The sequence below is a fragment of the Saccostrea echinata genome, unplaced genomic scaffold (genome assembly GCF_033153115.1).
Source record: "Saccostrea echinata isolate AGI-Se365-2 ecotype Australia unplaced genomic scaffold, CSIRO_AGI_Sech_v1 ptg000033l, whole genome shotgun sequence".
Taxonomy (NCBI): Eukaryota; Metazoa; Mollusca; class Bivalvia; order Ostreida; family Ostreidae; genus Saccostrea; species Saccostrea echinata.
Window position 1 is genome coordinate 7041880 of NW_026889782.1, and position 72089 is coordinate 7113968.

The 72089-nt window shown below is 34.4% G+C and overlaps 2 protein-coding genes and 6 long non-coding RNA genes across 8 annotated transcripts; 2 read left to right on the forward strand and 6 right to left on the reverse strand.

Annotated features, from left to right (window-relative positions):
* Positions 1-3749: 3749 nt before the first annotated feature.
* On the forward strand, positions 3750-8859 carry LOC133198609 (uncharacterized). The gene is made up of 3 exons (XR_009722514.1): positions 3750-4589; positions 8550-8601; positions 8772-8859. It is a non-coding gene; the product is annotated as an uncharacterized LOC133198609 (long non-coding RNA).
* Positions 8860-10063: 1204 nt separating this feature from the next.
* On the forward strand, positions 10064-11464 carry LOC133198846 (uncharacterized). Its single transcript, XR_009722613.1, has 3 exons — positions 10064-10085; positions 11083-11137; positions 11366-11464. It is a non-coding gene; the product is annotated as an uncharacterized LOC133198846 (long non-coding RNA).
* Positions 11465-18232: 6768 nt separating this feature from the next.
* LOC133198966 (uncharacterized) lies at positions 18233-21747 on the reverse strand. The gene is made up of 3 exons (XR_009722690.1): positions 21608-21747; positions 18733-18915; positions 18233-18479 (listed from the first exon to the last, which is right to left on the reverse strand). It is a non-coding gene; the product is annotated as an uncharacterized LOC133198966 (long non-coding RNA).
* Positions 21748-25729: 3982 nt separating this feature from the next.
* On the reverse strand, positions 25730-27184 carry LOC133199298 (uncharacterized). The gene is made up of 3 exons (XR_009722786.1): positions 27136-27184; positions 25918-25959; positions 25730-25759 (listed from the first exon to the last, which is right to left on the reverse strand). It is a non-coding gene; the product is annotated as an uncharacterized LOC133199298 (long non-coding RNA).
* Positions 27185-32409: 5225 nt separating this feature from the next.
* LOC133199095 (uncharacterized) lies at positions 32410-39018 on the reverse strand. Its single transcript, XM_061334972.1, has 13 exons — positions 38931-39018; positions 38752-38793; positions 38467-38505; positions 38240-38269; positions 37752-37855; positions 37095-37299; positions 37023-37057; positions 35269-35298; positions 35107-35136; positions 34943-34972; positions 33503-33562; positions 32685-32744; positions 32410-32532 (listed from the first exon to the last, which is right to left on the reverse strand). The coding sequence occupies exons 1-13, from the start codon at positions 39016-39018 to the stop codon at positions 32410-32412; spliced, it is 876 nt and encodes a 291-aa protein (XP_061190956.1).
* Positions 39019-42313: 3295 nt separating this feature from the next.
* On the reverse strand, positions 42314-42997 carry LOC133198610 (uncharacterized). Its single transcript, XR_009722515.1, has 3 exons — positions 42917-42997; positions 42649-42825; positions 42314-42551 (listed from the first exon to the last, which is right to left on the reverse strand). It is a non-coding gene; the product is annotated as an uncharacterized LOC133198610 (long non-coding RNA).
* Positions 42998-43002: 5 nt separating this feature from the next.
* LOC133198611 (uncharacterized) lies at positions 43003-44039 on the reverse strand. The gene is made up of 3 exons (XR_009722517.1): positions 43840-44039; positions 43153-43285; positions 43003-43048 (listed from the first exon to the last, which is right to left on the reverse strand). It is a non-coding gene; the product is annotated as an uncharacterized LOC133198611 (long non-coding RNA).
* Positions 44040-53497: 9458 nt separating this feature from the next.
* On the reverse strand, positions 53498-55600 carry LOC133198612 (uncharacterized). The gene is made up of 2 exons (XM_061334663.1): positions 54412-55600; positions 53498-54301 (listed from the first exon to the last, which is right to left on the reverse strand). The coding sequence occupies exons 1-2, from the start codon at positions 55154-55156 to the stop codon at positions 53985-53987; spliced, it is 1062 nt and encodes a 353-aa protein (XP_061190647.1). The 5' UTR covers positions 55157-55600; the 3' UTR covers positions 53498-53984.
* Positions 55601-72089: the final 16489 nt, after the last annotated feature.

Here is a 72089-nt window from a genome sequence, read left to right on the forward strand (position 1 = left end):
ACTTGTCGACATGACGTCATCATGGTAAAGTTTGACGCATTTTATGTGCAGTGAGAGGCGGATCAATTAATTTTTCACAGTGAAAAATGCATTTTATTATTAAACAGAATATTATTTGAAATTCTTAGTTGGACCATTATCACAAATCTGAAACGTTTGTTTAGTGCCAATTTTTAAAAAATATCGAGAGAATGTATTGAATTAATTCTACCGTGTTTTTGTCTACAAGGTGTGCATGTTTCACGCCGAGGTGCCTCATTAAATCCCTTTTCGCAAGGGCATACACTTAATAGATCTTGACCATGTTTTGAATACACATAATTGACATATTCCTTAACTTGAAAAGTGCTGCTGCTTTCCTGAAATCGATAGCATAATTTTATAAATACATAAAATACTTGGTAAAGGTCACACATATTTCGACATTAGCAAGATAACCTGAAATTTAAACTAATAAAATGCGAATTCTATTTAAAGCAGCAGCACTTTCCATAAACTACAAGTTATGTAGAAACAATCTATTACTTTAATTTTTAATTTTAACTAGAGTATGCCCTTGCGATATTGAAATTTGTTTGTGACCTACATACTGTACGCATTACATGCATTTATCACGTGACTATCAAATAACGTGACCAAACCAAATTCAGTGCAGAGCGGGGTATACAATGTTATTTCAAAGAATGTTAAAGTCATAAGATAATATAGTACCTTTAAAAATTAAAATTCATTTTAAAAAGGTATGTATTTATGCACGTTTATATTCTGTTGATTTCTTCAAAGTACGCCTTAACAGTGCTGCGCAGTTATTTTTAATTTCCTTGTCTAGATTAGTATGATCTAATGTCTCTTCATCATCATCCTCAATGCTGAATATCTTATAGAGATTTTTCCTAATCTGTAAATATATTTTATTTGTCTTATTATCTTAGTGTGTAGATACATATATATGTTTTATAAACTGAGTTGCATAGGAAATGAATATATAATTTTACTATATTGTATGTTGTAAACATAGAAGAGGAAACAACTTTATTAAATCTTGAAGTTTAGGCAAGGGAGTTATATGCAACCACAAAATGTGACGTAGTTATAATCATGTGATAAAAGCACCATCTGGGAAAATGACTCACTGATGCACACCCTTCTTTGAGGAGGTAAAATTTTCTGCATGCCACAGTATGATTACTTATAGACTTCATCCTTCGTAACAGGATTGACTAAACTATGCAATGTATTTCTTTCGGAGGAGAAAAGGGGTATTGGCTCGGCTGCGACCACAAGTCCCGCCGATGCCAATACTGGGTCCACGATAGATGTGAGGGCTTTCTATTCCCGAACAAATCTCATCTTAAAAAAAGTTATATTCTTGTGACCTGCTCATATGTAGTTTAATACTTGTTAATTATTTGAAATGGTGCAATAAAAATTCAAAAGTGCAAGTTATATAATGTATTTAAACCTTTTCTAGTTTGTCAAGATTTCGACAACCTTGATTCCAGCGCTCCTCTTTGGGCGCGCCTGGAGGTAACGATTTCTTAGACATTTTATGTCTTGTTTCAAGGATAAAATCACATCCTTCACCTTTACTAGGATGTCCTGATTCTAAAAAAAAATTGTTAAATATTTGTTTTATATATTTCTTTCGTTTTCTTATGACATTTCATTGTAACATGTCTTGTAGATAAGACAAACTTTGGTACACTTGCGGTGAGAGACTCATTGTTATTAATAAATTTGGACACTTCAGATAGTGCACACACTCTCATTAATGAGTCCAAAATTTCTATTTGTTGATAGTTGTATTTATTAGAGGTGCAAATTTTACCTTGCAGCCATGATGACATCTGAATTGTTCCTCCGAACAGCAGCACGAAACAAGTATACAGAGAGTGTGTAAGTGAAAATGACCTCCTGAAGGAATCTGTCAATATAATACAGTATACCACTGAAAATATCCTTGTGCTGACGGTGTTTCGTCAGTGCTCACACCATGTCTGACATAGGGAAGTAGTAGTTCATCTCCTTTATTTGAGAGAAAAGGAAAGTAAGGAATGGAAAAAATAATTTATAATAAATTGTACGGTTGAAAGTTTTTCATAATTTATAAACACCTTACTTAAATGCGTATAAGTACCTGTGCCAAAAAGCATATCTCTCAAAATTGGAATGCTTTTTGATGGTCATTGCCATCCATACAAGCTTGCAAAGCTTTTGGCGTTCTGTAGCCCAGCATCTTTGCTAGGTCCTCCTCAAAAACGTTCCAGGTCAGCTAATTATGGCTATAATTATAATGGTTGAAATTGTTTAAAGACCAAAACATATGTGTAAAATTTATATTTAGTGGATGACAAGATTGTAGCAATAAATAATGCTGAATGAATTATGACTTCACCTTAGATTTTCCAAGTAATATGGTATGTATATATAATAAATAAAATGTTGCATTGTAATACAAAATGTTTTTCATTTATAAATGTATCCTTTTATTGTAATATACCTTTCGTCATGTTCATTTCAAGGTGACCTAGACCTGGCTGCAGAAGTATAACTTGGAGTTCTGGGTGTTCCCTGTTGACTCTACTGGCAATGAGATAAGGGAGTCCATCACACCCAACCGCCGTCCAGGTTATTCCTTCGCCTGTAGTAGACTCCTTTATGGTAGTCAGCACCTTGAGGTGTTATGACGGGGAGAGTGTCATGAACTTTACACTTTATTTCAAACTGTATGTAAAGTGCTAGATAGCTATTGCAAACTTCACGGGTCGTTAAAGGTTTTTTTAAGTCTTATATGTCCGAATATTTTAAAAATACACGGCTTACCTACCCTTGATTGAAATTCAGCATGTTCAAAATGCTTATGTAAAATATACTTTTGAAACGTACTCTGTTTTATACCCGTGGTTGGAGGTAGAATTTATTTTGTGTGTATAAAAGAGGAGCAGGTGATTAATGAAGATTAATCTGAGAATTTTTGTGGAAATCTGTAAGAAGAGGTTGTTCTCTAACTGAATCTTGCTTGGAAAAAATGTGTGTTGGCTTTGTTTTAATACAGATTACGATATTGTGTGGAAAATACCCTCAAATTTGTAGGTAAGTTGAATTTCTCAGGAAATATTTTGTATCTAAGTAATACTATGACTTTTCCCAAGCACATTTCGGATACACAAGGATACGATGAGTTGATTTATACAACAAAATGTTAATAATTATGGTGTTAATCAGCTGCGCCGAAGCGATTTATATGGAACACTTCAAAAAATTATAAATGACCGTCACGTGATCAACAAAGTCATATGATATCATAACAAATATGTTTATATATAGCCGAGGAAACCCTCTATATAAATTGGGAGTACTTAAGTTCAATACTTATAAATTAAAACCAAAACCGACCTCGCAATGACATATGTTTTGAGCGCATTTTAAAGCTTCGGGAAGCCTTTAACATAACTGCGGATCTGAAAATTTATCTAAATAAGAGAGATGAGAGTAAAGTGATTTTAGGTTCTGTGAATACAGCCATTTTCTTGGAGATAGGATGAGGAATGAGAAAAAAAAATGAACAATAGTTATAATTGCTGATAGGATAGCTTTATTATCGTAATGCACTCGCCAGCTTCGTGCAACAATCTAGTTGTTGTCAATATAGGTAATTTATGGAAAGCCACAGGGGACCCCCAAGTCATGTTCTATATATTCATAGTAATTCAATCTTGGGCGTCATGTTTACAATCCCGACCAAGTCATGATCGGCCACACGGGACTCCCAAGTCATGTTCTATATATTCATAGTAATTCAATCTTGGGCGGTCATGTTCTATATATTCATAGTAATTCAATCTTGGGCGGTCATGTTCTATATATTCATAGTAATTCAATCTTGGGCGGTCATGTTCTATATATTCATAGTAATTCAATCTTGGGCGGTCATGTTTACAATCCCGGCCAAGTCATGATCGGCCACACGGGACTCCCAAGTCATGTTCTATATATTCATAGTAAATCAATCTTGGGCGGTCATGTTCTATATATTCATAGTAATTCAATCTTGGGCGGTCATGTTCTATATATTCATAGTAATTCAATCTTGGGCGGTCATGTTCTATATATTCATAGTAATTCAATCTTGGGCGGTCATGTTCTATATATTCATAGTAATTCAATCGGTCATGTTATGATTGCAACTCTGACCAAGTCAGGTTTGGTTTGATAGCATAACATGGCCTTCTTATCTTTGCCGGTCATGATTTGACAACCCTGGCTTAGTCAAGATATATCCCATGTTTTACATCTTGACTAGGCCATGATTTTCTATCCCAAGATTGCATTGGCCAAGATACATTACTTCCAAACGCAGTCAAGATTTACTTCCCAAGATTTTATAGGACCGAGATTCGGCCAAGATAGCATTGCGCCAAGATACATTACTTCCAAACGCAGTCAAGATTCACTTCCCAAGATTTCAAAAGACAAAGACTAATTTCCCAAGATTTCAAAAGATCAAGAATCGGCCAAGAATTTTTAGGATGCAGAAGCGCGGCAATAATCATATGCTTGCTTGGCCACGGGTCGAGACCCACATACAGGTAGGGATTTATTTATTTTTTGTTGTATGTCACGAATATATAGCTATTATTTGAAAAATATGCATAAAAATATATCTGTTTAATCAAAGAAAGACCGTATGCATTTCATGTTTTCCTCTTTTTGCCGCTTTCTTTGACATTAGAACGGAAAAAAATTAATTCTCACAAGATTAATATTTACAGTTTAGATAATGCAGAAACATGCATTTATTATACATTTCACTTCATATTTTATGACATATTAGTATTGTGTGTTTAAGTTTAGTATTTAACATGAAAGTATAATAATGATTATTTGTGTAATTCTTCGATATAGAGTTACTCATTTGAAACATGCACAGTTAGATCCACCCATCTATTTCTTTGGTTTGTTAAAAGTGGCATACTTAATAAACCTGGTGACGTTTAAATAGTTGTCAAAATAGGGAGAATTTCTCCATCATGGACCATTTGGTAAGGACTTTGCCCTCTACCTGTAATAAATTCATTGCTAGTCCTGACTTTAACCCCATTTCATTTTTAACCATTAATTAACAAGACTGTTTTCTGATAAATAAGATAACATGAAGTAAGACTAAATTTTTGTTTTATTTGGCCCAACATTACTTAATGGCTTTATTTAATCATGTTACAAAACTTAAATCTATACAACTCATTTTCATGTTGACAATAATACTAGTAACAGAGATGACAAACAAGTGTTAGATCAGTAATATTGTTTTATTTAGTTACCATGGCTATAGCTTTATGTTACAGCTTTATTTATTTCTTGTGACAAAATGTAGCATTGGGTTCACAGGTACTTGGGTCGTGGTTTATAATATAAATATGTATGAACCCTCATACATATTTATATTATAAACCACGACCCAAGTACCTGTGATTGGGTTAGTTGTATCTGATTTAATGGCGACACATATAGTATATTTTCTATTATAACTATTTTGTAATATACATAATGGCTGTAATTTAACTGATTTGCAGAGTGTCATTCGGTTACATTGGTTACAATCCTTACCCTAGCCCCAATGAACCAATTAATCTTAATTAACCACATTCCCAACCTAACCCCTTTCCCTAATCTAAAACACTAACTAACCCACATCCTAACTAACAGTAATCCCTAACGTTTATTTCCACCCTAATTAACCTTTATCCCAATCCAAACTTAACCTTTATCCCAAAATCAACTAACCTTTATCCCAATCCCAACTAACCTTAATCTAAATCCCAACCCTTACCCTGACCCCAAATCCTAACTAATTATAAACCCAACCTAACCCTTCTCCCAAATCCCAAACACTAAGCAAAACCATAACTAACCTTAAACTCTAATTAATCCAAACCCAATTTACTCAATTCCCAGCACTGACCTAATTTTAACCCTTAGTACCTATATTTACATGTATTTCTTAACCTAAGTTTCCAGCAACCACTGTAACCTGACTTAAATACATAAGAGTTGATTAACCAATGTAACCAATGTGGTTGCAATTGGAAAGGGGTAAAAGTCGGAACTAAATGATATGTTAACTTGACTAATTTTATCAGAATGGCAAAACTTGGGCAGAAAATTGTGAGGGCGTTTGAAAATGAAGAACATTGTGACGTACGTATCACACTAGCTGATGGAACTTTCATGTGTGCACATTCATTAGTGTTGGTCATTGGTTGTCAATACTTTCATACCCGATTAAATGGAAATTGGAACAGTGGAAAAGGGAACCATGAAGTAAATTGCAGTGATTTTTCTGCAGGCCTTACACGGTCGATGATTAAGTTTCTTTACCAAACAGATATTGATCTGTCAGTGGAAAATGTACAGAACATTCTACAAATTGCAGATTTCTACATCGTTCCTGATTTAAGAAAGAAGTGTGAAGAGTTTTTGCTCTGTTCAATATCATCTGAAAATGTTTTTTCCATCCTGAATATGGCTTTTACATTTAGCATAGAAAATGTTTTGTCATCTGCATTGTCATTTATTGACAATTATTTAGAAAACATTATGTCTATCAGAGAAAATGCAGACTTGTTTTGTACATTTCATAAAGATCTTTTAATCAAAAGAGACTCAATGTGCATTCATGAAGAAAAACTCTTCAAATTTGTTGTTATGTGGATGAAATCTGAAAATAGAGCTGAACCTGTTTGTTGGAATACACTTGTTCCTCATATTAGATTTGGAAGAATGTCTATTGATTTTTTCATAAAAAATATTGTTTACAAAAATGTTATAGAAAGTGATTATGCTTTGAAAATCATGTTATATATGACCTCTTTATCTACACAGAAAGATGAGATTGATCACAATACATATCGTCCAAGAAAGTGTATTTCTTTAAATGACCGTGTAGTGAATAGGTTTTTTTTTCCATAGTCCGGATAGTACATGGGAATATGATGCCATTTATGGTGACCGACTAGCTTTTTCTGTAAACTCAGATGTTAGATTATCAGGAGTTATTCTCTTTGGTGTCAAAAACTGTTCATTGTGTGTCGAAATTACCCTTTTTTCAGAAGACTGTATTGTTAAATTAAAAATACGAGAGGAACTTGGAGATGTTTTTGATTTTCCTGTAATTTTTCCAAATGTTGTAGAGATAAAAAAAGAAAAAATTTATACCATTGTTGCAAATGTTAGTGGAAGTAATGTCTTTTTTGGGGTGGATGGTGTAGAGTGTGTAAAAACAATGATTGACAGGAATACAAAGGCTGAAGTTAAGTTTTTTGACAGTGTAGGTAGCAAAACAAATACAAGAAGAGGTCAAATTAAAGGTTTAATTTTGTGCTAAATTTAAATTTTTGCTGACAGACATTTTACACGTTTAAAGTTATTAAACTTTATAAATTGTTTGGAAAATAGCTTTCAATTTGAATTCCTTGGATTATCTTAAATCTTCTATTAATAACAAAGTTAATTTGTTAAACTTTATTTATGCATATATTTTCAAATTGACTATGGTAATTTTTTATTTGCTGAACCAATTGCAATGCATTTATTAATTTAAATGCATCAAATATATCATTTGTCATTGCTATGGTGACATTGTATTAATATATTGGTCTAATGGACAAGCATTTTACTGCATATGTGATTAGATTTATAGTGATAACAGAATACAGATATTGTGTGTGACTCATAAAAAACAAATATATCATGTATATGAAATACTAATAGAGCTTGAAATGTATTCAGTTTGTCAGAGGTTATGTACTTGTACTGCATAAAAGATAATAAATGTAAAACTCTTATTTTATTTCATAAGTCCCTTTTTTGGTGAAACTGGACGGGATTTTTTTTATATACAAATCGGATTTGTTCTTTCGCAGAATTTTCTCAAAATCTATTCATAGCTCAATGTTAATGGTAAAAGTTATTTGAATATGGAACTGAGCCAAATTAAATGTAAGCAAAAAAGAATGATACTATGAAACGATGATGTGTTTAAAAAGTGTATGAATTACATTATTATGACAAACGTTGATTAAGAAAATAGATTAGATTTAACTACAAGAGTTTTTTTAGAAAGCTGCTTAGGTATTGAGAGGTAATATTCACAATTGGCACACAGTATTGTAATATTGAATTGGGCTAATATCCAAGCAATGTTTTACAAAAGAACTAACAACTTCTGATCAAATTTATAATGATTATATTTGAGGTATGTCATCAAACGCACCCTTGGTGTTCTGCCATTTTGCCTTATTTGATGTATGTAGTATTACATGAGTTTTAAGAATTCTTTGATCAATAAAGTTTTGATTGAAAAGCATGTGTAAAACTACTCCTCACAAAAAGTCAAGCAACTATCTCATAGGTATGTTTTTAAGGGAGAAATAACTTGTAATAGATGGTTTTGTTGCTATACCTTCAATTAGAAGTAATTTTTCCTTTAAAAAGAATAAAAATGAGTTTGTTGCTTGACTTTTTGTGAGAGGTATAGGTTATATTTTCAGGGTTTAATTTGGTATGTGCACCATAAATGAGGACACAGAAATATGGATGAAAGTAAGTAATATTCATTTTGTAACTTGGGCACTGCAAGTATTTGCTGATGCCAATTAAGCAATCACCTTATTAGTACCCTACCGGTTTCACTGGTATAAAAATATTGTATTTTTATGATCATTATCATTATGACAGACTAGTAAATAAATGCTTGTTGTATATTTTTGTAGATTTAAAAGACATCATTAGAAGTTACCACAGAAGAGGTTTATCTCACAAGGAAATTCACTTTTTACTGAAAATAAGACATGGTCAAAACTATAAGTATGTGTGTGTACATGTATATATAGCTACATGTAATTTGATTAAAAAGAAGGAAAAATAACAATTTCTTAAATAACTACAAAAACAACATCAACCCCACCCATTCTTCAAGCATACATATAAAAAGAACAGAGTTATCAACCAACCCTTTCTTAAAATTTATTCAATAGAAATTAGATTTTATAGCTAGAAGCTACCCACCCCCTCCTTCCTCCAACATTGTTTGAACAGCTTAAAAGAAAGTGAAGGAATTGTATATTGAAATCAAATTCAAAATATAAGGAGACTACCGCCACCCCCTTTTTTCTTCTCCACTTCGAAAAATGATGCTACATGTTTGAATATTAAATACCAGAGTAGTTGCATCTCTTTCCTCGTGCTTTTGTATTGAATATGCACTGTGCAATGCTGCTGCTACCACTAACCTTCTAAAATAAAGGTGTGTTGGTATGTCAATGACATGCTAATTAAGGCTAAGTAATTTTAATAAAAATACATTTTTTATTCACTGAAAGGAATAAAATACTTTAAAATTCTATTTTCTTCCAGTTTCCAATATCTGAAGAGAAAAGTAATGCCAAGATTAAATTTAAATTACAGAAGAGGAAATAGAAACCTGACAGATTTTGCTGAAGTATTGGATCTTATAAAGGTAAATTCAATGTACACACACATACGTGCCTGTGTGTGGAGGGAGAGAGAATATATAAATAAAAATGCATGCATAATGTGTTTGTGTGTTATTTTTACTTTCAGAATGAAGTGAAAATAAAACCAGATCGAAGTATATCTGACATGTTTTCCAGATTGAAAACAATCCATGGGTGCAATGTTCGAAGGTAAAGTAGACTTTTTAAACTATCATTATATAGTTAACACTAAGAATATTTCTCCTTGGTTACACACAGTTGCAGGTACACAGAGAATGTGGAAAAAATGTATTAATTTTTACTTTTTTGATAGAGAAGTGGTGAGGCAAATAATGAGAACACTAGACCCTGTCGGCGTGTCCCTCAGAAAGGGAAACAAACTGAAACGAAGACAGTACCTTAGTAAAGGTTTTTCATAATTATTTACCTTGAATGTAGAGTTACATGTGCAAAAAGTTATGGTTTATAATTTTTGTTCAATACATGTACTACATTTGGATTAATAAGATAATATTTTGTTGAATCCTTGTCATTGCAATTTAACAGGTTCCAATTGGCTTTGGCATATAGGTAAGTTAGCATTTTTATGACAAATTGCAAATGGATTTTTTTAAAAACTTTTTAGCCAGTGATTCATTTTGACGTGGTGCGTCCTGCATAAAATATACACAAAATTTGCTCAGTACACATAATTTCACTGTTTGTGCATCCCATTTTAAAAATACACATGCCCATTTTTTCGCTAAGAAGTTCCTTTCTTAACCTACAAACTAGATGCCCGAAATATTCCGAATTAAAACACACTACAAAAGCAGAAATCTCATAGGTCAACACTTAGTAATTAACCAATGAGATCCAATGATACATGACATTACCGTGTTGATGTTGATCATGATGCTACCGAATAAAACGGATAAAATTACTCTGGATCCAGGATATATTAACCAGGGTTTATGAAAAAGTAGACAAGTGGCAGTTAATAACAACAAAGAGGTTCATGCTAAAAGGAACGCTGATCCAGAACGTTCAATAAATGGCTATTGATACAGGCGATAAAGAAACAGGCGAAACTCTGAAGGGTCCCAGTGACAGCACTTTGCCTGTCTCTTAGTATGGTCATTTAAAATTTTAGTTTAGATAAGCATAGCTTGTTTGATATTCATGTTCTATGTAAAATAAATATGGACTTGTTGTTTTCGGCTTGGGACTCATAATTATGGTTAAAAGGGGGCCTTTGGACTCGTGAAGACAATTTTCAAAATGAATCACTGTTATTAAAGTTGTTAAATCAAATTTAATTCATTTTAGTATTTTATTTTCATGCATTATGATACATGTATAGTACTGTGGCACATGAGCAACATATACACGTGTAATGTAAATATATAAATATATTTAGTTTCTATGCTTTGAAACAAGTCATTGCAATGTACGTATATTTCAAATACATTGGTGAAGTCTGCTGATCAATGAATGCCAGTAAACAGCAGAATGAATCATTTATGGTGTATATAGATTTTTAAATTAAAAACTGTATGATATTTAGTATCTTTTTTAATAATTGTAGATCAGTATGATAAATTGAGCCCTTTTGGGATATATATCAGTGGATGCATTGATGGGTAGGTAAACATAAAATGTTGGGAATTTATTAATTATACTTTTTACTATGTCCCTAGAGATGTAGGCGCATTTGATAGCGTTGACAGATTTAGCCCCGGGTTCGAGTCTAGTCTGTCGCTATTGCGGTTAAGTTGGGCAAGTTACTTTACTAGTGCACTCTCTCCACCCAGAGGTGAATATGGTAATGCAAAAGCTTACAAATCTTACATGTTCCATTGTAATATTAGGTTTTCCCGCTATGTGCTTTGGGTGGAAGCTGGTGTCAGCAATAAAAACCCCAAAAAGATTGCAGGGTACTTTTTGAAGACTTTGGAGAATGTTAAAGGTACATGTAATTCAGTGCAAAGATTTGGAAGAGTTGGTTTGTTAAATGAATATATTGAAGACAATATCTCATTTGATTTCTGGAGTTAAAGCAAGATGGCTTGTTTTCTGTAATATTTTTTTACCTTTTGCATCTATTAATGTTGATGTATATACATCTTGAATACTGATTTGTAGGATTCCCACATATTATTCGAGGAGATGCAGGTCAGTTTTTTTATAAAACCATAGAGTGTGATTTTTTAAAAAAAAAAAAGAGAGAGAGGAATAAATCATGTTATTGATTTGTCAGGCTAGTAATAACATAGATACCCCTGCAAATAAATCTAAAGGAGGTATGCTGGAATCATCCAGTCCGTCTCTAAGGACAAATTTGTCCCCCATCCTATAGATTTTTTTCCTACTGCATAGAATAGTATGACAATTTGTGCATTTTTTGAAAACCATTTGAATATGTGAACCTGCAATTTTTAAATGAGTTTTCCAAAAGAAAAGTCCTGTTATTAAAATGGTGAAAATTATGGGTGGGCTGCTGTCAAACAGGTACAATCCTCCACTCCCACCCCATCAACATTTTCATTAAAAAAAAGTGTTTTTTAAACAACGAATAATAAAAGTGGGGTAACATAAGAGTCTCAGATTAGCATTTAGACTTCAACATGAAGCTTTAAATGAAAACATAAGACTGACATATCAATCTAAGAGCTATGGTACTTGGGTGACCATCAAGACCTGTGGGCATCTTGTTAAGTTAAAGGGTGTGCATTAACCTTGAACCTTTCAAGGTCAGATGTGAATGTCCTTTTAGAATTACTGTAAACCAACTTTTATTCGCGACGACTTTATTTCGCGATTTACCAGGGGTAAACTAGTTCGCGACGATTAATTTTCGCGATCACGCCTATTTAGGTTCTCTTGTTAATAAACACATAGACCATAATAACCGGTTCGCGGCGAGAAATATTCGCGATGACGAGGGTCTCGCAAACTTCGCGAAAATTTCTCGCACGCGAATAAAAGTTGGTTTACAGTATGTCAAAAAAAAAAAAAAACTCTGGTCAGGAGCATACCTTCTTAAATCTTAATCTAAGTTATACTGCAACCACTGGTTGCCTGTGGTCAAGGTTGTGTGATTAATGAGATTGAATTAAAAGTTCTATGCCAACTGAAAATATTTCTAAGGTGAAAGCAAATTCTCTGAAAAACTTTTCATCCTTATGTCCATTTTTTTATCCAGTCCTTTTGAGACGACTATCTCAATTATGTCTAGTTTATAAAGTAATGATTTGTTATTCTCTGGTCTTGATACTTCAACTTTAAAAAAATTAAATAATAGTTGAGCTTGGGTGAAATTGATTACCCATTATAGAAGATAACATGCTTTTGAAACTAATTTTATTGTGAGATTTCGGCCTTCATCTTTTGAGGGTAATTTTTTTGTACCCTAGAATTCTTTTTATTGATTTTATGTGTAAACTACCTTTTTGTTTCTTTATATCCCTGTTTGAAATACCCACATATTTTTTAAGGAACAGAGAATGGGACAGTAGCTGCCATTCAAAACTTCTTGAGAGAAGATGATGATGACTGCTTCAGCAAGAAATCCTTCCTCTATGGAAAATCCACTCATAATCAAGTAATGTTTATTATTAACTATTAGCTAATTTACAACAGGTCGTGTCATTGTGTCATATGTGAAGTTGTTCAAACCCATCCCAATATTAGTGGTTATTGACTGATTTAAAAGCACTGCCCTTTCACTTTGAATTTTGACTGAATGACTGTATATTGAATCTGCAACATAGCTTCTAAATTTTAATGTTTTTTATTGAAGAGGATAGAGAGATGGTGGGGAATTTTGAGAAGAAAATGCACAGATCAATGGATTCATCATTTTAAGGTTAGAAAAATACAAGTATTTTTTCCATCCTTTAAGTAAAGTACATAAGCCGAACACTGTTCATTCTGTGAGAGAAAACTGATCAAGGCCTGTAGGGCCGAGATTACTTCTTTCTCTCACAGAATGGACAGCTTGAGGCTAATATCCAACTTAAAACATTACCTTCATTGTTTTAAGAATGGACACAATCAAGTTAACCTGTTGACAATGCTGATAAATATATTTCTTAACTTTGAACAATAAAACCAGTGTTGCATAGAACTTTCTGTTGTTCACTTAATGGATATGCAGGAGGTTTATATAGCTGTGCTGTAAAAATTTCATATTCATTCACTCTTCTACTAAGCAACACCATCTCATTCTTTATTGGGGAGAGCATTTCTTATTTAACAATATTTAAGGATTTAAAAGATGGACTGCATATATTAACACTGTGATAATCTGGATATGGAGGGTGGGAATGTTGTGCCAACTTTTGATACGACTTAATTACAATATCATTTGATGAAATGATTAAGCCAACCAAAACAAAGAATGCATTGACCGACTCAGATGCAGAAATTTTTCCAGGGGTGTGGAGGAGGTTGACGGTCAAGGTTTAGTTTTATGAACCTTTTTCCTATGTAGTTCGGATGATCAAGAATTAACTTTTAGATTGTGAAGAATATGATTTTTAATGTAGTGCAGTGAAATTTGTTATAGTGTATGTTCTGATCATATCTGATGTGATTTGTGGTTACCAGTTATTAATATGATAAAATGCATTAATTATACCCCCGCTCTGAAGGAGAAGGGGGTATACTGTTTTACCCTTGTGTGTCTGTCTGTCTGTCTGTCCGTAACAAAAATTTTTGTCGTATTTTTCTCAGCAACTATTCATTGCAGGTGCTTAAAATTTTAACACACTATTTGTTTAGGAATTCTATACACTTGGATATATTTTTGTACACATTTTTTGGAGGTCAACTTCCTGTTTAAGTCCACTTTGCTTATTTTGTATATTCACATTAGAGCGGTGGTATTACTAGTGAGCATTGGCTCACAGATATCTTGTTTTGATTCCTGATTCTGAAAAATGGAGTAGATGTATATCATACTGGATAATATATACTAAATATAAAAGCTAAAAATAAACAAAGGATTGGGTAAAAAAAAAAATGGTTTAAGATGGGTATTCAAGTTTAGGCAATATTGTTCTGCTTTTCTATTTATTTTTCTTATGGTTTTCAGGAATTAGAAAAAGATGGTCATTTTACAATTGGTGATGATCTTCATATGTAAGTTTGCTTTTTACTTAGAAATAACCAACAGATTAAATAGGCTAACTATTCAATCATTAATAGAATAAAAAAAAATTGGCCTCTGTAGCTATAAAGGTATAGACAATTCAAAATTCCTCGGACTCTTGAACTACTCCCCCATGTGAATGAATCTAAAATAATAAAGGCAAGGTAACAGTCATAGGACTCTAAGATAAGGGTTTAGAACTCAAAATGAAGCTGAAAATGCAAACATGAGACTCTGACATGTCAATCTAAGGGTTATGGGACTCAAGTGACTGTCAAGGCCTCTTGTTGTTTATATTTTCTGTAGCTTTGCTTTGTCAGTTGCTACCGGTTTGTCAGTATATCACACAAATATGTGTGGTTTAAATTCAATATCAAAAGTATCAAAAGCTAATGAACCAATCAGATCCATGTTTGAAGCCAAGAAACTAATATCAAGTTTCATTTCAGAACTTTAGTTCAGTACTGCTACATGCAGATTATCAGAGAAGAATTGGAAGAAGTGAAATTTGCCTGGAATAACCACAGAATCAGGAAACAACAATCAGGTGATATTGTTCCTGGGATACCTGAGCTCCTTTATCATGTTCCTGAAATGTTAGGTCAGTTTACTTGTTTTGATTCTGGAATCATTTACAAAGTGATCAAATTTCGGTTCACATATTTTTTTTTGCTGAAAGTAAAAATAGGTTTGTATTTGAAAGTTCTTTAGATTCAATTTTTTATATGTAACTCTTGTGGACACTGTTAAAGACTACAATGCTGGATCAACAGACTTTTGTACATTTGTTAACTGATTTTTTTTCTCATAGAAAATTGTGTATAAATGAACTTAAAATCAAGAAATTTCATCATAAGTTGCTTACAAGGAACTGTGTTACAAAAAAAGCTTTATACCAGACATTTCCCCATTCCTCTTGTGTTAAAGTAGCATGTACATGTATATATCTATAGTAACAATTAAAGAAAGTTAAAATTTTGGCCCCTGTCAGAGTATCTTTTAGTTAAAAATTTGTTGGAATTAAAAATGCATGAAATTTAAAGTCTCTTTTTAAAAGATCATTTAATATGTTGACATACATGTATATATAACCTCTTAACCTCATCTTTCCAAGTCAAGAGTTTCTGATCTGCTCCTCTCTACATAAACCCATGATCGAATAGGCAGTTCGTCTCAAATTTATTTGACAATGATTCAACATTGATCAATGCACAATTAACATCATTATTGAAACCACGTTTCTTATTGGATCATGCAAACTTGTATGACACCAACCAGCGTGCGAGGTTTCTAACCCAGCCAAACACTGCCTATTCGGTCAAGGGTTTATGTAGAGCGGAGCGGATCAGAAAGTCTTGACTTTGAAAGATGCTTAACCCACAAAATAATGACTTGTTTCGCTGTGTAATACTTTTATAAGAGAAAAAAATTGCAATTGTTTACCTATGTCCTATGAAACACATCGTTTAAGAACAACAAGGTCACAAATGATTTAATATATACAAAGTATTTTCCTATGACAATGTAAGAATTTTTCCAAAGGAATTTTATATTGAAAACTGAAAAACATGTTTAGTTAATTGTGTATGATGTTTTATTTCATTTTTTATTTCAGGCAATCCACAGTGCCAAAATTATCTTCATTATATCGATGTTAATGATGAGCGGTTTCATTTTCTGAAATCTCAATGCTGCTTTCAAAATGACTTGGATGATGACATTAAGGAAGCTTTTGACATCATCTCAGACTATTACCGTACTTCAACAATATTAGAAGCCAGAACTATGTATATTGCACTCAAAGATGTATTGGAGCACCAAATATATCATTAATTTTTTTGCTTTTTTTTCCGGGTATTTTATATCCTATTCTTATAATTAATAATATATTCTATAAATTCTGGGTTGTGTATGTTTAATTATGAACATCTGTTTGTACACATCAAGTACATGTACATTGTACATCATCAGGAAACATATTATATGGGATGGGAATTGTAAAACATGTACAAATGAAAAAAAAAAAAAACAATAAAAAAAATATCAATGCATTGAATTTTAATTTATATTATCCAGTAGTTCTTTTAATGTTCTTTATATTACTTGGGAGTTTAACCAGTGAATGCAAATTTAAAGAGTCCTGCAACTTACTACTATGCCTCCCAGATAACAATTTCACAACTTGTTGACAATGTGACACTACTGAAGAGTGCTTAAAAAGTTATAATGTAAATACTTAAGTAAGGCATTTCTAATGCTCAACCAAAATTTGAACATCGGTCGTCAATTTGTAAGTGAGATACATAGCACACAATTCTTTGTTATGTAAACAAATCTCGAGTTATGTTTTTGTTTACATTTTGAATTTTCCAGGTTTAGACCTAAAATGAATCCGACAAATGCTAGAAACTACTTGTTTATGTTCAAAACTAATCAGAAGAAAGAAAAATCAGTTTGAAAAAGATCTTTTTTCGCTATTTTGACCAAATGGAAACAAAAACATGACCGGAGCCTTGTTTACATGACAGAAAAATTTGAGATCTGTATCTTGCTCATATCTGTAACTGACGCTCAAAGTTGGTTTATAATTAGAAATGCATTTTAAAGCATTGTTAAAAATGAAAGCAGAAATATCAAATTTGACCATAAGCGAGACCATGCCGCTTGATAGTAATGAAGTTAATGTTTAACTTGACTGAATTTCAAACGAAACTTTTTGGCCAAAAACTCACGTTCTAACCAAGTACAACATGATTACAGTGAAGCACCATGTATAAGTGATTTTGGTTGGTTATTTCAATACATCTACTTAACTTACCAATGCATTAATAAAACTTGCTTTAATGAAGTATGAATTTATAATAAAAAAAGCTGTATTTGAGTTTTACTGTAAGTCCTTCAACCTAGATTAAGCAATATAATAATATAAATAGATGTTGGATTAACGATATTTGAAAGTGATTAATACTTGAATAAATCAGATTCTGAAACTAGGATTAGTGAACTGATACTCTGTAAAGGTCAAAATTTCAGTATCAAAATAAAAAAAAAGTTCAGGTGTAATGGGATGCCTCCATATTTTGGATATTGTTCTGATCAAAATATACCAGAAGAATCAAGTATAATTTTATGAATCATTCCTTACCCATAATTGTTACCAAACGGTATATAACAATCGGTTTGTCTACAAATCTTTAATGTCACGAGTGCCAATACTGCTGGGGCTTTTATAATTTTGACTTTTCCAAAAATATTTTAAAGACTCTTTTTGGTCAAATAGGTACCATTTTAAAATTCTAAAAAGGTGTATTTTGATCGTGTACTTTTATCCACATTAAAGTGGATTTAGTGAAAAATTCCCTTTGGGGCGATGGAGAACAAAAATAATAGTACATTGGTTATATCTGACCTTGATTCATTTTTAATAGTTCCTCTGTCAAGATACCCACTTTTTACATTCAATTTGAGGATAAACAGTTGATCACTGATATAATAATAAGATATAATAAAGAAGAAAATGAATATTGTGTTATTTCTTATGTTTATTAAATTGTACAGGATCATTCCAAACATTAGTCCTTTCCAAATCCATGTATTGATAATATTTTCTGTTTTTTTATTCGCTCTATTAATGGTTGATACAAAGCAGCCATATTGCTGTCTATGAAAAAAAATCTCTGCTCATAATGATATCAAATGCTCAATAATGAAAAATGGTACTCTATACAAATGTGATGGGGAAAAGAAAAAAAAAACTGCTACAAATTTATATTCTCTTGTTACATGAGAACATCCCCAAATCCAGTGAAAGTTTCTTCTGTGGCAAAATACTAAAAAAAAAGAGAAGAATAAATTTCCTCATGTACTTTCATTCAAATTTTGTATCAATTCTTTTATGAGACTTAATTTATGTCTGTTCATGCAAAAGCAATTCTTGCTTGTGTTCAACTTTTCATTACAAAATGATAAAGAACCTTACTTTGTGATAGCAATGTATATGCAAGTATAAAATGCATTTTCTTAGTGGGCATTGTCAATTCTTAGTGGGCATTGTCAATTAATGATGGTTTCTGAAATACCTACCCCTTCACGCAGGTATAATATATTTGGCAAGTCCCCCACTTTCACTTTGAAGTTGTTTTTTAGTTCATAAATGTGCGGGCAACTGGGGTTAGGGCAGTTGGTGGGTGTGCGACACTCCAAGTGGAAAACGGGGGGGGGGAGAATTTCAGGATCGACCTCCACGCATATCCAGCTGAAAACGCTCTGAAAAGAATATAAAATAATTACTTAATAATAACTTGCACGACTTGTTGTACTTTGTGTTGATTTGCACTGCATTAATTACTCATTATAATACAATTAACCTTGCAAGTAAGTTAAAAATTTAAATCCAAATCATCAAATCTATTGAGGGCAAACAGGGATTATACCTATAAGATTTATTGAAAGGGCAATTTAAAGCTGAACCCTACTCGTAAATGGGCACCATCACACAGTTATATAAACCATTCAATTAAGTTACACCCAATTGCACACATGAAACTCGACGTGTAGTTTTGATGTGTAGTTTTCCTTTCGTGGTCTTTGGATTTTATGCATTTATTTCTTTTCTATGTACATATTCTATTTCTAAATATTTACACTTTCAACTCTCTTTGTCTGTGATAACATTACATTTTGAAGCCTATAGGCCAATAATTTCATAACAAGAGGCCCATGGGCCTTATAGGTCACCTGAGTATCATGCAACAACTTTCCAACAATTGAATTTGATTCATGTCTTAAACTAGAGGCCATGAAATTTACAATTTTGAAAGAGGCACTATTGCTTATCATAATTATACACTCAGCATGCTAATTTTGGTTACTTAAAACCCAGAGGTAGATCAGAGCAACAAAGAGAAAATGCATTTCCACTTTTAGTGAATTTCATGGCCCCTGGGTCAGGGCTTCTTATGTTAGGGCGGGTCCATAGTTGAGCTCCCCATCCCACAGGAACCACTGACCCTGGGGCCACATCTTTCGAAATTTTGGAAATTTTTAAAAATTTTATTTCATCATGCTGTTGATTAATACCAAAGTGCAAACTTCAAAGCATTAAATTATTTCAGACTATGTTACCCCCCCCCCCCACCCCAAAGTACCTCTGCCCCAGGGGACAGGAAATTAATCATTTTTGGAAGAAGCAGTTTTTTCATAAATATATACTAAGATCATTGGCATTATACCAAATAACAAAGGAAAAGATTTTCAAAGAATTCAAGCATTTTCACTATATAAACATCAGAGCCCCCCCCCCCCTAACACAAGAATCTCTAACCCAGGGACCCTGAAATTCAAAAATCTCAAAGAGGCATTCTTCCTCCTCATAACTATGTACATAGTTTATTGGTTAAATGCTCAGGTGCAGAAAAGAAGAGTTTTAAAGAATTTATGCATTTTCACTATATATTCAATAAAGCCTCACCCTAACGCCAGAATCCCCAACCCAGGGGCCATGAAATTCACAATTTTTGAAGAGGTAGCTTTATTCAACATAATTAAGTACTTATGTAATTATGTGGTTAGTTTATTTAATACTCAGGAGCAAAGAAGAAAATTTTCAAAGAAATAATTCATTTTTTACTATATAATCTATATAGCCCCGCCCTATCACTAGAACCCCTGACCCTGGGGCCATGAAATTCACAATTTTGGAAGAGACAGCCTTATTCAATATAGCCATGCACTTGATTAGTTTATCTAATGCCCATGAACAGAGAAGAAGAATTTCAAAGAATTTATGCAATTTCACTATATAATCTATATAGCCCCACCCTACTACTAGAACCCCTGACCCTGGGGCCATTAAATTCACAATTTGAGAAGAGGCAGTCTTATTCAACATAACTATACACTTGGTTTGTTTATTTTAAAGCCCACAAACAGAAAAGAAGTTTTTCAAAGAATTTATGCATTTTCACTATATAATCTATATAGCCCCGCCCTAGCACTAGAACCCCTGACCCTGGGACCATGAAATTCACAATTTTGGAAAAGGCGGTCATTTTCAACTTACCTTTGCACTTGGTTAGTTTATTTAATGTTCACAAACAGAAAAGAAGAATTTCAAAGAAATAATGCATTTTCACTATATAACCTGTTTAGCCCCGCCCTAGCACAAGAACCCCTGACCCCGGGGCCATAAATTTCACAATTTTGGTAGAGAACTCAATGCTGATTACGATCATACCTTCAGTTTAACTACTTGATGTCCAGGAGTAAAGAAGAAGATTTTTAAAGATTGCACTAATTTTAGTGGTTTTTGACCAACTTCCCAGGTCCCAGGGGGACAGGGACCGTGAAATTCACAATTTTTGTTCCCCTTCACCCATACATGTTATATGCCAAATTTGGTTGAAATTGGTTCAGTGGTTTCAGAGAAGAAGCTAAAAATGTTCAAATGTTAACACACGACGCACGACGACGGACGAAAACAGATAGCAATAGGTCACCTGAGTTTATCCATTTAGCATAACATTTGATAATTTCATCGCGACCAAGTAACACAGCGAGGCAAGTGGTACATCCACACAGGTGAGACCTCTACAGCAAAATACTTAAAACTGTAAGAGGTCTGCGGCTTATATTTGGGCTGTAGAGATAGTGGCGATGAAATAGATATACGGCTGTCAATACCTATTTACGAACAGTGTTACGCTTTAATTAATTATATGAACTTATTAAACTCTTCATTATTCACAGGCATTGCTCATCAATGTGTATGAAAGTGAAAATTAAAAACCATATATATTCTCTGGTATTTATTTTGTAAATTAATATAAAACTTTTTCTTCTTACACTGATGATAACAATTTGCGTACCTGTCAAACTTAAAGATTCCATATGTGGATCTTCAGCCCATCAAAAGTGTGATGTGTATTAGCTTGAACCCCCTCCATTCTATTTGACATACCTTTACTGTATCATTCAGTTTGAATGGCCTGTTAATTGCAAGACCCCCATGGCTCTCGTACACAACGCAGAGTTGAACCTGGGGCTCATCTTTGGTTGGAAAGTATAGGAATGAACTCTGTGCGAACTTCAAAAAGAAATCTATAGTTTAGTTTGAAATAAGTCCAACATAAAACATTTATAATTTCTTCTTTTTTTTTTTGAGGGGGGGGGGGGATATTTTTTACCATAATTAAATTTTATAAACATTTAGAATTGAAATAAATGAAAATTAATTATCCATTACAGTTTGACAGCTCCACTGATTCTTCTGCTTGGATAATCAAAAATTAATTTTCAAAACCTTGTACATATTAAGACATTTGAAAGAAAAGCCAACCAACATTGACAAATACTAGAAAAACATTTGAGAAATGCCTGCAATTTTCTAGAAGATATAAACTTCTGTATTTCACATGTCAAGTTTCTTCCATGAATAGCACCAAATTATTGTGATCTTTACTGTTTTCCAGGATAGAGGGATGATCATTTTATCATGTTGTCTTGATTCAGAAGATAAAGTTTTTACCTTTTAATTAGTTTCATTATTTTTTTATCAAAAACAGACTTAATTCAAAAATGAATCTTGAACATATTTTACAATACTTTTCAATTGATATCATTATGATCATAAAAAAATTGCTTGACAACTGAAATATCACACCATATCTAATTACTAGTTTATAGTTTGCACAAATGCATGGAAACTTGATTTACTACTAGCACAGTAACAGTATAAACTTTGTATTTTAATTCTTATGAGCTGGACACACACAGTACAAACCTATGTCAATTATGCTTACCAACTGTTTTTCCTGCCTCTGTTGCATCATCTGTAATAATTCAGGGAAAATATCAAAATAAAGCAAGCAGGGAAAGATGTGGAGCTTATATTGTTTTTCTGGACACCACACAGGGTAAGCTCAGTAGCTGAGAGAAAGAGAAAGAGAGAGAGAGAACAAGCTAGCATTAGAAAGAGAATACAGAGGGAAAATCGGAGAGGAAGAGAAAATACAAACCTCCTCAAATTCTTTCATAATCTCATCATCATCATCTCTCTGTATAAATAGATAAACATTATGTGTATTCTAAATTTTGAAAGCTTTATGGAATCATATACAGGAAACTCTTGATGGCTCAAAGTTCTTGATCGCTCGAAATGAGTCTAGGGTCCTGTTATTCATAATCTATTGTTTTTTACTATTGATACCTTGAAGTGGCTGTGTACAGGCAAGCGTCACCTAATTAACACCTACTAGGTCATTTAAATGGCCCCAGGCGTTAGACACGGGACCAGAGTAATGGGTTGTTTATTCAGGTGACACTGTCATGCTTGATCATACCTTTACCTAATCTAAAATTAACACCGACTGTCTTACGATAATTTGGAGAAGCAGTGAAAAGTAACACCCACATTTCTACCATTCATGTAAAACACCTTGAATTAAGTACACATGTACCTTTATAAAGTTTAAACATAGGTAATCACAGATTACAAAGCTCACCGAGAAGAGGCATCACCTTTATGAAGGGGAAGCATCACCTTTTTGAGACCAACTTTATCATATTATATAAAAATCATTGTTAATGATCTTGGATATTCATGGATACTGTTTTGACACAATATCGTATTGTCATATGTTAAAAAATTGCATGATAACCATATGTTCATTTTATAGTATTATAAGATTCAATGTTTATCAATACAATAATATAAAATATGATATTGCATCCTATGATACATTTTATATCATATTATACAATATAATACTGTTATAAATAATGATCCAATATGATATTGTAACATATGATATGACATTGTATCCTATTGTATACATTATTGTATTTGATCACATAATACAATTTATATCATTATTTATGATACAATATAGTATTATATGATACAATATCATATCACATAATACATCACAATATTGTAACATATGATATTAAATTGTATAATATAGTATGATATTATATCATATTTGATACATTATATGATATTGTATCAATTGATACAATATAATTTGATACAACATTGTATCATATCATATGATACAATATCATGTGATATTATACAATTATGGACTCTTTTGGTGTTGAATATGGTTTGTTATTCACCAAAAAAAATATTCATATTGACCGAGGCGAAGCTGAGGTCAATATGGATATTTTTCTGGTGAAAAACAAACCATATTCAACACCAAAAGAGTCCATAACTGTTTTATTATATAGTCGGGATTTGAATAGATAAGACATTGAAGGCTGTTTGACGACACCATTTTCATTTGCGATATTCCAATGTTGAAAATAAAAAAAACATCTCCAGATTACTGTTTGTAACCTTTTTGATGAAATGTTTTGAAACTCATAATGTAAGGATATATTAGTAGTATAAACAAGATGACATGGTCATTATAGCAAGATCTCACGCGCATGCACGTGCGCTTCGCTCTGATTGGCTGAAACTAAAGTCTCAATATCTGTTTTGTTTTACGTCATAATCATTTGAAATTTTGAACTTAGTCACACATTATGAAGGTCTACAGCATGATATATAAGAATGTTCATGAAAGCACGTACATGCACGTGTGCTGGCAAGAGCGCGCACGTGCAACATGTGAAATTACCAATATAATGAATGAAGCCTTAACTTTTCTATTTCTTGATGGAATTTTTTGAAACTCACAATGTATGGATATATTAGTAGTATCAACAAGATGATGTGGTCAAAAGAGCAAGATCTTACGCGCATGCACGTGTGCTTCGCTCTGATTGGCTGAAACTAAATTCTCAATATCTTTCTTGTTTTACGTCATAATCCTTTGAAATTTTGAACATAGTCATACATTATGAAGATCTACAGCATGAAATATAAGAATTATCATAAAAGCATGTTAATTTACGTGTGCTGCAATCTGATTGGCTGAAACTTTAGATGCCTATAACTTTGTTGTTTCTCAACAGAACAGGATGAAATTTAGATTATGAATAGAAATAATGAATTCCTACATGATACTACTATCAAGATTGAATGCAAGGGCGTGCTTGCATGTATTTGCGCAAGTGCAATGCGAAAAATGAACAATGTATTTGAAAAACGGTAACATTTATATTTTTATGACTTTTTATTGATTCTTAGCTATATTATAGAATATAAAGATATGTAAATAGTTTAGACAACATGCAATGATCACCTTGCATGTGTATGCACGTGCGTTTGCGTGCAATGCGTTTAATGACAAAAAATATCATTGTAGCTTTTAATTTTTTTTTTATGAAATCCTGCGATAACTGAGCATCTTAAAAAAAAAGTTTTAAAGGAAATTGGCACAAAAAGGGAGTTGGGGAGCGTTTGGGGAACATCTGTAACGGTCCCCGTTACAATTAGAACTAGTTTATATTATAGTTAAATCAACTATGCAAGTTTGAAATAGTACAGTACTATTACCTATAAAACATGTGACCTGTTCCAAAAAACAAAACCTCATCCAGCATCCGAAACCTATGGCTCAGATTCAGCATTCATGCCTGTCAGGTGCATCAGTATCATAAGACGCATCATCCATGCAAGTTTGGTGAAGTTAGGACCAGTAATAACTAAGATATAATCATCAGAGGGCACCTGCTCCCAAAACTTTAACCAGCTCCAAAAACCTTAACCTCCTCCAGCATCCGAAACCTATGGCTCAGATTCAGCATTCAAGCCTGTCTGGTGCATCAGTATCATAAGACGCACCATCCATGCAAGTTTGGTGAAGTTAGGACCAGTAGTAACTTAGAAATTGCTATCAAAGGGCACCTGCACCAAAAATTTTAACCTGCTCCAAAAACCTTAACCTCCTCCAGCATCTGAAATTCATGGCCCAGATTCAGCATCCAAGTCTTTCAAGTCCATAAGTAGGTCCAGATGCATCATCCATGCAAGTTTGGTGAAGATAGGACAAGTAATAACTTAGATACTGGACCTGCAACAAAAACTTTAACCAGGTCCAGACGCTGATGCCGACGCCAGGGGTATAGCATAAGCTCCCCCCGACTTCGTCTCGGTGAGCTAAAAATTAAAAAAAATAACTACCATATTCTCATCTGTACATTTGCCTTCATCTGTGTCCTTTAATGGTAAAGTAAGGGACAAAATTTAACATATGAATATTAATGTTTCATAAATAAGCATAAGCTTCTGACTTGCTTCGCTATACATAAGTGTGGATCGAATCAGAGACTCTTGACTTTGAAAGATGAAATGTACATTCATAATGTCACACATACCGTTACAGGAATGTCTGGCAGATCTGAACTGTCATTCTTAATCTGCAAAATCAGAATAGGTAAATCCATTATCTGTCTTCTTTTACAGGTATATGAATTTAAACATACAGCATGCTTTTCCAGATAAGAGTGAATACGAACAACTTTAAATCTAAAAGACAGCGAAAAATTTCATATATTAACATTTATTTATTTGTATTATCCAAACATTAGTGGTTTGTTTGGCTACATAACATTTAAACTTGATCCAGGGATTGTATACATTAAGTTTAAATTGCTCAAGGCACCATACACCCCTCCCACTGAACAAGATGTCCATTGGCCACATCGCTCACCTGAGCAACAAAAGCCATTATATAATCAGCTTTATGGAGTCAAACATAAATCTGGACAATGAAGTAAAAGATGCTTGTATAAATGAGTTTTCTCATTTCACTCTAGATATTTTTATGTTCAACATATAGCCCCTATTGGATCAAAATGATTTCATTGTAGTATCACATTAGTTTTAAAGAAATGATTTTGAAAGATTTTTTTTCTACGTAAAATTTTGACCCTCCATTGCGGACTCAACTTGAACTCAACACTACCTGGGAATGCTTTCACACAAGTAACAGCATTTCTGACCTATAAGTTTTAAAGAAAATATTTTCTGAAGATTTTTCAATCATCATATATTTTTATGTAAAAATTTGACGCACCCTACCAATGGGGACCATGAATTTAACAATTTAAATCTACACTACCTGGGGGTGCTTCCACGTATGGCTCATGGCCAAATGTTTTATGAGAAGAAAATTTTTGACCCCCCCCACCCAATAAATTTTCAAAAATTCCTAATTATCTCCCCTTGAGAGAGGGTGTGGCTCTTCACTTTTAACAAACTTGAATCCCCCTCACCTAATGATACCTTGTACCAAGTTTGGTTCTGGGGAAGAAGATGAAAATTAAAACTGTTTACAACTTTGACGATGACAGACAACAGACAAATTTTGATCAGAAAAGCTCACTCAAGCCTTTGACCCAGGTGAGCTAAAATTGTCAAAATAGTTTCTTCTGGCATAATGGATTGGTATTGTGAGTAAATATCATTTGGTAAATGTCAACATTTACATGTAAAATTTCTGTTTGCTTGGTTTTTATCAAACAAAAAATCTTGGTAAAACTTCTATGATTATTGTTTAAAACAACAGAAATTCATTGTTATTATAATCTTACTGGAGATTCTTGAGGACTGGCTGTACTGCAGACACCCTTTTTCTTTTTCTGTAAACCCAAAAAAGTATTTAACTAGAGTCACTGAATCTTTAGATAAAGTAGGAACATCCAATGTTTCTCCACAAGAGAGGTATAACGCAGACACAAATCATGAGCTTTTTTCTTTCGATGACATTGAACATGCCCAAATGACAATAGGTCAAATCATGATCAGGAACACCCTCAGATCATAAGCAATCTTTGTGTGAAGTAAGAACATTCAATGTTTCTCCATAAGAAATATATGGACTAGACACGGTTTCCAATATACATGTAGACAGACAGACAGACAGATAGACAGACAGATATGGCAATTCCTATATTTACCACCCCCCAAACTTTGTTTGTGGAGTTATAAAAACAAATAAATGATGAAAATATCAATAAAACAAACTCAAGCAAAACCTACATGTATGTAGAATGTAATTGTTTAATTGAACTTGAATAATGATATAAACACTTTGTTACCATGGAATGGGAATGGAGCGTTGGCATATCTTCAGTGTCAGATGCTACATGTACCTATATTAATGTAAAAATATAGGAACTCAACATCAAATCAAACCCAAAAGGTCAACTAATAAAGACTGCAAAAAACTATAAACTGTTTAAGCAAAACATCACTAATGGTTATAAAAACTGACAAAGGTTTAGAGGCTTTAAAATTATGCATTAACATTTTCATGCTTATGCGCCTCTGAAAGTCTAACCTCTTGTCATAACATCACTTAAACATAAAACGCAATGGTTTTAATAGGCTGCATAAAAATGTGGTTTTATGGAAATTATTAAGAGATGGGTACGTTAAGACCGATTTACGGCCCTGTAAAATCGGCAAAAATTAAACGCACGATTACATTATATAAATTGTATCAATTAACTGTTAAGGTTTCCCTGTTTGTGATATAGTAATAAATTTTTCTCAACTCACGTGCCCTTTCATTTATATAACGTTCAAAACCGGTCTAATATTCCGGAATTCCCCTATTTTGGACGTTTTCCTCCTCTTCAAGTCTATATTTCGATATGGCCGCATCCGAGTATGTATGCGAAACTTTGCAGAAAGAACAAATACACTACGATTTTTAATATTAAAGAGAAAAAACAACCTTACAAAAGTGCGGCCACATCCGTTTTTACAAAAATTGAAGTAAAAAGTGCTGCATTTTTGGATAGACGTCACCTTTTCTCCACAATAAAATCTATATTTTTAAAGAAATTAATTGTTTAATTCTATATCTGAAGGCTTTTTATTTTTATTGTCTTTTAAATTCAATTCTGCATTTGAAAAAAAAAGATAATTTAATACAATTATTTATGCAAATGAAAACCATATGAACCTTTCTCAGTGAAATTTACTATGGGACATTACATATAAATTAGTGACGCAATGCATTGAAAAAATGACGTCACAAAGAGCAATCATGTTGAAAATATGAACGTGAAACAAATTCTTCAGTCTTTGCAACTATGATAAATATTCAATCAATATTTACAGTGTGAAAAAAATAATTTAACGACATAATTTGGGATGGTTCAGACAATCAATTAACATTTAACCCTATATGTACCTCCAATTAAAACTCGCGTCTCCTTCATAGTGGACATTCACTTTATTTGACTTCAAGAAAAGATTATTTTTATCATTTTTATTGAAAATCATCAGCTTTCTTAAGTATGTTTTATTCGTTTTCAATTTACATATGTCTGGGATTCATGAATTTCAAAAGACAATAGCTAATGATTGGGGCTGGGAAAGGGGGGAGATAGATGGGAAGCTTGGCTATAGCAGTCATCGTTTGAACATTTCTTTTCAAAACTTTTTATATTTGTCACTGTATTGTTGCAGTTTTTATTTGACAAAATTAATTATATCAAAAATAATTCTAGTGTTTTATCACATAACCAGGAAGTGTTTTATATATGACTAAATACTTCTAAATCTGCCACTGCCGACCTACATTTACTTATTGAAGGTCAGCAGCTTGGAAATGAAAAGTTCTTACATGTATTTACACTTATTAATTATATATACATTTATCATGCTGATCGGAATATTGACATCTATGTTTTCAAGTAAAATCGGGTTTAATTTATAATTTACAAGAAATTTAGATAATTATGTTGACCAAGTTTATAAGGCTTAAAAAAACGTATACATTGGTATACATACGCTTTCGGCATTTTCTACGAAAATTTAAGTGAAACATGATACAATCAACCTTTTTTATTGTCTATAAATAAAGATATCTGTTCCCAGTTCTGTAAGAAATACAAACACGATCTTGCATTAGTTGTGGACAAGACACCCCTTTTCCGCTCCATAATCGATGGTTTAACTCGTTAATTTTTTTTTCCAGAAATTGTTTTCCTAATACATTTTTAAGGCATTCCAAGTCTTGAAATGAAAAAAAGAAAAAAAAAGATTACTCTGTAGATATTTATCTGTATAAAAAACGAATGTACATATTAACTACATGTACACTGTTGTTAATCTTGAAGTAAGTGAGTATGTTTAAAAGGATTTTATCCAGATTATCCATGAAATGATAGTAATATATTTCATAGGAAATATGTTTAGTATTCCAATGGATGTTCATCGGGGCTGGAGGAGCGTCCTGTCCGACATCACCTCTGTGAAAACGGTGCACATTATCGCTAAATTTTAAAGATTCAACTTCCGTCTATGATGATAATCCGTTCCAAAAAACAAAAAACAAAAACAAATTAAAAGTATTTTCTCGTTACTACAAGGACAAATGCACAGAATTGTGAAGGAAATGCCCCAGAGAGTTAATGTACCCAAAGGAAGTGATAAAATTATCACTGTCACCAAAATATATCAAATATCTTACCTACGGCTGTGTAACATGTAAACATAGGGAGGAGTTCTAAAGAAAATCTTTATCTATTTTAATGCAGTTTTTGTCTTAGTAAATGACTAGATGTATCGTCTCGCAATTCATGTCAGCAGTTTGTTAGGTATATTTTTTAAGATTCTTTTTTATCAGACACTAACACGAAAAGGAAACATAATCAAGCTAGTGTTATAATCCGGGAATGGCAAGGATAACTCTATAAAGAAGCAATGTGACGTGTTTTGCGTATTGTTCCCACAAGTAACAAAATAACATCAGATTTCGTATAATTTGATAACTGAACTAGAAATAAAATCTCTATGTAGCTTATAAAAAGGGACGTGAAGGTGAATTTTGATTCTTCTATGTGAGTGTTCTGTTATTCTGCATTTCGATTATTTGTATTTCGTCTCTATGTAAATAGAAGTGGGGGGAAGGGGGTTATTGATAATCACGTTATACATGTACTGTAATGAGTACCAATAAAAAATTATATCAAGAATTTGATTTAAAACTAAATACATCCCTTTCCAATTTTTTTGGCTCCCCACTCGACTGTGACCGTTGGTCGATCTTTTACTGATCGATATCAATGCAAGTGGCTGCCGTTTCATGCTGCATTGCTTTGAAGACGACATGCACATATTTTCATAGCTGACGTGGGTAAACTCTATATGTAAATCATACACATAATATTATAGTCTTATTTTTATAACTTTTAGTTTAAGGGAATTATGCCCATTAGAGTGTACTACAGGCTTCTGAATCCCTTCCCGAGAATTCGTGTGCATTTCTGTCGAATTCACTACGCAGATTTAGGCATATAATTTTCGATTTTGTTTATCAAATAATGAGTATGTACATGCAAAGTACTGTGTTCGTCTCTAAAATTAAATTATTAGCATTGGCTATATAAAATATTTTGTTCATCGAAAAATGGATCTAAACAAATCGTACACCCTTTTTTTAAGCCTTCGGAGATTCACGGTTTTTATTTGAAACAAAATTTTCAAGGTCTGTAACGCAAGTTATGATAAGGCCATTCCAAGTTTTTTGTTTTTGTTTTTTGTTTTTCTATGTGCAGTGTACGCGGACGAATTGGTTTTAAGGTTATGAAATTAAAAAGAAACACAAATTAAAATTGATAAATACAAAGCTTTGAAACGCAAACACAAAGTTAACTCAAATTAAAATCAACAAATACGAATCTCTGAAATCCATTTAACTCTTTTGGGATTGACATCTCTCTTTTTCAAGTGGTGTAATATTTTTTTTCATTTCAATAAACTAAAGTGGTTTAACTAAGTTTTATGGCGAGGAGAGGCCTCAAATGATAATAAGAAATTCTAGAACTGTTCTGAAAATGCTGCGTTTTTCCCCTTTGGTTTGTGTGTTTTCTCGGATAGGAAGATAGGTTTTCTAATTCAGGATGGACGCTAAACAAAGAAAAAAACTTGGAATGGTCTCATCAATCAGGACTCTTATAACCGGTCTCCTCTTGTGGTTTTAACATGAAAAGTGATTGTGTGTAAGTATATTGGGGATTATTCCTGGTTAGTGTATTTTACATAAACCATGCAGTAAAGCGGATCCACTTGAATGAATAAATAACAATCTATAAAAGAAATCCTAAAACATCAAAGATAAAAAAAAATTAACGCAGTTTAAGACACCTCGTAACCCCGTAATAGTGAGTAATTATACGTTTAATATCAAAAAAGAAAAAAAGAAAGAAAATACGAAATTAATAGCGCTTCCATTTGTTGGAGTGGAAAAGGGAAGTGGTGTTGATGGCTTTTTCGTTGCCAAGAATCCAATTTTGACAACTTTATATGGGACGTTCCAGTTTTCTTTTTAATGTTGATTCATGTATCTTTAAGAATTTTAATGTAACTTCACAGGCAATGCGGAAAATGATTGAAGAAATCATTAGGACATTTCTACATAAAAAAAATGATAAATTTGATATGAGCACAATTTTAAAAGAAGTACTAGCTTGTCTCGTCTGTATAGATGAATCAAGCTTCATTACTTGTCTGATGAAATCGTTTGTAATAAAATCATATTTTCCTTTAAATTATTATACTCCTTCCAGCTATCAAAGATACATTACGACGAATTGAAATAAAAGTTCAAAATTGTTTTCTGGAACATATGACAGGTTTAAGTAAATAGTTTCCGGTTCAGAGAATTTACAGATTTCTTTTAACGTAACGTTAAAATCAGTAACGCCGTGATGACGTTATCACGTCAAAATTTGTAATTTCTAAAGAAAACTCCCTATTTTTCGAGACCTCTGTTGGAAAAACGGTTTGTAATAATTAAAAAAAATAAAATGATTTTGAAAGGACACATCGTAGGGATGTTTGTAAAAAACTCAAATCAAATTTGGAGACAGGGCCGCTCTGTTATACGTAACGTACCCAGTTCTTACCCGTTTAGATCGTTTTCTTTCAGGTGTACTAGTCTGTGGCAAATTTTCTGTCTTCTTTTTTCTTTTCTTAAAAAAATAACAATTTTATTAAATCAATCAAGAAGTCAATAATTGATTGATAAAAGCATGAATGGAATTAAAATATACTTGTATATAGATGAAACATTCTATCTAATATAAAACAAATCCTTGCACAAAATATTATAAGTGAAACTCACAGGCTCTTCAAACTCGTCCTCTGAAGAATCAGACAGTATGATATCCAGACTTCTCTGCTTCTGTTAAAAATCAAAAGCATAATCAACCTAGTTTTTCTTGATGTGATAAATTGATAATAATTCCAAGGTAACACTTTGTTACCTTGGAATGAGAATGGAGCATTTGCATTTCATCATTATTATTAGATGCTACATGTACCTATATTAATGTAAAAATATAGGAACTCAACATCAAATCAAACCCAAAAGGCCAATTAATAAAGACTGCAAAAATGCTAGAAACTGTTAAACCAATACATCACAAATGGCAATCAAAACTGACAAAGGCTTTAAGGCCCTTTTGCATCACAATTATATACATGTACCGGTATATTCCTCAGAGAGCCAATCTAGATGTGAATCTAACATACTTCATTTTACGAGGTCGGTTTGCGTATTCTGGAGAAAGTCTGAGGCAAGTAAAGAGACAATATGGGTAGTAAATTGTATGAAGAATTTACTGGTATTTTTTTTTCTCAAAGATTTTTCATATAAATCAGTCCAAAACTAGGCACATTTTGTGCACAATAAATACACAATTTTTCAATTGAGGCACTAAAGCCCCAAAGTCATGCATCCAAAATTTTTCCAGACCGGGAGCTACAAACCTGCAGCTGAAAAATGTGGTTCTTAAAAAAAATTACAATTTTATTAAACCAATCAAGAAGTCAATGATTGATTAATAAAGGCATGAATGGAATAAAAATATACTTGCATATAGATGAAACATTCTATCTATAAAACATGTCCTTGCACAAAATATTACAAGTCAAACTCACAGGCTCTTCCAACTCGTCCTCTGAAGAATCAGACAGTATGATATCGTGACGTTTCTGCTTCTGTTAAAAATCAAAAGCATAATCAACCTAGCTTTTCTAGATATGATAAATTAATAACATTTAAATAAATCAAGAAAATTGTACATTTTTGAACTGGCATCTAGATCATCAATAAACTGACTTGGTGGCTGACAATAATCAGATTTAAATAATATTAACATATTGCTCAAGTATTTCTTGGATACAATGATAGCTCTTGGTTTTATAATCTTGTTGTTTCCTATTATATGAAGCCATATATTGAGATATGGCATCAAACATTCATTAAAGGCAACCTTTGAGTGTGACATGATAATGATTCGGAGTAATGATCCATTCTTTCAGGTGAATTAATGTGAACCAGATTGGCATTAACCAGAGGGGAAAGAAACATGCTAAGGACAATGTCATCACAAAGAGATATGCTATAACCTTGAACTTTAACTGTAAATTCTGTAAAAGGTCATAGCAAATATGGTTTAATGTTAATGTTTGCATATCTAATGACTCCCTCTCCCCCACTAAGACAAGTTATATTGCGCATTAGAAAAAAATAACAATTCAATTTGCCATTTCAAACCACCAAATGAATAGACATATAGATTATCATGTGGCATCTTTTATATTTCATCCTATATTGGTGAGATGTTGGCAAAAGACTAATGCCCCCTCCCTTAAAGACCTCTGCAAAGAAAATGAAAGGAAACAGCAAATACATGTAATTGGAATATTTTTAAGTCCAAAGGGGCATAACTCTTTCAAAAATTGCTCATTTGTACCCAAAATCAAACTCGACTTAGATATTAGTACATGTATATCAAATTTCCGTATGTACAACCTCTGCAAAGTAAATGAACAGTCACTGTTGGTAGATCGACCTACAGACAGACGAACAGCAGCAGAGCAATATGTTCTCCCTTCTTCCAAGGAGATAATAAAAATGCCTTGTCCAATTTTTACGAAAATAAAATATGTATTACAGAAAATAATAATGGAAATGTAAATGATTATTTTCAACAACTTTGATCCCATGTAAAGCCCATTCCTGACCCCTGGGGGTCATGATTTAAAACAAACTTACCGGTAACTTAAACTTTAAACAATTCATTTATTTAACTTTCCGGTATATAAATGATTTAAGTATTTTTGGCTCTTGTAAAAACAGCTTTTTAAAACACCCCAATACACATTCCTAATTATTTCCCCTTGGAAAGGGACATAATGTCCTTCATTCAAACAAACTTGAAAGCCCTTCCCTAAAGAATGCTTTTTGCCAAGTTTGTTGAAATTGACCTGGTGGTTGTGGAAAAGATAAAATGTGAAAAATTTACCACATCAATGGCGAAGACAAATAAGAGACAAAATTTGCCCAGAAAAATTCACTTGAGTTGTTGTACATACCAGAGATTCTTTGGCTGAGGTGGTCTTCTCCTTTAGAATAAAAAGATTACCTTAATGAGCATTTCAATTTATATGTACTTACAAAACATGGGTAACAATTTCATTTCAAATGTTTTTCATCCAATAAAATTCTGTTATTTCCTATTTATCCTATTTGTACTTACTGGAGATTCATTTGCTGAAGTGGTCTTCTCCTTTAAAATACAAACATTATCTTAATTGGCCATTTTTATAATGTACATTACCCTTGTAATAATTTCTTTCAAGTGTTTTTCATCTGGTGAAACTTTGCAATTTTTCTATTTTTACAATTAAAGAGTACTTACTGGGGATTCATTGGCTGAAGTGGTCTTCTCCTTTAAAATACAAAGATAACCCTTAAGTATATAACAATTATATTATAGGTATGTAAAACTTTACAAGGTTTAATGATAATTAAGTTTAACAGAACATATTTAACGATTAAGTAATTGAAAGATCTTTAATATCAAATGTGCTATAAAATTGATCAGATAATCACTCTGAAATTCAATCCTTTGTAACATAAATACAATTTATGATGAAACAGTTACTACAGTGTATTTGCTAGTTTCTCATTGAAAGGGTGTTACTTAATTGTTTCACACTTTTGATTTTTCAGTTTCAATCACACTTTGCAAAAGAAGGTATACAATACACACTATAATAGACGATCTCTAATTGAATTTTTCAGAGATACATATAAATTGTTCTGTTTTGCTGCTAAAAAAATTAGCAGTTTTGCTAAAGAATGTATCATGGAAGAATCAATAGAACTTTCATAGTATGTGGAATTGAACAGCTGGTATGAACAGTCTTATATTTTTTTTTTCACATATATATATTCATCATTCATTAAAACTTTTACATGACTTCAGCAGATGTGTCCTAACAAGGTGATTTCCCTCTTCACAAGGTACTTTTAGTATTTGTTTTCACTTTCATTGACCCTTTTTTTTATTACTCTGTGTCAAGATTGGTTTAAAAAAAAAATATTTTTCTTTTGCACAGCTTTTCATTTCCACATTTTCTACATTTGCAAACAATCCAAACTTTAAATAAAAATCTTAATTCATGCAAATAGTACTTCCAAACAAATAAAGAAAGTCAGTAGAAATGAAATTGTTAATTTGGAACTTTTTTCATTTGCTTCTAGGTTTGCTTATCCTGCATACCTGCTTTAAATATCTTCTGTTTCTTAATTACATTTGGGACTAATCATCATGATCAAAGGTACATCCATGGAATTGCAGAGTTAAAAGGGGATAGCAGGAAAAATTCTATATTCTTTATCGTGGTTTGTCAGTCATTCCTTCCTAATTTATTTTCTATACTTTTTCTTTATGGTTTATCAAACTCATTTAAGCTTTTCTTGAATATTTTCTTTAATCAAGAGCCATTTTCAAATTGTTTTCATGATTCTGTGGCACTAATTTTTTTTTTATAAATGTTCTAACAATTTAGTATTGTAAAATATATATAAATCAATCTGTAGCTTCATGATTCCTGTCAACTGTAACAATTACTTGTTATCTTCACAGTAACTGCAAAATTACAAGAACTTATCTTTGTATTAAAAAGTAGCTGATTCTGGTTCATTTAAGAAATACATGTAAACAGCAATGTTAACCATTTAACCCGGATATGAACTTGGTTGGTAATGAAAATATAAAAAAAATATAAAGGGAAAAAAATCAAATCCTGAACAAAAGCAATTTAACTTTATATGTAACCAACAGTACAAAATTATCCTTACTGTGATAAGATTGTTAACAATTTTTTTCCGAGCTGTAATTCAGTTTATAACAGCATTACAATGATTTCAACTAATGTATAATGTATTACACAGCATTAATTTTATAATGTGCAACATTATACCGTAACTTAAAACATGCATATATTTCAAAAAGCACAATTTCTTTCAAGCAAATCCCTGCACTATCATATGTAATATCACACACTGAAGAATTATATATCATAACACACACGCACACCCACCCACCCACACACATGTATTTAACACATTGTTCTTTTCTTATAGAAATCAATTACAATTACTTACAGGCATGCACTTGAACAAAAAACCCAAAATGTTTCCTCTTTCCCTTCGATAGGTTCTTGAAATCTTCTACGCTTGTCGTATCTTTGAGTGCAATGAATTTGTGCTCTTTAAATACCATCGCTTCCCTAGGAATCTGTGTCTTGAACTTTGCACTTAAGAGAGCCATCCACTCCGGGACGGCACTGGAAGATTCCACTTCCAGTAATAATGACGAGCTGCCATTTATCACCCTCTGCAGCCTCTTTCCACGGTTGTCCAAAAAACGGACTTCCAAAATCTGTTAATGTAATTAAAAGATTAGTAGTTAGTGCATTTCAATTACCAGGTAATTAAAAATAAGTAAAATATCCCTTTTTAATAGAACAATCATGCACAGTATACATGTAAAAAAGAAATATGCTATGATTACTAAATAGTTAAAAATGGAGGCCTTCGTGCATGAAATCAGCACATTTTATATTTTATCCAGCCCTTGCAAAAATGTTCCATGGAGTAAGATTAAAATTGACGGGATTCAGCTCTGATCAACTATACACCAAAATTGACCTGAAGATAAATATATACCATTGGTCTGAAGGACCAGTGTTGTGCATTACACCTTTTAAACATATTTTGTTTCCTACATACAGTACTGATAGCCTATTATAAATATCTGATCAAACAAAGACAAAATAGTTCATAAATAACTACACACATTTAAGCTGGATTCAATGATGCCTAATTTCTTACCTCCAACCCTGAAGATTTAGTGTGTCCACCTAATCTTTTGCTGGACATTTTTTTCTTACTATCCAAAAACTTGGCCTTTAAAAAGTCAAGTTTGGACTGTACCTCTGAAGAAGAAAAAATAGAACATTGCCCTTTATTGCATCTTTGATTTACCGTATGTAGTATGACTTAGGTTGAGGACAACATGAGAAGATTTTAAAAAATATGGAAAGTTCACATACTGACGAATAAATGACTGATGGACAACAGGTGATCAGAAAAGCTGACTTGAACCTTCGGTTCAGGTGAGCTTAAAATGGAAACTGAAGGCAAGAGTCTAAACTTAGCATCTACATAGTTCTTTTAGAAATCATTTAATTATTCAGATGTACTCTATATGTCTCCAGATTTTCTCTAATAAAAATTTGCATTGTTTATGAACATACAGCACTGGCATCATAATGTGACTTCTATCTCATAATTTACCAATAACATATAATTTACTGTACCTTCTCTCTTCTTATGCAAAGATGGACTTCCTAAAGAAAAAGGATAGTCATGATAGATTTTACCTGCTAATATAATATATAATTTAAATGAATTCTTCTCTTTCTTTAAGTAAAACATATATATGTAAAATGTGCTGTCATTAAACAAATACAATTTCTAAATAATTATTCTTCCAAGAAAAAAGTTTTGTAATTTTGAATCATACACGGATATCATCTGTACTTACCATTTGGCGAGAAGCATCCTTTTGCTGACTCATCAAAAGCTGTATTAAGTATAAACAAAGTAGCATATCAAAATATCTATAGGTAAGCTATTCAAACACATACTTTGAAAATTAATAAAAGGTCACCAATTTGAAAATATTTACAAGGCTATGCATATATTTATTTATAATTAGTATTTTAGCACATTGTACTTTTGTATCTCATGTACATCTGCAGTATTCCTTTGACCATATTAAAACCGATATATGTAAGTTTCAGTAGTATTTATTTAATATCAAACTTACATTTTGATGGCCCTGGTTTGGCTGTGTCAGGTTCTGTTGTTACTGCAATATACATTAATTAACAATAAGTTACAAAGTGGGTTATGTACAAGACTAGTATATTATCTAATATGTACTTTATTTTTCATTGACCTACAGTATAATGCATCTCTAGCATAATACTACACTATCGTTATTACCTTTCCTTTTGACACAGACTGGGGCGCCACATGAACCACAAAACTTGTTTGTGGGGCCTAAAACCACCCCACATTCAATGCAAAACATAAGTCTAAAAAAGAAAATATATAATGAACTGTATATAAAAAGAGGTCATAATATAATGACAATCAATGCTTATAATACCAGATCCAGTACAATCACTAGATATTGCTAGGTGCCTTTAATTACCTACATAGCTTTATTTACCTACCTAATTATACTACTATGATAATTGATTGTTAATAATTCAACACAATGTGAAGTAATCATACTTATCGATGCCTTATCACACACAAGGTGGACTGGTATAGGTGGCAGGGGATAGTTTCGTACTAAAGACCCGGTCAAATTTCTTAAAAAATTGAGATATCCCCTGTTTGATGTGATATTTTATGTAGAAAAATGATTAGAATAATTATGGGACACATTTGCAGTGTAGCAGAGTGCTTGCTGAAAAAAATGATGTGCAACATGTAGGTGTCACTATGATGCTTATCATATACAGAGTTGTAAATGCGAAACTAAGACACGTGGTCAGTTGCAGAGGAAATTCAGCTGAAAAGCAGTAGGCCTTAGAAGAAGGTGTGTATCTCAGAGGGAAGGTGAATGACCCCATATCAATTGGTGAATTTTTATTAGGGCTTGCATTGATTTACAGACTACTGGGTGTTTTATCCTGCTCGCTCGGGCCTGGGGGTGGGTTGTATGGGTGTGAATGAGGCCCAAATCTTGGAAAAACAAGCCAAAATTTGGGGAGTCCCCAGGTGCATTTTTGGTACATGTGCACTCTAATACGCAGATTACATGTAATTTGTTGACATAATTTGTGAGCCATGGGCATATGAAGTGTAATTAATTAGCCCCTGGAAAACTGTCCCCATGTACATGTTTTTATGGATCGCATGTATATGTGTACCCCCTCGGCACATGTTTGGCATTAAAAAACTATCCCCTGCTACCTTCCATTTACTGATTTACAGTCAAGTCGTACACAGACCAACTCGTATACAGGTCAACTCGTATTGTTAGCCTATTTACAGAAAATGGATACTTATCACTGTTTTAGACAATGAAAGTCATCTTTTGCTGTAAAATATTATATAACTTAATCTTTTCTTAAATGATATCATCTGTTGTAAGAATATTTGTTAACGTTATATATATATTAATTATCATGTTTAAAATTTGACATAAATTGTATTTGATTATATATGCATATGAAATTTTTGTATACGAGTTGACTCTTTAGCATACCGGGAATTTTTGTATACGTTGTTTATACGGAAATTTTTGTATACGAGTTGACCTGTATATGAGTTGGTCTGTGTACGACTTGACCGGACTCCCATTTACTCAAACAATATAAATGCATGCTTTGCTTAAAACTGCCTAAAAGCTGCAATGTTTCATGCAACTATCTGTGTTCTGTGTTGTTATTTTAAAACTACATAGTAAACAACCTTGTGTTGTTATTTTAAAACTACATAGTAAACAACCTTGCAATTTCTTGGTTTTTTTTTCTTCCTTTAAATGCAAAATTGCACAAATGTATTTTCAAAAACCTACTTCAGGTTGTTCTAATTTTAAAGGATCCGTACTATCCTACTATTGAGATAAATTTACTTGAGTTTCCTCGTTAATATAATTGCTTCCATTTATGGAAAAATGAAAACAAATACAATAAATGATTATCAGTTATATGTTAATAAAGTTGTAGGAATAATTAAAAAATCTAAAAGAAATCAAGTTCAGAAATGACATTTACTGCTTCGTGAGGGTTTCAGTTTCACTCGTCAATAGATTGAGACCCGCTACAGTTTTAATGAGAAAGGAAAACAATCTAAATAAAATAAAAGAAAATTATTCATTGTGTACTTACATCGAACAACGATTCCTGATTGCAGTTATGTAAGCCTATATTGTAATACGTTATCTAGACATTTTCAAATCTTCGGAAGTAAATCCTGATCTTTTGAAATCTTGGGAAATTAGTCTTTGTCTTTTGAAATCTTGGGAAGTGAATCTTGACTGCGCTTGGAAGTAATGTATCTTGGCGCAATGCTATCTTGGTCGACTCTCGGTCCTATAAAATCTTGGGAAGTAAATCTTGACTGCGTTTGGAAGAAATGTATCTTGGCCAATGCAATCTTGGGATAGAAAATCATGGCCTAGTCAAGATGTAAAACATGGGATATATCTTGACTAAGCCAGGGTTGTCAAATCATGACCGGCAAAGATAAGAAGGCCATGTTATGCTATCAAACCAAACCTGACTTGGTCAGAGTTGCAATCATAACATGACCGATTGAATTACTATGAATATATAGAACATGACCGCCCAAGATTGAATTACTATGAATATATAGAACATGACCGCCCAAGATTGAATTACTATGAATATATAGAACATGACCGCCCAAGATTGAATTACTATGAATGTATAGAACATGACCGCCCAAGATTGAATTACTATGAATATATAGAACATGACCGCCCAAGATTGATTTACTATGAATATATAGAACATGACTTGGGAGTCCCGTGTGGCCGATCATGACTTGGCCGGGATTGTAAACATGACCGCCCAAGATTGAATTACTATGAATATATAGAACATGACCGCCCAAGATTGAATTACTATGAATATATAGAACATGACCGCCCAAGATTAAATTACTATGAATATATAGAACATGACTTGGGAGTCCCGTGTGGCCGATCATGACTTGGCCGGGATTGTAAACATGACCGCCCAAGATTGAATTACTATGAATATATAGAACATGACTTGGGAGTCCCGTGTGGCCGATCATGACTTGGCCGGGATTGTAAACATGACCGCCCAAGATTGAATTACTATGAATATACAGAACATGACTTGGGGGTCCCCTGTGGATTTCCATAGTAATTACATCGGATCTGTCATCTACTATTACTGGTCACCTATCCACAACTGAAGAGTTGGGTAGCTAGCAGCAAGTCCAGCGACAGGATTCAGTGTACAATATTGCGACTATGTTTAGTAAGATTATAAGTTCTAACTGAAACTGAAAGGCCAAACCAAATTTCCTCTAAATAAGGAATATATTTGCTCTACGCAAAAAATCAAATTGGATTTCTCTTTATTTGAAAGTTCCTTAATGTTTTTACCCACAATCAGGGTTTGACACTAACTTTTTTACCTTGGTGGACCGCAGGTTCACTGGTCAAGAATTTTTGTGGACCTTCTCAAAATCGAGTGGACCTTCATTAACGTTTGAATTTTTGTTGAATAAATTTATTCCATGCTATTCAGGCTTATTAAATGCAATTAATATGAACACACATTATCTTTTACTTTACTAAATTTATTTCATTTCACTACATCATCATTTCCATTTGCATAGCATAAGATTTTTTTGGAGTTCTATCAAGTCTTTTCTACTTAAAGCAGATTCAATATCATCATCATCATCGTCATTATCATAGCACTCTGAAGATGCAATCTGAATCTCATCAGCCTCGTCTTCCTCTTGCACTTCCTCCTCCACTGCCTCCTGCACTGCTTCAACATCCCCATCCCTACTCACCGTCACCTTTTCTCTTGGAATACGGCTTTTCTGAGAATGATTAACATGAATGCATATAGCCAATATTTACAAGCCAAAGCTGAAATACAATTCCAAAACCAACAAAATTAGCAACTTATTAAATAACCTTTAGTTCATCTTTGTAAAAAGGTCTCCTTGCCCTCTCTCCCCCTGCATACCACAAATGAATTGCAGGCAGGGGATCAAACTGATCAATGGTTTCTACTTCCAGGGAGACTGCATTAAATCACTCATATTTGCTTCACCCATTCTGGATCTCCAGTCGTTTTTCACAAGTTTCATACTGTAAGATGATGAATTATTTATTTTTAAATAAAAAACAAACTTCAAGAAGAAACTTTTAAATTCATTGTACAAATTAAATTGGAATTTACCAGGAGAAGCCTCTCTCTGCATCAACTGATGATCCTGGTAGTGTCAGCAAATAATCAATGAGATGAAAAAAGTTTGGATAGTCACTTCCAAAATCCTCATAAAGTCGTTTCCAGGTTAGATGTGAGATTGACCTGAACATAATTTCATCAAATAAAATTTAAATCTCAAAATAAATATTTTGAAATGAATACCTTTGCCAAAGAAAAATGTACTTACTATTGAACATAAGACAAACCTGTATTTTATCAGAGATGTTTTAAGCCGTGTCCATTCAAGTTCTATCCCCTCGATGTCAATAGAGGGACAACATGCCTCTAGGGCTGGTCTAGCAGATGTAACAAGTTGTTGCAAATTTTCATCCCCAAAGTCTTTATTTCAATAAATATATGAAAACAAATTATATGGTTATTTTAAATTTAACCCAAATGATAAATAAATGTACATCAATTTGTATATTCTTAGGTAACTTCCAAAATTGTATCATGAGAATGTTTTACCTGGATCATTACTCATACCTGACGGCCATTACTGAATTAGTAGGATAGACGATGCACTAAACATGGAGAAATCACCAGCAAATCTATTATCGATACTATTTATCAAGGAGTCAAGCAATTTGTTTTTTCTGTCTTCAATGACATGCAAACTGTCTTCAGCCACCACCCTCAAGAATGGACCATTACTCTGTGTGTTTAATTTAATTTGAGGAAGAAAGCAGGTTAGCTATAGAATGGTGCAGATTATAGCAACTATTCTACAATAGCAGGGAATAATAGCTGAGATACATGCAATATTTCAAATAAATAAATTACTGTTACAAGCACTACAAAAAGCAAATCAGAGATAAGTAAGGTGGATAACAGGTTAAGTGATTAAATGTTTTCAAGTACGTGCAATACACATTAAATCTATGATTTTATACCTTCTCTTGAACTTGTTCAAAATTGCTTTTGCGCTGTCTAATTCACTGTAGATATCGGCAATGGTACTCTGTTGATCCTGAATCTTCAGAGAGACGGTACTGAGACTTTTGACCACATCCATCATAAAGTGTAGCCATAAAATGACACTTTTATCCTTCAGAAGTTTCAAGAAGTTTCGTATTTTGGCACTGGATTCCTTGGATGGATTCTGTTGCATCTAGTTTAGATAGGGTATATATGATTGTGAAAAACAAAATAAAAAATTCTCTTAATATTCAAATTAATATAAATACACATGTCCTTTAACTACTACACTGTATGTAATGTCAAAACAACAAACTTGAAAGATACAGTGTACCTGTTCGAGGTGAAGCACACTGCCATCATATCCAGTGATCATATGCTTCAAAGCCCTCTCAGTATGGGGTAACCACCTTGTTCCACCTACATTGGTTGGGACCAACATTTTTTTCCCAATAGAATCAAATGCTATTTTAAGGTTTGCTCTATTCAGTGAACTATATCTAAATGCAAAAAAAAAAAGCATAAGTGCATAAGTTTTTTTTTTTAATTTCATCACCCTCATAAAATAAATGTTTAATTTAGACTACTTTCTAAAATTAAATGAAAAACTCCTCTTACTTGTAGAAAAGATATAAGTTTAGAAGAAGTAGTTCACACTTCTTATGTATTGGAATATCTTTGGTACCATCTTTGTATGCCAATTCAAACCTAAAAAAAGACAGCAAAGCATTTGAAACTGGATCTAATAACTAAATAATTTACATACATATCATTATATCAGTGTAAATTGTAAAATGAGCAAAAACATTAAGATTTGTAGAAATCACCTGTGTGCTGAGCCGTGTATCCCTTTAACAAACGGACATTCTGTCATGTCACTGATCATTCTAACCACACCTCCTTTTTTACCCACCATAACTGAGGCTCCATCAGTACCCATGGCAACAACCTTGGAACGCCAGAGGGATCCAAATCTTTCATCCATGAGACCTGAGATAGCTCTGGAAATTCCTTCAGCATCTGCTTTAGTTACATGCTTTAACCCAGCAAAGTATGTGAAAACCTGTGAAAAATACACTTTTATCTATTTATCAACTTAAACTTTCACATAATTTAAGCATATATAATTATATGACGTACCTCACAGTTCACAGATGCTTTGACATAGACAATCTCTCTCCTTAGATGAGGTATCGGTGGATCCATCTGATATAATGGAAAGAAATGAAGCACGTTCAACTTGTTTTTTCTGCAGTTCTCTACGAACATCAGCTATATATGAAACAAACTGCTGACAATATTTATCTGTTAAATATGTACTGCCAATCTGCAAACCTTTTGCCTGATCTAACAAACAGAGTGTCACATAGTCTGTGTATGGTCTACCTGATTTTGCAATACAATTCGCATTTCTAAATAGAAGGGTGAGTTTATCCACAGCTGCCTTGTTCAACATTACAAGGGTTTTAGAGGCAGCGGACTTTGCAAAGGATTCCTTTGCGGCCTGTTCCCTTGCAAGGTTCCTACTATGTAACTCTGACAATTAGTGTTTATTTTTATAACATCAATTTTAAAGTACTTAATTCTTAGTACCTGTCACAAAACTTCCAGATGTCCCTGCTTGATATTTCATGCCGTTTGTGCACACACTGCATGTCAAGACATCTCTATCTGGCTCATACACTAGCCACGGAAACGTGGATCTCCACGATGTTTTGAATGTTCGAAATCTCTTTTCAGACTCATATTTTTGATGAACCTCCTTCTTTTCTTCGCTTATTTTACTTTTTTTACTTGGCGGAGACTGCACGCCACACCATTTTCGTAGCATTTTCTTAATTTAAAGTTCAACATCCGGAAACACGTTTTTCAACAAGTCGAACGAAAATTATTTCCCTTAATACAAGTATGAGTTACTTAGATGTAATATATTAATTTCCGGTTGTCAATTACAATGTTAAATACGTAAAATAGAAAACAAAAACAAACAAGGAAGAATTGTCATTATTGATTTTTAATTATTAATTAAAGTTCAAAATTTTAAGTGGACCGACGGTCCACCTGGTCATGAACATTGGTGGACCTTCCCAAATTTTGGTGGACTCGGGCCGCCGGTCTACCGTTAGTGTCAAACCTTGACGATTGCAGACAAAAACAACAGAATAAAATTGTTTCTATCCTTCAACCACCTTTCTGCGTTTATCTCTGATGGGTACTCTTTTTTATATTTGCTATCTAATTGGCGACAGTCATCCAGTATATTGTGTCTCTCATTTTCCACTAATGCACATACAATTTTTGCAACATGAACATCAGTTTCCGTTGAATTATTAAATGAATTATTTCGTCAACTGTTGTATCAATTTTGTTGTCCATCAAATTTTCTGAACAATAATTTGCACAAGATAAGCATAGATATGTTGATTTTTCGTGCTAGAGTTTTTCCTCGACTAGTTTGTTTATTATACATCTCTTGAATTTTTTTCTTTAAATTTTGTAAACAACGGCATTGTTGTCGTTATGTATTTTCAACTGCAAATACCAGGCATATTTTCATGCAGATCTGAAACAAAGAAACTTGTGTAAAGGCTACAACCATTGTGTACAACCTTCAAATATATTATAATATGCATCTTGAATGCATAGGTGTACATGTATCATCCTTGCATACATCAAATTAGCAAGCTTGCTTTGTATACATATAAAGGCAGACAGACGGACAAACATACTAATACGAAGATAACGTCTATGTATATCCAATAATCTCCCAAAAAACTTTAAGGCTAACATGAAATATCTTATGAATTAAAAATTTTAACATCTCATTATATATTGTGATACATTAAGATTTGTGGGAATAGAAACGAACTTCCAGGTATAGTATTAGATTTGAAATTGCACCCCCCCCCCCCCTTATACACACACACCCTAACGCCTCCTTTTATCTCATGTTTTGTATAAAAATGCCAAGTAATATTTTAAACGTGTAAATTATACACACGCAACCGAAATAATGCATAAAAACAAGTAATAAAACAATAGGAGAATAGCAAAGTTGATTTTGTTATAACTCGAATAGACCTCCATACACAGGTGATGTAAACCGGGCAATTAAGTATAAATTATGAATTTCATATCCCCCGGGTCAGGGGTTCTGGTGTTAGAGCGGGGCTCTATTGATTTTATAGAGAATATGCATAAATTCATTCAAAGAATAAATTCCTCTCTGCTCCTATGTATTATTCAAACAAAGGCAGTGCATGGTTATTATAAGGAAGAATACCTCTTCCAAAATTGTGAAATTCATGGCCCCTGAGTCAGGGGTTCTGGTGAAAGGGGAGGGGCTCTATTGATTATTTAGTGAAAATGCATAATTTCTTTTAATTAAGGTCTTCTGTTTCCAACGGAAGACCTTCTACTGATTCTGTTGTTTCTTTTCCACTATTATTAAGGTCTTCTGTTTCCAACGGAAGACCTTCTACTGATTCTGTTAGTTCTTTTCCACTATTATTTTTTTTTTCTTACCGATTTTGTGCAGACGATTTCTCGAGAACGCCTGGATAGATTTTCATAAAACTTTCAGCAATGATGGCAAGTCATCTGAACTTTATGCGTTTTTTTTACTTTGCCGTCGTCACTTCCGGTCGCGAGATACGGCCAATTTTCCATTTTTAAAGTGGCATTTTGTCCGCGAGTGTTCTCAAAAACGGCTTGAGATTGAGTCTTGAAATTTTCAGGGATGATAGATTGTGACACGTAGAATTGAGAAACCTGTTTCTTTTTTGTTGCCGTAACGTCCGTTGTCCACCAGAAGTAGTTTAAAAATATGCAAATTTTTATTTTTAGGTCACCTGAGTCACTCAGGTGACCTATTGCTATCTGTTTTCGTCCGTTGTCGTCCGTCGTGCGTCGTGTGTTAACATTTGAACATTTTCAGCTTCTTCTCTGAAACCGCTGAACTAATTTCAGCCAATTTTAGCATATGGCATCTATGTGTGAAGGGGAACAAAATTTGTGAATTTCTTGGTCCCTGCCCCCCTGGAGCCTGAGGGGTGGGGCTAAAACCACCAAAATTAATGCAATCTTTAAAAATCTTCTTCTTTACTCCTGGGCATCAAGCAGTCAAACTGTTGGCATGATTGTAATAAGCATTGAGCCCTCTACCAAAATTGTGAAATTCATGGCCCCAGGGTCAGGGGTTTTGGTGCTAGGGTAGGGCTATATAGATCCTATAGTGAAAGTGCATTATTTCTTTGAAAATATTTTTCTCTACTCCTGGGTATTATTGAAACAAATTGAATACATAGTTATGATAAGCAAGGGTGACTCTAGCAAAATTGTGAAATTCATGGCCCCAGGGTCAGGGGTTCTGGTGCTAGGGCGAGGCTATATAGATCATATAGTGAAAGTGCATTATTTCTTTGAAAATCTTCTTCTCTACTCCTGGATATTATGAAAACAAATTGAATACATAGTTATGATAGGCAAGGGCGACTTTACCAAAATTATGAAATTCATGGCCCCAGGGTCAGTGGTTCTGGTGCTAGGGTAGGGCTATATAGATCCTATAGTGAAAGTGCATTATTTCTTTGAAAATCTTCTTCTCTACTCCTGTGTGTTATTGAAACATACTGAATACATAGTTATGAAAAGGAAGGGTGACTCTACCAAAATTGTGAATTTTATGGCCCCAGGGTCAAGGGTTCTGCTGAAAAGGGGGGGGGACTCTTGATTATATAGTGAAAAAGCAAAATATCTTTGAATATCTTCTTCTTTAGTCCTGGGTATTATTTAAACAAATTAAATACATAGTTATGATTAGCAAGAGTGACTCTACCAAAATTGTGAAATTCATTGCCCCAGGGTCAGGGGTTCTGGTGCTAGGGCGGGGCTATATAGATCATATAGTGAAAGTGCATTATTTCTTTGAAAATCTTCTTCTCTACTCCTGTGTGTTATTGAAACATACTGAATACATAGTTATGAAAAGGAAGGGTGACTCTACCAAAATTGTGAATTTTATGGCCCCAGGGTCAAGGGTTCTGCTGAAAAGGGGGGGGGGACTCTTGATTATATAGTGAAAAAGCAAAATATCTTTGAATATCTTCTTCTTTAGTCCTGGGTATTATTTAAACAAATTAAATACATAGTTATGATTAGCAAGAGTGACTCTACCAAAATTGTGAAATTCATTGCCCCAGGGTCAGGGGTTCTGGTGCTAGGGCGGGGCTATATAGATCATATAGTGAAAGTGCATTATTTCTTTGAAAATCTTCTCTACTCCTGGGTATTATTGAAACATATTGAATACATAGTTATGATAAGCAAGGATTCCTCTTCCAAAATTGTGAAATTCATGGCCCCAGGGACGGGGGATCTGGTGCTAGGGTAGGGCTATATAGATCCTATAGTGAAAGTGCATTATTTCATTGAATATCTTCTCTGCCACTGGGTATTATTTAAACACATAAAGTACATTGTTCTGATAAGCAAGGATGCTTTTTCCAAAATTGTGAATTTCATGGCCCCAGGGTCAAGAGTTCTGGTGAAAAGGGGGGGGGGGGGGCTCTATTGATTATACAGTGAAAATTTCTTTGAAAAATATTCTGGTTAAAAAGCAAAGAAGCTAAGTGTATAATTATAATGAGCAAGAGTGCTTCTTCGAGAGTAGTGAATTTCAGGACCCCTGGGTCAGACGTACTGGTGTAAGGGTTGGGCTCTTGATAATATAGTGAAAATGCATTAATTTTATTAAATAATCCTGTCTGCTCCTTAGTGTTAAGCAGATAAACAAAATGATTACTTATGGTGAGCAAACTTCTGGTCCCAGGGTGAGGGGCTCTGGTGTTTCTCAGTGGGGAGGGGGGTGGCTCTATTGATAATACACATGTATAGCGATTATTATTATAGTGAATCTGTAGTAAAAATGCATTATTTCTTTAAAAATCTTCTCTGCACCTGGGCATAACAGAGGCAAAAAGAGTAAAAGTTTTAATAAGGAAGGGTATTTTTACCAGATTTTTGAACATCTGGACCATTTGGTCAAGTGTTCTGGTCCAGGCCAGGGCTGTATTAATTTGTATTCCACTGAGAGGAGTTATTCCCCTTTGCCATTTACTTTTGATAATTAAACACTGTAAATAATGTACTTGAAAGGTTAATAGAATAGGAGAATTATGCAAGAATTTTTATTGTATAATACAAAAAGTACTTTCTTAGTTTTAATGATCAGGCAGACTTGTAAGTAATAGATAAATAAAGATGAGACAAAAATAACTTGTCTTACTAAATGTTCATCAAAGACCAAGAGAGTCCAATGTAAGAAATTTCAACAAGGAATTAAAATAGTACAGAAGCACTGATAGTTTGTTAATATATTGTATGGTGAGAGTGAGGTCCTAATTTATGAACTGTTAATGAATACTAGACTCATTATTTTGTTGATATTGATCACCCTATTTTTCTTGCTTTTGGGCAACAAAGGTTCACCTTTGAGTTCATTTTATACTCTATGGATTCTCTAAATTGTTGTATTATACTCAGGTGACCGTTAAGGCCCTTGGGCCTCTTGTTTTCTTTTTGAAATGTTTATAATAGAGGCAAATAGACTGTTTCGAGTCATATTATTTCCACCGGAAGTGATTTCTTCCAAACCAGAAGTAGCAAAAAAATGCTCATTTTTCCTCGAAACTTTGAGGGATGATTCCTCCACACTCAGTGAGAAGTTAAAAGTCATTTTGAGTACTTCCGGTCATACCGGAAGTGAAAAAAACACCGGAAGTTGTTTGAAATTGATAGATTTCAGTCTTTAATGTGTTGCTAAACATATTTTGAAGAATTGACATGAATATTTTTTTCATTTAAAGATTTTTTACTTCTTTTATCAATCAAAATTTCCCAATCAAGATCTTATCAGAAATCTAACGGAAGACCTACTCGTTGCTCTAGTTTTTTTTCTTTTCCTGGTTATAGAGCAAAGTAGTGAATAGTTATGATTAGGAAGGGTGCTTTTTCCAGAATTTTGAGTTCATAGCCCCCGAGTCAGATGGTCTGGTGTAAAGGTGGGGCTTTATTTATTTCATAATATAGTGAAAATTTAGTGAAAATATTTATAGTGAAAATAGTGCATTTCTGTGAAAATCTTCTATGCTTCTGGGCATATTGGAGGCAAACAGAGTAAAAGTTTTATATGTGCAAGGTATATTTTACATAATTTTTAACACCTGTACCATTTATTCAAGTGTTCTGGTCCTGATCAGGGCTCTATTAATTTGCACTCTGCTGAGCAAAGTTATTCCCCTTTGTCATTTACCTTTGATAATTAATCACTGTAAATAATGTATTTGAAAGGTTAATAGAATAAGAGAATTATGCAAGAATATTAATTGTATAATACAAAAAGTACTTTCATAGTTTTAATGTTCGGGTAGACTTGGAAATAATAGATGAAGAAAATGAGATTAAATAAAAATAACATATCTTTTTAAGTGTTCTTCAAAGACCAAGAGAGGCAAATGTAAGAAGTAATAATATGGGGTCAAAGACCTACTCTGATGTCGATATCGACAATGTGGTGTCGATATCGTCGTCGATATGATCAATATACCTTAGTTGATATGTACGCGATGTCGATATCGACAATTAAATGTTGATATCGACCTTAATCATAACATAAGCCTTTGACGTAAACGTTGTGACGATATCGTAATTATGACGTCGATATCGATAAAAAGAAATTGATGAATAATGGAATCATTATTAAATATTACAACTGTGTGACATTTTCTAAAATTCATTGGTTATTAAAAATATCCGTCATATATTGATTGACACAGATCATCTGTTCCTCAAATAATGTGCAAAAACATTTAACGTATCTTTTATAACTTTTTTTTTTTTTTACACATTTCCATCTTATTCATAATAATTTCCTTATAAAGTCTTCTAATTGCTTTGAAGTTTAATCCGCTTTGCACTCTTTAGAATTTTGTCTTCATTGTACATGTTACACTTAATCAAATAAAACAAATTGTAGCTTGCATACGTCATATGTTTCGTTGCATGCTTAAAGAGCTAAGTGCAGTATGGACCATTTTTTGCTCCCTTTCAGATTTCAACAATATTTATAATAAAAGATGGACTTGGGTCTAAGTTTACAATTATATCTTTATTTTATTGTTCTGATGTCCCCGTTGCCTAGCAACCACCCATGTAATAACGTTGTTGAAAGCTCTTGGATTTATTATTTAACAGTTTTTGGAATTAATAACCAACAACAATATTTTCATTTTACCTTTAATGATCATATGTATGTTTGAAAGTTCCTTAGCATTGTATGAACAAATCTAATTTAATGGGAAAATACCATAGCAACGACTCAAGCATATCTTAGCAACCAATTTATATACTATAGCAACCAATATGAGCATGTAGTGAAGAATTAACCAATATATTCATTAGCATTAAAGTTAACTGAAGTATATTTATAAGCTTCTTACTTAACTAGCAATGTAAAACAAATTATTCCCTAGCAACGATTAATCATAATTCCATGGCAACCATTTTCTATTTATGACAGTAAAAACATTTTTAAGAGCCATTTTTTATATATAAAAAAAATATTGCACTTTTACATAAAGTGCATGGCACACATGAACAAAGATTCAATCCAAACTTTGTATATCATAAAAGCTTCCTTCAAAAAATATTTTCAGGAATTTTAGGATGTTATGGATGAATGGTTACCATGGCAACAAGTCTCAAATTTGGAAAAAAGCTAATTTTTAACCATTTTGAAATCTTATCGTACATATCTGTGGTAATATGGAACAAAGATCTTTGCTGAAACATGAAGTTTAAGGCTGATCTGATAATTGGGAGTAGTTTATTTACATTTAATTAAAAATAAAAATCAAAAACAAAATATAGTTGTTATCAGTAATTTTAAACAGAAAAACTGCATGGTTCTTCTGTATCAATGAAATATTATCTCCATTGTAATGCATATTGAAACAATCTTTTTCAAACATCTTTATACTTCTGTGTTACACAACAAATATATGTCTAATCATATCAATTACACAAAGTCTGAAAATCTTTGCATTTCATACAATTTGAAAGATAATTCATACTTTTCAATGCATATATCATGTAAAATGTAAAATAGCATGAAAGGGTTTAAGGTTCAAGTTAACTATCAATGTGAGATAATTTCACAGTTAGAGACTGGCATGTCTCCCACCATTAAAAATCATCAACACATTTTACATGAAAATATTATTATTATGTATTATTGTGTATTTCGTAATTTATACCTTGATTTTATTTCAGCATAGCTGTTTCTTAGCATATGTTTCCCCTTCAGTTTATCATTGTAACCCCATGTTTCCACCTTTAGCATACCAGTAAATCCAAGTTCATTTAATGTACAAAAACCACCAAAACAACAAATTATCCAGTCAAATCTATACTGAAGTAAACATTAATGTTCTATATGTAATACATTTATCATTTAAGATGAATTTTGTATGAAAGACCTATGTAATTCATAAATCCTGGAATTCACTCCTTCACAGTGTCACTGTCTGAATCTTCTTGATACGCTGCATTCAGAAAGTGGCATTTAGGTCCTGGTCCAGATGACATTAGTTCTTCACCCTTATGCCTTTTCCATCCAAGGAACCACAGTACACTGGACACATGGGCACAGCAACCAACCAGTCTTGCTCCAATTTTGCAAGTACAGTACCAACCACAAATGGCCTCTACACTCTCCTCCTTACCTCTATATTTTATCCAAAGTGTGTGAAGTACATTTCTAGAATGCCTAGACTGAATTTTAACCCTCAAAAGATTTGGAAAATCATGGCATACCATTACTTCATAGCTGCCTTCATCTTTTAAATGTTCTCGTGTGTAATTCTCTGCATGTTTTATTTGATAAATTCCTACTGTAAGAGAGCGCAAGTCATCAAGTGAAAGGACAGGGAAATCATCAAGCTCAGAAGAGGCATCAATAGCTGTGTACACAGCACGGCGAGTTAACAGGTTGTTTTCTTGAACAAGAACCTGGACTTCATTGGATTTCTGTGATCGTTCCAGCATTCTGATGGCCACTTCTTCAGTTTCCAAGACAAGGCCTAAAACAGTTACATAGTGCACAGACAATTCTAACAAAATCTCCTACCTGTGGAAGCATCTTGTTAGGAATAAATTTGTCCAGTAGTCTCCACTGTTTTAGCCTGCCATTAGCACTCTCTACCACCCATCTTACTTTTATGACCATTCTGGATAGGTTGGCTTCCATAGTTGTATGTTGCTTTTCTCCCCTTTTCAGATAGAATGGCATGTGGACTTTTAATCCGTTATCTTCCATAAAAGTTACTGCATCTCTAAACCCTCTGTCAACTACGACCACATCATCTTCTTTTAACCATACTGGAACAAAAATAATATCAATGTTCTTACTTCTATTATATTTTTACTTTCACTACTTTGATTTATTAAAAAGACATATTTGTGTTTCAAATCTGCAACAGTAGACATACCTTGAATGTTTTCAGCATTTTGTGAGAACATATGCTTTGTTATGCTGGCATCATTGTTGTGACAATCTGCTACATATGGTCCCAGAACACTTAGGATGTACCCATCAGAGGCCACAACCATCATAGGTTTCACCAATGGACGATTTTTATGAAGGCTGTATGAAAGTCGTTGGAATTCATAATCATGACTCTTTTGGATGTAAATATATGTGCCATCCAAGATTAGCACAGCTTGATCTGGGTTGTCCTCACTGTTGAAAAGCTTTCTGGCAATTGGAGTAGTATGGTGCAAAGAGAATTCCTGATGACTTATATGTTGGAATCCAAAATGTTTTGGCACAAAATTCTGCATGAGAGCCTCTCTTACTGATGGAATTATTCTTTGAATCTGAGATACAGAAAGCTTGAAGATTGTGGAGAGTATTGTGTTGGGAAGGCCAGTTCGGAGTTTTGTCAGGAATACAGCAAGACATGTTCTCTTGGTACGGCTGGAATTGTTTCTTAGATTCTTTAATTCATTAATAAGTTCTGCAAATTGCTCTCTTTTTAAGCCAGTGAGACTCAAATAGTCTTCTTCACTCAAAAGAGATGGAACATCAAAGTTGAGGTAAGTTGCTGATTTGATGGTAGTTCTAAGGCTAGATAAAAGCTTGCATATGTCAGTTCTTGATAGTTGTTCTTCACCTTTTGTTGTTGTTAGTAGTGAGAGTGCATCTTTTTTTAGGTGGCCATCTTCAACATGCATCTTGCAGCATCTGCTGTCATCATTGATGAAGATTCCTGTTTCAACAAAAGCTTGTGCAATGGAGGACTTTGGGATATTTATAAGGCGATTTCTGTCTGAGTATGGCTTTCTGCAAATGACACATTTTCTGTGACCTTTTGGTGTTGATGTTATGGGAAGGCATATTGATTTTGGACTTTTTAATAAGGGATTTGAATCTGAGTTACAAGTGGGCAGAGATGGGGAAGATTCTGGATCACTGCATGTTAGAGTACATGTACTTGAGGCACCAACAACTGTTTGTTTGCGAGAAAAAGATCTGTAACATTTTTGACAAATTACATCCTCCTCAGTTACTGCTCTCCCTAATCGCGGCTCTGTTTCCTTTATCAGTGGTTGCGTTCTAATTTGCCTCCTTGACTCAGATCCACCACAAGTTCTATGATGACACCAGCAACTGTTGTATGCTTTAGGCATGATCAGACAGATTGCTTCTAAAATCAAAATTAAAAAAAAATAATGCTGAACAATTTTTATTAGTAATTTTCAAAGTTATTTTCTGTGTTTGTAATGTACAGTGCATGTATATGAAATATTAGATCAATGAAAGGGTATTTCCACCATAATAAGAAAAGACATGGATCTTGACACTGTTAACAGAAATAAATGCTTTGCTTTGTATACTGTGTATGACAAAACTCTTTGTCAGTACAAAAAACATATTAATTAAAGATTTCAAACAGCACATCACTTTTATTTTGTGCTCAATCAATTTTCATGCATCTTTAATTTCTTAATTGAATTACTTTATGGGTCTTCTATACACAACACACTAAAGAGTTCTAATTATTGGTGTTTTATGAAGTAATAATGATCTGCCCTTAGATCTGAAATAGAACAAGCCAATTCAGGGAATTTATGTGCCCTGCTTCAGGAAAAAAATGTTTTTTTTTTAATTTAATATATGAAAGTCTGACCTTGACCTTTGACTTTTTGATTTAATAATCAATAGGGGTCTTTTCGTAAGTAGTTATGAGGTAAAATGTCATTGCAAAAGCTGAATTACTTTCTGAGATATCATCTAGACACTGAAGTGTTTTGTACTGACAGAATGACAGACAGACAGATGGACACACCCAAATTAATATACCCCACTATAAGTGAAAGTGTGATACAATAACTTGAGTTTATCTACACTATACTGGTTTTACAGCATCAGATTCACATAAACTCAAATAATTGCAGATATATTCAATTATTTAAAGATAACATCAATTCATTTGATATGATCAACAATTTAATTATTATTAATAAGATCTCTTCCAATAGTTAATGATATTGTGAGATCTGAATTATTGCTTGCATCAATTCAGTTGTTGATATCATTTGCTGATTTGATGTGCACAATAATTGAATAATTGCTCTCTTCAATATTATTCAATTGAAGAGAGCAATAATTCAATTAGTGTGTGCAATAATTGAAATATTGCTATCTTCATTTGAATTATTGTGTGCATTAATTAAATCATTGCTCTCTTCTATTTAATTAATAATTAAGGTTAGCAACATTTTTTTAAGGAGAGCAACTAATTAACTAGTGAGATCTTCAATTCAGCATAATTCTTTGTCAAGTTTGAGCTTTACAGCTCATCAGTGCAAGTAAATACAGAAGAAATGTACATTTACAAGTAGACATAATGTTCTCATTCAATTTTCTCATCCATTCAATTATTGCACACAGCAGAGAATATACATTGTATATTGTCTAATGAATGGAATTAATGATATCGTCAAATAATTTAACATATCTTCAAATGATTGACTTTTTAAAAAAATTTTGTTGTTGATATTTTGACACTGCATAATTACTCACTTTGTTATCACTTCAAGCATTCTTTACATTTTATTAGGCCAACATAAATTAATTGAACAGTTTACTTGCTTGTAGTTCCCCCATTTAAGTAAGCAGCATTGATTGATTTATGTTCATCTCTTTAAATTAAAAAATGGTTGGTAATCTATGTTGAAAATAAAATAAAAAATTCTGTAATTACACCTTTATGCTATATCAATTTTTTTAATGTCCAAATTATTTTATTACTGTATGGAGGGTTCTTCATTATACACTGTATAACTTTTGAAATTCTTTTTTAGTAAAATTAAAATGAATTTCTTGAAAATAATTTGTGAATATTTTCAGTGGTTTACAACTCATCTTCAGAGATTAATGAAATAATCCTTCTTCTTTTTTTAAATCAATTTTGGAAAAAAAACTTATTTATTCATTGATTTATTTATTTTTTAAAATATTTTATAACTAATATAAACATATATTTCTTTACAATTTTCAACTTATCAATTCTGTCTATCTTTCTATCTATCTATCTTTTATTATTTATTCTATCAAATATAAATAATATGAAACATAAACAACCTATAACAATATATTCTTGATTCATAAATCAAAGAAATATCCCGTGTGGGACCTCAATGCGGGTTATTTCCCCTGAGTATTGCTAGGAAACTGTAAACAAATCCAGCGATATATAAATAGATTATATCTGGAGTTTGTACATTAATTCTTGGACTCATTGTAACCATTAATTCTTCAGTTATTTCGATTTGACATTCCTAACTATTCTATTGCACAGTAGCTTAATTTTGTTTTCTAAAAACCCTAGCAGACAAGTAGCAGACATTCATTTTTGACTGATCTCTGTTACCATGTAAATATGTACTGCAGGACATATGAACATACACAGCACACACATACATACACACACCCACACACGCAGAGGTATTAAATGGTCTTATCTATTCTGAGAAAAAAAAACGATATAAAAGAAAGATGCTCTTTTACCTATGCAAACTATATGTAACAAAGTGTAGACGTGCCATAATAATTTTTCTGTTTATATAGTACATCTCAATTTTTAACCATTTGATCACTTACCTAATATTGCAGTAATTATGGCATGCTGAAGATTTGCAATTTTCTGTATCGTCAAGGATAGGCCTATATCCTGTATTTCACGGAAAGCAGGTTTCAAACTCAAAGAAATCAGACGATATAGATATTCGATTAATTTTTGTTAATTCAACCAAGTTTTACTCTAGATGCAGCAGCCGACAATGATTTTGGATCGTACATTTAATTATTACAAGAAAAGTATTAATTTACTTTAACTAGAGCGCTAAAATAGGTAAAGAACATTAATAAACAAAATTGTCAATCACGACCGAATTTCCTCGCGTGAACAAGCACCGCGCATCACACCATTAAATCAAAGATTTTTCTTGATAAAAACAGTGAGCGCAGTCTTGCTCAGGAAAGATCAGGAAAGATCTTTTTACTATCAGTTCTTATGTAAAATATTTCTCTTCCTTCCAAGTATGAATCCTGAATCCAGAAAAGCGGCATTACTCCACTTAGCTCTTTTGAAACAAATTTAAATGTCTGTTCGCATGCTTCAGTGTTCAAGTCACAAAATGCTTTAACTTTGTGAGAATTTACATTTTGCTTACACCAACTTGTCAACGTGGTTTTCAAAGTGCATCTTCTCCACAATGTAAAATTTGCAATGAACTTTCCAGCCGCTGTTTTTTGTCTACTGTTAACATATCGTTTCAAATGGCAGCCGTCATCATAGGCAAATAACCTTGGAAAATGTTGTACAGTGTGCCAAAGCCAAGTGAAGAATACATACCCTTACGAGAGTAATTCGCAACCAAATATCTCGGTTATGCCTTCAGCTTCCCCAAAGTTGTACACCGCACAACATATACCAGCGGACCGGTGCTTGTTAGCTGCCTGTTTCCTTTTCTCTGTTTTACACTGCAGTTGATTCTCATCTATTTCAGGTTGCGTTTCAATCTAAATGTCAAGAAAACTTTATGTCCTAGGTTATTTTGTACTCGTTTATTACCGATAATAACATATATATGTTTTTTTAAGTTCAATTGTATCCAAGTTTTTCGAACAAATATATTTTGAAAGAAAATAAAATGATCGGTTAACAAGGATTGACAAAGAGAGAACAGAGACAGTGTAGGAGAAAGAAAAAAAAATATTTGATCTATTTCATGATTGATATACTAAAACTACAATATTAATAAACAACAATAACAAAATTCGTTAATGAATAAACTTTACCTCATTAACCTTCATTAGAGAATGCTGATGATTTTCACAGAAGTATGAACCTTTGAAAGGCGTCTGCTGCCAATTTCCTCACAACAAATGTCACCTTCAATAAAGTCGCAAACTAGTCTGGTACCTTTCATATAACCATCTATGATTATTGCTTGGCTACAATCTGAAAAACAAAAATACGATTTTAAAATTTATACAATATTTTTGCTCACGAAACATCTAAAGGCGAACCATTTGTATTCGAAAGATAAACTTACTTAATGTTCATTAAGTTAAAGAGACCGTATCCTGGATACAATCTTGTATCTTTTTATTTACATTTATTTAAATGATAGAAAATAATTATAAGGCACTAACAACGAAAATGATTAGCTCATTTTTGGCATATATATTGCATGATATTTTAATGAAATGAATAAAATTTATCTAATTAAAGATATACATATACATGTAAGATGATATAGATTAATCTAATTTGTATCTGGCATTAATCAGTTATTTGATTTATTGCAAAATATAAACGCAAACCAGGGATACGTAATATTTAATGACTTTTGCTATGAAAACACCTTCTGTAAAATTTATTTTAACTAGTATACAAAGCTAAAATATTTACTTAATTTACACACCTTTTAACTTGCAGATGTCACAGTGATGATTACCAGACCATTTCTTTGTAAAATGTTCGTATATTCTTAGCAGGAGCCTCCGTATTTCAGCACCTACTTCAGAACATACCAACGTATCGATGTCCATCTCAAAGTTTGCCTCGATATCGAATCTACATCGCGTCTTGGATATAACTCAAAGATAGATACTAGACTAATTATGCTGTTGATCCTAATAATACCATTTTTCCTGCTTTTTAGCTCACCTGAGCCAAAGGCTCAAGTGAGCTTTTCTGATCAAAATTTGTCCGCTGTCTGTCGTCGTTGTTGTTGTATACTTTTCACATTTTCATCTTCTTCTCAAGAACCACTGGGCCAATTTCAACCAAACTTTCCACAAGGTATCCTTAGGTAAAGGGAATTCAAGTTTGTTCAAATGAAGGGCCACACCTTCTTCCAAGAGGAGATAATTAGGAATTCGTGAAAAATTAATGGCATCATTAAAAAATCTTCTCCTCAAGAACCACTGTGCTTGAAAATATGAAACTTATGTGGAAGCATCCTCAGGTAGTGTAGATTCAAGTTTGTTCAAATCATGACCCCTGGGGGTCGGGTGGGGCCACAATGGGCGATCAAAGTTTTACACAGGAATATAAAGGAAAAATCTTTAAAAATCTTCTTCTCAAGAACAGCAAAGCCATGATTGGTCATATTTACAAGGAAGCATCCTCAGGTAGTGTAGATTCAAGTTTGTTCAAATCATGACCCCTGGGGGTCGGGTGGGGCCACAATGGGCGATCAAAGTTTTACATAGGAATATATAGGAATAATCTTTAAAAATCTTCTTCTCAAGAACAGCAAAGCCATGATTGGTCATATTTATTTGGTAGCCTCCTCAGATAATTTAGATTCAAATTTGTTCAAATCATGACCCCCGGGGGTCGGGTGGGGCCACAATGGGCGATCAAAGTTTTACATAGGAATATATAGGAAAAATCTTTAAAAATCTTCTTCTCAAGAACAGCAAAGCCATGATTGGTCATATTTATATGGTAGCATCCTCAGATAATGTAGATTCAAGTTTGTTCAAATCATGACCCCCGGGGGTCGGGTGGGGCCACAATGGGCGATCAAAGTTTAACATAGAAATATAAAGGAAAAATCTTTAAAAATCTTCTTCTCAAGAACAGCAAAGCCATGATTGGTCATATATACATGGAAGCATCCTCAGGTAGTGTAGATTCAAGTTTGTTCAAATCATGACCCCTGGGGGTCGGGTGGGGCCACAATGGGCGATCAAAGTTTTACATAGGAATATATAGGAATAATCTTTAAAAATCTTCTTCTCAAGAACAGCAAAGCCATGATTGGTCATATTTATATGGTAGCATCGTCAGATAATGTAGATTCAAGTTTGTTCAAATCATGACCCCTGGGGGTCGGGTGGGGCCACAATGGGCGATCAAAGTTTTACATAGGAATATATAGGAATAATCTTTAAAAATCTTCTTCTCAAGAACAGCAAAGCCATGATTGGTCATATTTATTTGGTAGCCTCCTCAGATAATGTAGATTCAAATTTGTTCAAATCATGACCCCCGGGGGTCGGGTCGGGCCACAATGGGCGATCAAAGTTTTACATAGGAATATATAGGAAAAATCTTTAAAAATCTTCTTCTCAAGAACAGCAAAGCTATGATTGGTCATATTTATATGGTGGCATCCTCAGATAATGTAGATTCAAGTTTGTTCAAATCATGACCCCTGGGGGTCGGGTGGGGCCACAATGGGCGATCAAAGTTTAACATAGAAATATAAAGGAAAAATCTTTAAAAAATCTTCTTCTCAAGAACAGCAAAGCCATGATTGGTCATATTTATATGGTAGCATCGTCAGATAATGTAGATTCAAGTTTGTTCAAATCATGACCCCTGGGGGTCGGGTGGGGCCACAATGGGCGATCAAAGTTTTACATAGGAATATATAGGAATAATCTTTAAAAATCTTCTTCTCAAGAACAGCAAAGCCATGATTGGTCATATTTACATGGAAGCATCCTCAGAGAGTGTAGATTCAAGTTTGTTCAAATCATAACCCCTGGGGGTCGGTTGGGGCCACAATGGGCGATCAAAGTTTTACATAGGAATATATAGGAATAATCTTTAAAAATCTTCTTCTCAAGAACAGCAAAGCCATGATTGGTCATATTTATATGGTAGCATCGTCAGATAATGTAGATTCAAGTTTGTTCAAATCATGACCCCTGGGGGTCGGGTGGGGCCACAATGGGCGATCAAAGTTTTACATAGGAATATATAGGAATAATCTTTAAAAATCTTCTTCTCAAGAACAACAAAGCCATGATTGGTCATATTTACATGGAAGCATCCTCAGGTAGTGTAGTTTCAAGTTTGTTCAACTGGGGGTCGGGTGGGGCCACAATGGGCGATCAAAGTTTTACATAGGATTACATAGGTTAAATCTTTAAAATTCTTCTACTCAAGAACAGCAAAGCCATGATTGGTCATATTTATATGGTAGCATCCTCAGATAATGTAGATTCAAATTTGTTCAATTCATGACCCCCCCCCCCCCTTTCAAGACTGAACTGATTTCTGCTTTTTCCTAGCCATAGTGCTCAGGTGAGCGATGTGGCCCCTGGGCCTCTTGTTTAAAACAACAAAGCTTCATTTATCAGTTTATGCATCCTTTAAATTGTTTTACTCAGGTGACCGTTAAGGCCCTTGGGCCTCTTGTTTGTTGTTTAATGTCCCTCTCGAGAATTTTCACTCGTATGGAGATGCCACCTCTTGTCGGTGGAGGGCTGCAAATTTATACCTTTACTTAGCAATTACTTAGGGTCATTCAGCAGTGAAGGATCTTTTTCGTGCCAACACCTACTGCGACACGGGACCTCGGTTTATACGGTCTCATCCTAAGGACCGGTCTCCATGTCCCGCAGTCGATTCGAACTCGCGACGTAAGTATCAGCTCCTTACTCAGATTGTGGCTATTAAAGAACTTTATGCGCTAAAGACATATCCTTGTCCTCTTGTACCATAGGACTGGCGGTAAATTTAGATTTTGCTTTGATGTTGCTGTGGTGTATTTGCCAGAAGAATCACAGTTTTTTTAAAGTCACGCCCACCTTTTGGCACCAAGCCACACTGTGACAAGATCTTGACTGATAAATGAATGATGTTAATTTCCAGACCTTGGCAATGGCTGATGAATGAATCAAGTCAACAAGAATACTAACATTAGCTTGTCGATGTTCGCTTCATAAATGTTTCTGTATGTTTTCTCCGCGCATCCTTAAGGACCTTCTATACACTGACGAAAAATGTTTTTGGACTTTGAGAAAAATATATAGTGTAAACAGTGGTAAAGGAGGATATTTTGAAATTAACTAATTCATTTTTAATAAAGGGAGCGTGCCTTTTTTATCCAGGAAAAATCTTTAAAGATAGTGAAGTAGTTATAAATAAAATTCGCTTTTGCTTACTCAAATGGAGAAAATACATGCAAATAAAGTTTTCAACTACTCTATCTTTGTCTAATATAATGTTTAGAATACTTGGGTTTATTTCAAATTATGTCATACAGTGCAGATTACAATTTATTCTATTTCTATATCAAATGATGGGTCAGTCTAACTACACAAAAGTAGCCTGAAATTAGGGTGAAGTGTAGAGAGGGTCCTTAATCAGTTAATCAGTAAATGATAGTCCTATCTCGAATTCTCGTCATTCTCTTTCTCGTCTCTAAATACATATAGCAATTTCAAATCAGAAGTCCCCGCGGTATTTTTTCACTTCCAATGCCATTTCAAACTTTCATTAAAATCTCAGAAATCATTTCATTTTTTTCTGTACGCCGATTGCCATAAAAAAAATTTCAATGGCGATGTTTCCCATACCAATCCACACTTTTTTCCCAAAAAAAAAAAAAAAAAAATAAACATATAGAAAGATAAATTTTCTTTCAGAGTTGACGGCCTGAATATAAAAGTCAACAATCGCTACCCCTGTACCTGACAAAAATCATTTTTTTCTGCGTCTTCAACATTCCATAGGTACAGTATCTTCACACGTACCAATTCCGAATTTTTTATCAACAATTTGCAGCAGGATTGCCGCAGCTAAAAATGATCCTTGCAGATGGAGACAGCTATTTATACAGACTGCGGACCGTGACTTGACACCTCGTAGTAGGCAGTGCTAATTATCAACTTGCTTTTCTCTCATTGGTCCTCTGGTACAAGTAACTTACACAATAGATATTAAATGGTTCGCGGTAAATACATTCACAGGGGCTCCGCCCCTCGTGAATGAAAAACTGTGTTTACCGCTAACCAATTAATATCTATTGTGTAACTATAACATAAAAGTCAAATTTGAAAAATTCTCGAAAAGTGCACATTGTATATAGCAAAATGCTTTATTGATTTTGGAAAATAAAATAAGCATATATATCTCCGTGACGTCACAAACCTTTGGGATTTCCCCTTATTTGAAAAAAAAAAGATGAAAGGGAAAAAAGTATGAATTTTGACTTAATTTTTGCTTAGAGCGCAAACTTGCTCAGGAACTTTTTTTAAATAGTTCATTGATTTTATCAATCTACACCATTTTAAAGGGCAAATTGTAAGCAGACCTGCACTCGATATTTATTCATTTTCATATTCGACAATAAATAGAATATTCTCGTTCGAAATCATTAAACATTTGAGTTATCGTAATTTTTAGTTCTACTGGGTTGAGCGAATTAATGATATTTTTTTAATGATAGGTTTGATATTTTACAAGAACTTTTAAGGTTTGATATTTAATATGATTATTAGAGCAAAGTATAAATAAACTTAATAGACCATTTCCCCCCCTAAAGCACTTACGTATTTTAACGTACGAAAACCAGAGCGGTGTCTTATTTTGATCAAGGCAAAGATTACAATGTTTGTCTTTTTCGCAGAGGAACATGGCTTCTTATTTATTGTGCTTAAAACAATTTCGTGGTAGTATATACATGTATTTGTATTACCAATTGCTACTTAACGATCCTTCGGCTGTCGAACAGCGTTTAGCTCGCATGGAATCTTTGGTTGAAGGACTCTCCCGAGAGGTCACTGCATTGAGAACTGAGAATACAGACCTGAAATCTAAAGTTACCTCATGTTTATTTTTAACTGCTATTTATGCACAAAGTTTGTACACAAAAATATAAAGGCTTAAATTTCTCGTCCTTGAAAAAAGGTAAATACAGTGTATTTACCTATTTCTGAAACCGTTTTGATAATTGTTGATGTGTAGAAAACAAAGAAATGTTTAGTTTTGTAGTAGGCTTTAATTGTATAGCAATTGTAATCCTGTAAGTGTGTAGTCCGTATGTGCAGAAATTCTTACAATAAATGTGGTAGAAAAATACAGAAAATTACAACTGTATATTTCAGTTGAGTGCTTCTCTCTCTCTCTATATATATGTATATACTTGTATATAAATTAAAATATATTTTATTTTGGCAATTACGTAGCATCAACACCAATGCAGGAAGGACAGTATGACCTTGACATCGTCCTCCAAGGTGGATGTTGTGTACGATGTTGTTCGAAGTAACTTCCACAACTGCTATAACCCCACCACAGGCCATTTTACAGCACCAATGAAGGGCTTTTATGTCTTTAGTTGGGAAACCTCAACCGCTGCTGGGAAAATATTTGATACCGAACTACTGGTCAATGGTACAAGACATCAACTTAATTACTGTAACAATTTGGCAACAACTGGTGCCTTTTCAAGCTGCACTTGGGTCGTCCCTATCCAGCTTCAAGCTGGGGATGTCGTTAACATTGGAAGCACTGGTGGGACATATTGCCACGGTAGTGGATGGTCTATCTTCAGTGGCTGGCTTGTTTTTGAAATGCAACAAGAATACGTTTGTAAAATATCTAAATGAAATATAATGTATTCTAATGCCAATGAAAGGATTGTTCATAGCATTTTTTGAAGCTGTCAAATTGAAAGTACTAAAGAATTTCGCGTTCTAAATTAAGATTTCAATACTCCTCGTCTTTGAAGAGATTCTGTTTTAGGCGACTTTAAATGCGTACGACTACAGAAGCAAGAGTAGTTTTGATTCAGTGCGTGCGGAATATGTATTCTAGAGGTGATTGTTAACTGATAGTTTAAACAGGTCACGAACTTACAATAAAGCAAAACATTCTGCAATATTTTAAAAGTAATGACATAACGTGTAATGAGGAGCACATACACACTCTAACACCCCCAACTCACAAAAGAGAATTCGACATTATTGGATAAAAGTTCTTTTCTTTCAGAATTAAACGATGTGTAGTCGTTTAAACTCGTGTGTTTGTATACTCACAGACTGAAAGTGCGAAGCATTTGTGAGTACAAATGCAAAAGTTTACACATCGCAAAATTCTGAGAGAGAAAATAACTCTTATCCTATGATGTCGAAATCCATGCTGTGGAATCAAATTTATTTCTGATAATCATTGATATATGTAATACTGTAAAAAAAAAAAATATGGCGCAGTACTAATTTAAGCGCCTTTTGCGAAAGCGCTCCTGAGCGCGAAAGTTTATTGTGGGCTAACGAATTTCTAAATGTGTTCAAAGCAATCACTTTTAAGAACATGTAAACCGGAACGCGAGATTACGTAATGTCGTAGGTTCTCTGTATTTTTGTATACACATGTGGTGGTCTCGGAGGTGCTGGGCACGGATTGCCCTGCTACCTCCGACCACGTGGTACACGACACGCACCTGTCATGACGTGTACCTATCCTCGCTCTCTTTTTAGCTCACCTGAGCAGAAAGCTCAAGTGAGCTTTTCTGATCACCCGTTGTCCGTCCGTCCGTCCGTCTGTAAACTTTTCACATTTTCAACTTCTTCTCAAGAACCACTGGGCCAATTTTAACCAAACTTGGTACAAAGTACCCATGGGTGAAGGGGAGTTTAAATTGTTAAAATAAAGGGCCAAGTTCCCTTACAAGGGGAGATAATCAAGAAAAGACAAAAATAGGGTGGGGTCATTAAAAAATCTTCTCAAGAACCACTGGGCCAGAAAAGCTGAAACTTATGTGGAAGCATCCTGGGATAGTGTAGATTCTAAATTGTTAAAATCATGACCCCCGGGGGTAGGGCAGGGCCACAATAGGGAATCCAAGTTTTACATTGAAATATATAGGAAAAATCTTTAAAAATCTTCTTCTCAAGAACCACTGAGCCAGAAAAGCTGAAACTTATGTGGAAGCATCCTGGGATAGTGTAGATTCTAAATTGTTCAAATCATGACCCCGGGGGTAGGGCGGGGCCACAATAGGGAAACATTGAAATATATAGGAAAAATCTTTAAAAATTTTCTCAAGAACCACTGGACCAGAAAAACTGAAACTTATATGGAAGCATCCTGGGGTAGTGTAGATTCTAAATTGTTCAAATCATGGCCCCCGGGGGTAGGGCGGGGCCACAATAGGTATTACAAGGGGGGAAGTCTGGTAATGAACAGCATGGCCAAAGTTACTCAGGTGAGCGATGTGGCCCATGGGCCTCTTGTTCTGTTATCTGCTGCAGAATACAGACGTGTCTCTGTCAGCTCAGTCATTATTGTATTTGTACATTTATATATAGTATATAGCGGGCACTAATAAGTCGCGGATTATTTTATCATAGTGTTTTCTCTGTTCCGCTATCACTGTACTTAAGTAGTATAGTAGAGAAACGCTATATTGGCGCGGCGTACCAGGGTATTTTAGTTTAACTGCGGGGTAATACCTGGCCCGCACGTGTTAGTGTCCGTCGCCATCTTGGAAATTAGACAGCAGTATTTGTTTTGTGTTATTTTGTATATATGTTTTTACTTGCGTTTGTTGCTTAGCGGATTTACCGCTTCATGTAAATTTATAATTTGCCGTGTTAGTGGTTGCCGGGCATAAGGGACCGTGATTTCAGTTCCTTCGGTTTGGGGAGGGGGACTTTGAGGCCTAGTAAGGACTGGGACGCTCGTGTTGGGGGAAATGACCAAGAGGGTCTGGGGAGTACCCCGGGAGGGCCCAGTCCGCGGGAAGTCCCACCTTCCGGAAGCGTGAGGTTTGCTCCGGGTGTGTGTAGCACACCGATGCCCCAGGGGGAGGGTGCCCCGGATAATGTCACCCTGTATGGCAGTTTCCGAGTTTAATTCCTCCTGCTACTCGGAGTAGCGTGAGTAGGAATATTCCAGCTAAGTGGATGAAGTACAATGGGGATGTAGAGTGAGGACCATTCTATTCAAAGTTCTCTACTATCGCTGAATACCATCAGTGGGGTGACCCCGATAGTCTGTTTGCCCTAAGTTTGACATTGGAGGGGGCAGCGCTCAAGTACTTCGATATCCTGCGTCGCAGGGGGGGGGGGCTGTTACGTTTCCGAGTTGTCCTCCGGATGGAGGAGAGGTTTGGGAAAAGTTCCTTAAGAGCAGCCTCACAGCTGGAATTCAGCTCGATAGCCCATGCAAAAGCCAGAAGAAACAATGCAACAGTGGGCAGATAGAGTCATGGACACTGCCCAGAAGGCCTTTGGTGGCGGAACCTCGCCAGAAATATTCCAGGAGCAGCTCATTGTTAGATTTGCTCTTGGCTGCAGTGATGGTGAGGCGGGTCAACAGTTGATCAACAATCCCCCATGTACTCTGGCGGAGGCAATAAAAAGAGTAAAAACTTACCAGTTAAGCCGCCGTGCAGTGGTTCGTCGTCCACGTTCTGTGAGGTCCGTTTTCTCAGAGCGGGACCGTGAAGGGCGGAAAGATTCTCGCTCGCCTCCTGCTCACCGACGTAAGCTCTCGGACTCCGAGTGCCGAGACAAGTATGAGGACCGGAAAACTGGTTCCACTCACGACTCTAGGGAGAGAAGTAGGGCCCGTAGCCCAACTCGTAAACCTATAACAGGGAAATCAGCGAGTCAAGGGCGCTCACAGAGTTCAGGGACAGTAGTTTGTTATGAATGCAAAGAACCGGGACACATACGGCGGAATTGTCCGCGTAGGAGTAACCTAGAGTCCCTGTGCTCGTGTCTGAAAAAGTCTGCCGAGACTAGGTGTAGGGAGCGTTCGTCTAGTACGAATAGGGTGACCTTTTCTGATACTCCGAATGTCAAGGCCACTTATGTTATTCCCTCTATAAGGTCAGGTAGTCGAAGTATAAGCTCAGGTGCGTGCCGAATCCCTATACAGATAGGGGGCCAGCAAATTAAGGCGACAATAGATACGGCAGCCGACATCACGATAATCTCGGGGGAGGTGTACAAGTCATTGAGGCCGAAGCCCGAGATTGTTAGGGACATTAATGTTAGGCTAGCAGGCGAGGGGGCTGGGATGACCGCCCAGGACCTCGGAAGTTTAAATCTTCTCATCGGGGATTATGATTTTGTTCACCCGATTTATGTTGGCCCCTTACAAGACGAAATGCTTTTGGGAATTGACTTCTGCGTGCACACGGTGCAGAAGTTTCCTGTGAAGCCGGTACATTAAGGGTCAAGGGCATTGATACGATTTTCGCCCTGAGTGCTGATGAGACAGTGTCAGTACTCGATGCCGCAGAGTGCGGGTCCCTCCGCACACTGCCCAAGTTATCGAGTACACCCCTAGTTCCGATATGCCAGAATTTATGCTGGAGCCAGCCAGCATATTTCCGCTTGGTATAGTAGCTTCGCGGACATACAATGCTGCAGGAAACAAAGCTAAGCTATGTATCCTAAACCTGACCGACAGAAGTCATATAATCAAGACTGTACTACATTAGGGAAAGCTGCTCCTGCTATGTCTGTTAAGAGTACCGATCCCACAGTGCGCCGCATGTCAGTGGAGGGGGAGTCTAGTTATAAACATATAGCACCACTCCTAGATCAGTTAGGGAAGAGTGCGCCTGTGGAAGTGCAGTCTCAGGCTGTAGAGCTAGTTGAAGAATTTGCTGATGTCTTTGCTGTAGATGACCTTGACCTCGGAAATTTTTCCGAGATTGAGCATCGGATAGATACTGGTGATGCACTTCCCGTTAAACAGCGGATGCGCCGCACTCCTACTGTGTTCCAGGGGGAGGAAGAGGGTCATCTAGACAAAATGTTAGAGGCCGGAGTTATCCATCCATCTTCTTCAGACGGCGTCTGCCCCGGTCCTAGTCACGAAGAAGGATGGTAGAGTCCGCTGGTGCGTGGACTACAGAGCCCTGAATAAAGTGACAGTCAAGAACACGTACCCCCTACCACTCATCGAAGAGTGCATGGACACGCTAGCGGGAAACCGCTGGTTTTCTAAACTGGATGCCAATGCGGCCTATTGGCAAATTAAAATAGCTTCGGAAGACCGGAAGAAGACAGCCTTTATTACCAAATACGGACTATTCGGTCTGTGCAGTGCTCCCGCGACCTTCGCTAGGGCCATCAATCTGGTATTGCACAGACTTAACTGGAAAATTGCATTAGCTTTTCTCGACGATGTATTATTATTGGGGGCTTCAGCACATGCTCACTTTGATAATCTGAGACAAGTGTTTGAGCGATTCCGAGCCTATGGTCTTAAATTTAAGCCTCGGAAGTGTGAGCCATTTAAAACTAGAGTTCCTAGGTAGAACCGTGAGCGAGCACGGAGTCGAGATGGGGGATCAGTACATTGAGGCAGTACATGACTGGCTTGTTCCTTGCGATGTGAAGGGCGTTGAGCGTTTCTTAGGCTTCGCTAACTATCACCGTAGTTTCATTCCCCAGTTCTCGAGAATTGCGGCTCCGCTGTACGCGGTTACCGGAAAGAGTGGTTTCCGGTGGGGCGCTGAACAACAAAGAGCCTTCGAGGAACTCATCCAATTAATTACCAAACCCCCAGTACTCGCTATTCCGAACAGTACAGGTCACTTCATTCTGGATACTGACGCCTCGGATCATGCCGTAGGCGGGGAACTTAGCCAAGTCCAGAATGGAAGAAAGCGAACAATTGGGTATGGCAGCGCTGTGCTGTCATCCGAACAGCGCAGGTATTGCACTACTAGAAAGGAGTTATTGGCGGTAATCAAGTTTACTAGACAATGTCGCCATTAGCTAATGGGCAGAGAGTTCACAGTCCGGACAGACCACCATAGCCTGGTCTGGCTGATGAACTTTAAGCATCCGCAGAATCAGATTGCTCGCTGGTTAGAAGAGCTGAGCCAGTACAATATGTGGATAGTCCATCGCCCAGGCAAGAAGCACGTGAATGCCGATGCGCTGTCCAGAGACATACCAGACACTTGCCAGAGTTACTCTACTAAAATCAGAGTCGAAGGTTTGCCATTTGGCGGATGCAGGTACTGCCGCCGAGCACATGAGGGCTGGCATGACTGTAATACCGAAATTGACGATGTAATTCCACTTTCCCAGCCCCTTAAGGAATCGCCTGTTGGAACGGAGAATCAGTCCGCTGAAAGGGGGGGGGGATTATGAGATGTTAGATCCCACTCTCCGTCAGGCTATTGTGACAAAGACTTGGGAAGGTGTTCCGTTGACAGCAGGTGCCCCTGAAATTCCGAGTTTTGAAATCGCTGTCAATGGGGTGTCGAGTTTTAAGTCCCGAGATTGAGGAAGTGAAGCCTCAAGTTTGTCAGGTATCTCAGGGTGACACTGCGGGAATTTCCCTATCATCTTACAGTCCCGCAGATATGGCTCATAAACAGAAATCAGACGAGGCCATGGTTTACCTGAGGCAGTACTTAAGAGTTTGGGAGTTTACCTACCGAAAGTGACATGATTATCTGTAGTCCGGAAGAGAAATGTTATCTTCTGGAAAGAGACTGTTTTACACTGGACGAGACAGGTGTTATTTGGCGAGAACCGGACGACTCGGATATGCCTCGTAGATTGTTAGTTCCGAAGAGTCTTAGGTCCAAGGTAGTGCACTTACGTCATGACATTCCGTCGTCCGGTCACCAGGGTATACAAAGAACTAAATAGAGACTTAAACAGCAGTTCTATTGGAGGCGGATGGTCAAGGACATTCAGTTATATGTTAGGACATGCGACATTTGTGCCCGGAATAAGAGGGGTTCTTTGCCGAATAAATCGGAAATGAAAAGCTACCAGGCCGGGAGTCCGATGGAGAGAGTGCACTTACACTTCCTTGGGCCACTACCCCGAACAGATAGCGGAAATGAGTATATACTCATGATGGTA

What these genes read in the sequence shown, in the direction of transcription:
- LOC133199095 (XM_061334972.1), bottom strand. Translation starts at nt 39,018, where the DNA reads ATGTTTTGCATTGAATGTGGGGTGGTTTTAGGCCCCACAAACAAGTTT. An exon ending in AGGACGAGTTGGAAGAGCCT is followed by an intron (nt 32,745 to 33,502) that starts GTGAGTTTGACT and finishes GATTTTTAACAG; the next exon opens with AAGCAGAGAAGTCTGGATAT. An exon ending in AGGACGAGTTTGAAGAGCCT is followed by an intron (nt 32,533 to 32,684) that starts GTGAGTTTCACT and finishes TATTTTTTTAAG; the next exon opens with AAAAGAAAAAAGAAGACAGA.
- LOC133198612 (XM_061334663.1), bottom strand. Translation starts at nt 55,156, where the DNA reads ATGCATGTTGAAGATGGCCACCTAAAAAAAGATGCACTCTCACTACTA. An exon ending in AAATGCTGAAAACATTCAAG is followed by an intron (nt 54,302 to 54,411) that starts GTATGTCTACTG and finishes TTTTTGTTCCAG; the next exon opens with TATGGTTAAAAGAAGATGAT.